Source organism: Pseudophryne corroboree, chromosome 8, assembly GCF_028390025.1.
Source record: "Pseudophryne corroboree isolate aPseCor3 chromosome 8, aPseCor3.hap2, whole genome shotgun sequence".
NCBI lineage: Eukaryota > Metazoa > Chordata > Amphibia > Anura > Myobatrachidae > Pseudophryne > Pseudophryne corroboree.
The window spans coordinates 38,216,421-38,288,509 of NC_086451.1; the positions used below are offsets into that span (position 1 = coordinate 38,216,421).

Sequence of the window (72,089 nt, forward strand, 5' to 3'; positions counted from 1 at the left end):
AGGTGACCCCAACCAGACAACCAAGGAAAACGACGTTCCCACCCCGACCATGATGGCCTTCACGTGGTAATCTCCCCAAGCGAAACCTAGGATTTCAATTGTGGGCGCTGACACAAAAACTGCACCATGTGGGGATACGCGACAGGTCGTGACCCGATGCCGCAATCCGTAAAATCAATCCAAAACCGCAACTACAGATGAAAGTAGGGAAAGCTTTCGCCCCAATGCCCCCTTCCCCTGTCTGGATTCTTCGCGACTCGCAGGGGGTGGAGGGAACCGTAACCGCCGGTGCCTTGCCTTTCCTAGACGTCTAACGCCACGCGACGCGCAATGAGCCTAGCCAACTAGCGCGGGCGCCAAGCAGAACCAGGGTAACACTACAGAAGTTAACGCACTGTAAATAAGGTGAAAACAAGAGCATGCTCACCGGTGCCTGACGTACCTGGAACACCATCAGCTGCCGCCACCGATTCCGGAGGTGCGTCTTCCCCTGCCATCGCATCCCTCCTCGACCTCCGGTTCCTCCGTGCTGACGCCCCGATTCCTCCGGCCCGTAGACACCTGCGCAGAAAAAACAGAGGGGGCAACAAGCGCAGGAAGCTCCTGCGCACCAACGACAGAAACAGGACCAACGGAGTAGACTGGAAGGGCAAAACCGGGCCTGTGCGACCGCAACCGTGTGGCAAATGCCGGGATACGAACCCCCCGGTACTCCCGACCAACGCAGCAAGCAGGGAGGAAGGCCAGGCAAGGGCAGGAGGCTGCCAGGGAGGACTGTGCCACCTAATGTGCAATACATGTATTTGTGCCCTTTGCATTGCCCTTCCAGGTGCTCGTACTAAAATGAACAGTACTATAAATGAACTAAATATAATAGTCCCCATAGCAAAATTAATTTCAATGTACTGCAGCTGCATGGTGTAATGTGCCTGTGGCAGCACCAAATTTACCACCTAAACGAAACCGCATCCCAGAAAACCGTATAACCTTGGGCCAATACAGCAATTCTGCCATGGTGTGGGTGAAAACACCACCACAAAGGTCTGCTGCATCAGCCCTTATATATAAATAAAAAAGAGGAAAAAAAAAAAAATTAAACTAAAAAACAAAACAGAATAAGGTAAAAATAAGAAATACTTTTAAACACACCACATGTATATATGGTGGGGCTAAAACCCTCACCCAGGAACACTCTACCAGGCAAGGCCAGGAGAGGTCGCCACCCGCGCACAGTCCCGGCCGCCACACGCTGCCGCCCGTCCCGCCCTGTAGCCACCCCAGGGGCCGCACGGCACCGCGTGGACGCCGTAGCCACCAGCCAAAGCGGTAAGGAGGAGAGAGCCGCGCGCGGAGATGCCGGCCGGGAGGAGAGGGGAACTGCAGCGTCGCGGGCGCCGGGTAATACACCCGCGTCCGCGCGCCGTCCAACGCCCGCTGCTGCCGCTGCAGGGGCACCCGTCCCACCCTCCGACAAACAAAACAGGGGAGAGGCGCGGACCGCCGTGCAGGGCCCCCGACGCGACCCGCCGGCCAGAGCGGGGCCGAGGCAAGGGAGTCCACAGGCCGGCCGGTGCAAGCGACGGCCGCAGCCAACATGCTGGGAGTGGGGAAGGGGGGGAGGGGGGCAGACCAGTGGGGATGCGCATGAGAGATAGTGAAAGCAGAACCACTTTGAGACCCCAGGGGAATAATAACAGACTAATGACAGGGAAAACGATCCCCAAACAAAGAATCAAAGCAAGCCACATGAAGAGAGAAAAAAAAAAAAAAAAAGCATAGCATAACATACAGCATGTGTACTCAGCCTTCCTGGGCCATTCCAAAATGGCAAGAGGAAGTCTGAGTCATATGACCATGGCTTATATATTATTCCAAGACCAACCCCTACCCTCTTGATGGACAGCCCTATAATCCTATAGGAAAAATACCCAAGAACACACTGATCTGCCTAGCAACTGCTTAGTCACCAACAACCAATCACAAAAACTTGGACTCTTATATGGCTTCAGGCTTATGCAGCCTTCAGCTTATCTACTTACCATCTCCCTGCTGGCAGTCAGGCTCCTCGTGCAGCTCCCTCGTGCAGGCAGTGAGGCGAGAAGGAGGGAGGGGGAGCAGGGAGCCGCAGCAGCGCTATGTCATTGGTAGTAAGCGCCGCTGCAGCATCCCCCTCTCCTTCCGTATTGGCTGCCCGGCGCTGCTGTGGATGCTGGGATGGAGGAACCGCATCCCAGCATCCACAGCAGCGCCGGGCAGCCAATACGGAAGGAGAGGGGGATGCTTCAGTGGCGCTTACTACCAATGAAATAGCGCTGCTGCGGCTCCCTGCTCCCCCTCCCTCCTCCTCCTCCTCCGCTGCCAGGCGCTGGTCTCTTCTCCCTCCACAGCGCGGCGCACGGCGCAGTGCAGAGGCGGCATGTAATGAGTCAATTTGACTCATTACATGCCGCTGGCCGTGCGCCCTCAGGGCAACTGCGCTGTGTGCCAAGCCCACTTGGCACACACGTAGTTACGGCCCTGAAGCTGAAATGTAACATCGGTATTCTTCAGGTGGGAAATAGGAAAGCTACGTAATCAGAATTTTAATAAACCTCCCCTATGGGGATGAAAAGGGGGTTGCAATAATGACATCATTACCGATGCGTGTCTTGCGTTACGTGAATGATAACGCCCAAACGGAAAATCAGATCAAAATCTGGATTGCACCTCCAGTGTGTAGAATTTAAAAAACTACAAAAATGGTCCTGTCACTTTTTACCGTATCTGCTATGGAACCATGGATTACTAATTACTTACATTAACACGTCTCAAATTTACATCTCTATAGTTGTAATTTTTAACACTCATTTATATGTACAACTGTGAAAATCAGAAACGCCCGTGCGAAGAACAGGTAGAACAGCTAGTAGTCCCATATATTCATTGTAGGTAAGTACCCACAATCTAGTCTGAATTATCTCACTTCAATGCATTCACACACTCACCATACTATAGATGCATAATACTGTAGCAAGTGTGCATAGCTCAATGCCTAACAGTTACTTATCTCCTGCCCACCCTGCTGCTTGCTGCTGCCCACAACATTATTCTACAAATCTCTTTGGAAAGATGGCAGGCACCATCATTTTTGAAGTAATCACCAGAAATATGGCAACCTCCGACTCTTGTGTGCTACCCTTTCAAGGGTTGACAGCAAAATGCTGACTCCTCCACAGTGACAAGAGCCAGGTGCTGCAGCGTAACCATAGCCAGATTCTGGGAGGGGTGAGGGGGGGGGGGTGTAGGGCATACTGTACCCCAGGCTCCCCTTTCCCTTTCTCATTATCCCCCACCATCCAAAGGACACGGACATCACTAGCTTTCCCTCTTATGCAGCAGTAGTACCAGGCAGCCAGACGGTATGCAGTGCAGGGAGAGACACATGAGTATCAGGTTTCATTTCACTGTAAAGGAGGTGGCAGTGCTGGAAGGTTCCCGTAGTGAGGTTATTGGGGGCTTCCCCCACGAGGCTACACCCCTTTATTGATGGCAATGAGACTCCTAAGAAGCCACGCCCCCTGCACATGAAGCCACATCCCTTTTCAGACGGGGAGTTCTTGGCCTCACCAGATGTCATATATAAATCGCACCTTAATTCTGCAGTATGACATTTGACAAACTAAGAAAATGTGATCACCCGTATCCAATATTACGTTTCATCTGAACTTCTCTTGTTACAGGCAGAACAATTTGCGCAAGGAGGATATTCATTTTTGTACTAACTGGGACAATTAGTATATTTCTCTTCTTGATGACGTGGTAAGTAACAATAGACAACAACTATGCAATCATAGATGTAAAATGATGCTAGTGGTTCCCAAACATTCTGGGTTCATGGCGCCCCTAGGACCCACCAATTTATTTGCAGGCTAAGCGGGAATTTGAATCAGCAGTTTCATAGGAACCTTGTGTACTAAAACACTGTGCTCACCTGGTAGGAAACTCTCACTCATACAGACCTTGCTCGCATACCATACATATGGTTTTTGTACCATAATAGTAACTTCACGCTTAATTGAATCTCTAATTGAGATACTTAACAAAAATGATTGCAATCACAAAGCTGCGCTTACCTGCTGTCGTAGCTCACGGATGGATAATGGATGCTAGGCTGTACCTTAGGATTGGCAGTGACCCAGAACAGAGGCACAGAGTCTAATGTGCCAGTGGTGTTCACTAGGGACCCCACAATAAGGATTGGGTATAGAGCACAGGAAAGCAGGAGCTAGGGACAGAGCACAGGAAGGCTGGAACCAGGGATAGAGCACAGGAAGGCTGTACCCAGGGATAGAGCACAGGAAGGCAGGAACCAGGGATAGAGCACAGGAAGGCAGGAACCAGGGATAGAGCACAGGAAGGCTGGAACCAGGGATAGAGTACAGGAAGGCTGGAACCAGGGATAGAGCACAGGAAGGCAGGAACCAGGGATAGAGCACAGGAAGGCAGGAACCAGGGATAGAGCACAGGAAGGCAGGAACCAGGGATAGAGCACAGGAAGACTGGAACCAGGGATAGAGCACAGGAAGGCTGGAACCAGGGATAGAGCAAGGAAGGCAGGAACCAGGGACAGAGCACAGGAAGGCAGGAACCAGGGACAGATCACAGGATGGCAGGAACCATGGATAGAGCACAGGAAGGCAGGAACCAGGGATAGAGCACAGGAAGGCAAGAACCAGGGACAGAGCAAAGGAAGGCAAGAACCAGGGACAGAGCACAGGAAGGAAGGAACCAGGGACTGAGCACAGGAAGGCAGGAACCAGGGATAGAGCACAGGAAGGCAGGAACCAGGGACAGAGCACAGGAAGGCAGCAACCAGGGATAGAGCACAGTAAGGCAAGAACCAGGGACAGAGCACATGAAGGCAGGAACCAGGGATAGAGCACAGGAAAGCAGGAATCAGGGACAGAGCCCAGGAAGGCAGGAATCAGGGATAGAGCACAGGAAGGCAGGAACCAGGGACAGAGCACAGGAAGGCAGGAACCAGGGACAGAGCACAGGAAGGCAGGATCCAGGGACAGAGCAAAGGACGGCAGGAACCAGGGACAGAGCACAGGAAGGCAGGAACCAGGGACAGAGCACGCACAGGAAGGCAGGAACCAGGGACAGAGCACAGGAAGGCAGGAACCAGGGACAGAGCACAGGAAGGCAGGAACCAGGGACAGAGTACAGGAAGGCAGGAACTGGGGACAGAGCAAAGGATGGCAGGAACCAGGGACAGAGCACAGGAAGGCAGGAACCAGGGACAGAGCACAGGAAGGCAGGAACCAGGGACAGAGCACAGGAAGGCAGGAACCAGGGACAGAGCACAGGAAGGCTGGAACCAGGGACAGAGCACAGGAAGGCAGGAACCAGGGACAGAGCACAGGAAGGCAGGAACCAGGGACAGAGCACAGGAAGGCAGGAACCAGGGACAGAGCACAGGAAGGCAGGAACCAGGGACAGAGTACAGGAAGGCAGGAACCGGGGACAGAGCAAAGGACGGCAGGAACCAGGGACAGAGCACAGGAAGGCAGGAACCAGGGATAGAGCACAGGAAGGCAGGAACCAGGGACAGAGCACAGGAAGGCAGGAACCAGGGACAGAGCACAGGAAGGCAGGAACCAGGGACAGAGCAAAGGACGGCAGGAACCAGGGACAGAGCACAGGAAGGCAGGGGTTCAGTATGAAAAGCCAGAGTTTGGGATGCCTGCGGCCAGTATACCGGGCATCCCGATCGCAACAATGCCGACAAGGGTACACAGGGTACCCTAATCTCCCTCTCCTACCCCCTAACCCTCCCTGTCCTCAGCCTAACCCTAACCTCCTCTATTAGTGCCTAACCCTAACCTCCCCCTGGTGGTGCCTAAGCCTAACCCTTCCTCCTTAGTGCCTAACCCTAATACTCTCCCGGTGCTGCCTAACCCCCCTTTCTACAGCCTAACCCTAACCTACCCCATTCCGGAGCCTAATCCCCCCCCCAACCCCCCGGAGTCTGACTAAACTGACTTTAGCTGTGGGGTGGCTTCAGCTAGTGATACATAGAGAAAAAGACACTTGCTGTAGAATCAAGGGGTGACCTGTAATAAGCGAGTGGCCTGTGATTATCACTATAATACTGCAGAGTAACCCCTTATGCAAACCCAGATCACAACAGAACAGAATCAAACTACAATGCACAATACAGTAGATGAAAGATCTTGGGGCATATGTAATAGGGTCTGAGTTTGCCAAGGGTGCGGAATCTTGGATGTTTTTTTATAAAGCGGCAATCATTTACAGGACAAAACCATGGCCCTCATTCCGAGTTGATCGGTCGCAAGGCGAATTTAGCAGAGTTACACACGCTAAGCCGCCGCCTACTGGGAGTGAATCTTAGCTTCTTAAAATTGCGACCGATGTATTCGCAATATTGCGATTACGAACTACTTAGCAGTTTCAGAGTAGCTCCAGACTTACTCTGCCTGTGCGATCAGTTCAGTGCTTGTCGTTCCTGGTTGACGTCACAAACACACCCAGCGTTCGGCCAGGCACTCCCACCGTTTCCCCGGCCACTCCTGCGTTTTTTCCGGAAACGGTAGCGTTTTCAGCCACACGCCCCTGAAACGCCGTGTTTCCGCCCAGTAACACCCATTTCCTGTCAATCACATTACGATCGCCGGAGCGAAGAAAAAGCCGTGAGTAAAAATACTTTCTTCATAGTAAAGTTACTTGGCGCAGTCGCAGTGCGAACATTGCGCATGCGTACTAAGCGGATTTTCACTGCGATGCGATAAAAAATACCGAGCGAACAACTCGGAATGAGGGCCCATGTTTTGTAAATTTTTTCCGCTTTAAAAAAATCTCTGTGATCAGCCGACATCCCGCAAACTTCACAAACTTGGACTGTATTATATATGCCCCCTTGTCTGACAGAACTGACAGAACTGAAAGCAGCTTTAGCTACAGACGGTGCTCAGAAGTATTGTTGTGCGTTTTCGGCAAAAGTATCACAGTAAATGCATATGCCAAATTCCATTGCCTACAATCCCTGTTATGCTGAGACAAAAGCTGGAATGACATGGCATATAGTCAGGGCAGCCACCAGGGGGGGACTGTGGGGACTGGTGTCCCGGGCTCTTACAAAGAGGGGCCCACCCCTGGCTCCTACCGCCGATACTTGGAGATCTGCACTAGGTGTGTACAACAACAACAACAACAACAATGGGCTGAAGCGCAGGGAGGACTTCTTAAATCAAGCCTTCCACGTGCATCAGCTCTCCGTGAATCATTCCTGCAGGTCCATAATGCTCCACCCATAAGTAACTTCATGATGTATGGCATCACATAGGGGTGGAGTGGTGCAGCAGAATCTTTTTTTGGGTGGGGGGGCCCAGTCTTTTTTGTCAGTCTTGGGGCCCCACAATTTTTGATGGCTCCCTGCATACAGTATCTCTGTCTCAGCCTGAAGTTGCATTGGATATTGAAATATTGAGATAGTTTAGGTTAAGGTAATGGCTACTCCAGATATATCTTGATTTGTACATGCTCTGAAGAAATAATTTATCCAACTTCATACTAGCAGCACAAACATGGAGTTTTTGCTGTATCTGTGTCATATTACCACATTATAGCAACAGCTCATGGATGATGACATGTTTCCTCAAATTCCTCTGCTTTTCCCTCTTACCCTTGATTCAGAAGTGGACGCAGTGCAGGTGTTTGCACAGTTGAGCAATTATTTTTACTCACTGAGACCTAAAGGGTTTCCATCCGTAACGCCACCTTTCCCAGCAATGACTACCAATTGTCTAAACATAGATGACAGTAAACCAAAACCAATATTGGTTCCAAGAATAATAATGACTGGACACGGAACATTATCGCATTGTGGTTCTATAGTTTTCCAAAAGTCAAATACATTTTTAATACACTGCTTATATTAGGAAAGGCACAAGTAACAGATCTGTATCCACAAGCTCTAGTCCCAACAGAAGCCCACATATGGAAGCAGTGTAATACATTCTGCCCTGTCTCTTTTTTTTTTAAATCAAGTAGTTTTTATTGAGTTTTATGTCACAAACAAACAAAACAAAACATCAACATTGAAATTTAACTATAACTTTAACAGTTGCCATCAATAAACCGTTTTTTCCAATCACATTTTGGTGTGCGTGTTATTTCTTATCATATATAGTTACATATATATATCCATGACGAGGAGTATCCATAGTTTTACAATGTCGCTCATGTGCTTAATACTTGTTCGCCCAGCCCTGCGCCACCCCAGCGGCCCCACATCTCCGTAAACCGAGAGGTGGAACCCCGTATTTTATACATATGTCTCTCATGGCGAATTACCTCGTTCACCAACGCCCTCCAGTGCTCCACCCTAGGTGTATCAGCAGAGAACCAGACCCTAGCAATAACCACCTTAGCTAGCGTTGTGAGGCACAGGACATATTTGTACAGCAAAACAGAGTGCGTCTCCTCCAAATCTAGTCCAAATAAACATATGCCAGGATCTAATGTAGGAAGGGACGGTGCTGTCATGACTACATCACCCCAAACTCTATGCCAGAAAAGGGAAATCTCAGGGCAGTCCCACAATAAGTGCCAAAATCCGGCATCAGCTGCCTGACACCTGGGGCAATTAGAATCTTCCCTAAGACCAGCCCTCTGCATACCAATCGGAGTGCGATAGGACCTGTGTAGAATGTAGAAAAAAACCTGCTTATACCTTATACATGGAGTAGTGTATTTAAGTGAACTCATAATCTGAAGCCACTGCTCTTGGGACAATTGCCCTAAGTCAGTCTCCCATTTAGTACGGAGATTGTTTAATAGATCGGGGTAGCTATTGTTATTTAGAGCAGCATATATGGTAGACACCTTCCCCCTCCGGCTCATTGAAGCAAGCAGCGTTTTAACAGGTGAGTCAGCAATCGATGGTGGGCCGTGAGGGAATTGGGTCTGTATAGCATGTCTAAGCCGAAAGTATCGGAACATAACTGTGTTAGGCACATCAAATTCGATCTTAAGTTGCTGAAATGACTTCAGCACTCCACCGTGGTATAGCTGACCCAGTGCCACGACTCCCCTAGCAATCCATATGTTATCTAGCGACATCTCATATAGCTCAGGGTATGCACTGTTGAACCACAATGGAGTACAGGTATCATGTCCCTCCCAGTCATACAAAGTGTGCGCATAACGCCAAATAAGCAAGGCTTGACGCAACAAGGGAGGCATGCCAGACGTTGAGAGACCAGAAAGGAGAAGTTGAAGAGGAGAGAGAGAGAAAGCAGGAGAGCACTCCGTCCACTCAGCCAGAAACCCCCTCATCGTATCCCCCAGATAGCCCCCAGTCCATTCACTCAAATGGGCCAGCTGAGTGGCCACATAGTACAGTCTGAGATCTGGGAGGCTTGCTCCGCCAGACATCTGAGATCTGCACATCGTTCTTATAGAGACCCGCGCCTGCCTGCCACTCCATATAAATGAGGATAAAACTCCCTCAATAACAGTAAAGATTTTCTTGGGAAGGTAGACCGGGGAATTCTGTAGAGCATAGAGAAACTTTGGCTGCATCACCATTTTAAATAAATTGACCCTACCCAGGACAGACAACGGTAATTTTTTCCAGCTATGTGCCTTTTCTTTAAATGTCGCTAGTATGGGGTCAATATTTTGGGCCATATAGCTACTCGCCATAGGAGTAATCCAGATGCCTAGATATTTAAATCGCAGTGTCCATTGCAAAGGATACGCCCCCTGTGTGTTTTCGGGAAGAAGGCCAGAGATAGGAAAAATGTGGGATTTGTCCCAGTTAATTAGCAGACCGGAAAAGATACCAAAATTCTCCACTACATGTAATGCTGTACGTAGGGAGTCATCAGAGTCCTGCAGGAAAAGTAGCATGTCATCCGCGTATAGCGCCACCACATCCACATGACCCCCAATCTCAACTCCCCTGACCCCGCCATTACCTCGCAGCAGGGCGGCCAACGGCTCCACGGCCATCGCAAACAGTGCAGGAGACAGGGGGCAGCCCTGTCGAGTGCCCCTCTCCAGTGCAAAAAGCTCAGACGTGAAACCATTGGCCGTCACACGAGCCACGGGCAAGGAATACAATAATTTGATAAAGCCAATAAAACGAGGACCAAAGGCAAATTTCTCCAGCACCCCCCATAGGTACCTCCACTCTACGGAGTCGAACGCTTTGGCCGCATCAAGGGACACCACCACCGCGTCCGATCCCCCCACATCATTTCTCTGGAGATGGCAGAACAATCTACGTAAATTTTGGGCCGTGGACTTACCCGGCATAAAGCCCGTCTGGTCTGGATGAATTATCGTTGTAATTACCGAATTCAATCGAGATGCCAAGATTTTTGCTAATATTTTTACATCAGTGTTGAGGAGGGAAATGGGTCGATAGGACTCGGGGAGCAGGGGGTCTTTCCCTGGTTTCAGCAGGACAATTATATTGGCCTCGGCCATAGAACGCGGGAGGGCCCCACCCTTTAAGAGTAGTTCAAACAGTTGTAGGAGATAGGGGGCAAAGAAAGTAATGTATTTTTTATAGACCTCGCCCGGGAGTCCATCCGATCCCGGTGCCTTAGACGCCGGGAGAGACAGGATCGCGGCCTCCACCTCCTCCACCGTGATAGGCGCATCCAGAGCCCCAGAGTCCTCCCGGGACAAGCATGGCAAGGTCAGCTGAGCCAAAAAATCCCCCAGCTGATCATCAGAGTAATCGGCTCGGGATGCATAGAGCGAGGTATAGTAACTACGGAAAGTCTCCGCCACCTTTGATCCAGAGTAACACATTTGGCCAGCAGAGTCTTTCACACACTGAATTACTGTTCTAGGGGAGTCAGATCGGGCCAAAAAGGCCAAATAGCTACCATTCATCTCAGCCCGAAAATACTGCTCATGTCCCGCAAAAAGGAGTCTACGTCTGGATTTCTCAAATAAACAATCCGACCACTCATTCTGCGCGTTCTTCCACAACAATTCATCAGACCGCAAATGGGTATTAAGATATTGAGATTCCAACTGCTGGCACAAATATTCCAACCGCATCTCCTCCCTTTTACTGAACGCTTTAACTTCAGAGATCCGCTTTATAAAGGAGCCCCGCAGAAACGCCTTAAAAGCATCATGCTTCATTGTCAGAACATTGTATAGTGAATTATCTTCCTGGAACCCTTCCCAGGCGGCCACCAGATCCTCACCCTTCCCCAGCAGAGTCAACCAAAAGGGATTAAGCTTCCACATTTTTGCTCCCTGCTCCCAACCTATATTAACTGTGACCAAAACAGGAGAATGATCCGATATGCCCCTAGGGAGATAATCCACCGCCAGTACGTCCGGGGACAAACCATGGGAGACCAACACCAAATCAATACGAGAAAAAGCGTGATGGGTAGCGGATTGACAGGAGAACTGAGTGGCCGCGGGATTTCGACATCTCCATATATCCACCAGCCCCATCTCCCCCACCAGTCCTGCGAATGAGGTAGGGGACGCCATGGGAGGGGAAGATGCAACCGACTCCCTCCACCTGTCCATACCACCATCCATGACATTGTTAAAATCTCCCAGACATATCACAGGGGTGGCAGGGGACCGGGCCAGAAAACGGGCAGCGTGCCGGAGGACCTCATTGTTATATGGCGGGGGGACATATACTGCTAATATATTGAACAGTCGGTTGTTAATATGGGCTCGTAGGAAGACGTACCTGCCATATTGGTCAGTTTCACATTCATCCATATGAAATTGTACGGACTTTTTAATCATTACAGAAACGCCTCTTGCATTGCTAGAGAAGGTGGAATGATACACGTGACTGACCCATGGTTTTCTAAGCGCCAACACTCTACCTCCATGCAAATGTGTTTCAGAAAGACAAATTATGTCTGCCTGATATTTTTTAACCTGAGTCAGGACTAACGATCTTTTGATTTTTTCATTCAATCCCCGAACGTTCCAGCTGAGCAGACGGAGCCCTTCAGAAACAGTAGACATAGAAATCATACCGGAGAGGGATAACAGGATAGGTTAAAGAGACATATAGCAGAGCCTGGCATCGCAGCATATCAACGTTGAGCCAACAGTACATAGGGACAGGAATAACCAGTCCCCCTACGTTCCTGGAGGCACATGAGCACAAAGCAACATAATGCAGAGAATACACGTCTTTGCAAAATACGCACAGAGCTAAAAAGTGATGGCTTGGAAAAAAATAAACTAACCCCCCCCGCACCCACCCTGTATCACCTAATAACGCAGTGTAGCAGAACACACACATAGTCAAAAATTGATGGCATGAAAAAAAAAAACTAACCCCCCCACACCCACCCTGTATCACCTTGCGAACATAAGGTATACCTGGATCCCATAACTCCCACCAAAGTAACTAATCTAAGGGATAGGGGCCTAACTAAGATCCCAAAGAAATGCCCCTACACTATCTTCGGCATAAACTCTCCTCAGAATACCAGTAGAAGTATTACCCTAACCCTGGAAAAATAAAAAAAGAAGGAAGAAAAAGAAAAGAAAAACATATCTAGCAGCGTACCCCAACATATAAAAACGAGACTGAGATTAATATCAACATTAGGCTGCTCAACATTGCCCCCCTAGTACTTTGCATATATATCCACAGCATGACTAGCGAATCGTGATTTGGAACAGTTAGTCTTAGCCAGCAATATGAAAGTAACAGATCAACAAATGTATGATATTACATCAACGAGGAGGACGAGGCTGTCGTTCCAACCATGCAGCAGCATCTTGAGGAGTGGAGAAGAAATGAGTGGTGTTATCAGACACCACCCTCAGTTTGGCCGGGAACAGCATAGAGTATTGTATATTGCGGTCACGGAGTTGACGCTTAACATGCAGATACTGTGATCTACTCTTTTGCACCTCCAGGGCAAAGTCAGGGAAAACGGATATATTATGTCCATCTAGTTGGATAGGGCCCTGTGTCCGGGCCATGCGGAGTATAGCGTCACGGTCCTTAAAATGTAGGAAACGAGCAATAAATGTTCTAGCCGGAGCCCCGGGTGGTGGCGGTCTAGGCGGGAGCCTGTGCGCTCGTTCCACCGCGAATTGAGAGGTAAATGCTTCTTTGCCAAATAATTTAATAAGCCAATTTTCCAGAAAGGATTCCGGGGAGGTGCCCTCTGCCCTCTCAGGGAGCCCAACAAACCGAACGTTGTTGCGCCGTAGTCTCCCCTCGATATCGGACATTTTACTCTGCATAGATAACACCTGGGTAGATAGGTCGGCCACTTTCAATTGTAAGGGTGATGTAGTGTCTTCCAGATCTGATATCCGATGCTCAGTTTCACTCACTCTTTCCCGGAGTTTTTGTAGATCCTGTCTTAAGAGAGAGACGTCCGCCTGGACTTGCCCAATCCTGTCTGTGACCCTTTGCTCAGACGCAAAAATGGCCTGTAGTATTTGCTGGGTAGACTGAACCTGCTCAGTGGGGTCAGGGGCAGCGACCTCAGCCGCAGGCGGGGATGGGTCAGTGTCACCCTGCTTTGCCGAATGAGTTGCCTGTTGCGACCTAGCGAATTTCTCCAGTTTTGCAGCGGCGCTCGCCGCGCTCTGACCTCCTTTCACCATTGCAGCACTGGACGCGAAGTCAGGACTCCAAGGATATTACAGCAAAAAAGTCTCTGAGCAGTATCAGGTCAGCACAGGTGCTGGAGCCGCTCGGATCGGGCAGATATGATAAATAATAATGTAGCAAAGTAGAGCAGGCCTATGAGCACACCACAAAATAGGTTGTATGCAGAGAATAGGAGACTAGCTGATTCAGCACAAGAGCAAAACTATGTGGTTATTGCAGGTTTGCAGGGAGCATATAAGGACTGTGCTGTTTCCTTCCTTATTATTGCTCTCTATTCCCCTTCTTCTTCTGTATAATCAGGAACTCCTCAGTGGATGTAGGGGGGGCAATAATTTTGTATTTTATATATATTTTCTTTTTCCTTTCTTTTCTCCTCTGTTTTATTGGGGCACCACACTTTTGGTTATTTATTAAGCCCAGGAGGGAGATATAGAGGAAGCTCCAGCCACAGCTCAATTTACTGTATTGCACCACCAGATGGCGCTGAGAGACCAGTTTCACATGTGCAGACTAGAGAAAAGAAAAGAGGATGGCGGCTTCGCGGGCTTTCCTCCCTGCACTCACCCGCCCGCCGGGTCCTCTGGTAGTCACCGCTACTCCCGGCCGTCAGTCAGGAACTCCTCGGTCTCCGATCCCCAGCTGGGGGATCACTGCAGGGCCGCCGTCAGGAGCGCTGTCGCGTGTCCCACGCGTCTTCTCTCCAGCTCCGGCACGCAGAGAGGCAGGGAGCCGGGCCAGCACACTGGAGGGGTCTGACACAAGGAGCCGCTTCACGCTCCCGGCCAGCGCGGATGACAGCAGGGGCAGCACACCTTCCTATGCCCGCAGGTAGGTCCCAGGAGTCACGGGTTAGGGGAAAAAGGATGTTTTAGCAGGATTATTATGGAGAGCTAGAGTTGCACACTGCTACTCCATTCCGATCCAAGCCACGCCCCCATTCTGCCCTGTCTCTTACTCATGTTTCTTACCCCATGGCCGTAATTAGGGGAGGGCAAAGGGGTCACATTCCCCGGGCGCTGGACTTAAGGGGGGCGCGGAGAACTCTTCCCAGCTCCCTCACCCAGTTGCTCCTCCCCACGTGCCCGCCGCGATCACCTCCTACAGCCGTGTATGACATGGTCCTGCCGCGGTCCCGTCGCTGCTGCAAAGTCTCCTTCTCCCTCTGCTTGTGCGGCCGCTGGACTCCGGAGCCTCCCTCTGCCCTCCCGCCCTGCAGCGCCTCCGCAATCTCTCCTGCCCGGCTGCCTGACTGCTTGCCAGGACCTCCAGAGAGAAGCTGGGAGAGGACAGAGCCGGCAACAAGGTAATCACATACCCCACCTTGGGATGAGGCAAGTGGGCATTGTGAGCGGGGAGGCTGGGCAGGAGGCTTTACAATATATGTATATATAGTACATGTGTTTTTATTTATATATATATATATATATATATATACACACATACATTACTCAGAGACCAGGCTATCACTGCTGATCCACTAAAGGTTCTCACCTAAGTGAATTCCTGCTACAGCTGAGTATCTAGATTTCACTTTCAAGTAGTCGACCCATGAGGATTGGCGGACGACTCAAATAGAAAGCCCCTCTGATACTGAGGGTTTTTTATATCGCTGTGTCGGGTATCCATAGCCGCTATTTTTTAGAATACTTACCATACAGTTAAGATGTACCCCTGATGAAGTCTTATAATAAGACGAAACACGTTGGGTATTCTTGTTCTCCCTTTATGATGTCACCTCTGAATATATATTGAAGAAAAAGAGGAGACTATAGAGATTCACCTACTATTGTCCTCGACATCTTAAATGGAAATACACTAAGTGTGGAGCGACTTATTACTCCTTTTACAAATGAACCATGGACTTTGAACTTGTTTTTATGTATATATAATAAATTTCATGATGGAACATGTTACCACCATGTTTTGACTCTTAAAGGTGTGAATCATAAGTGCCTTTTGTAACACAGGGTGTTGACTCAGGCGCCAGCTCACCTATTGTTATATATATATATATATATATATATAATGGTAAAGAAGGCGGCACTCAGACAGACGTAGATAGCAGTAAAACTGTGGTCAGTTTATTCCAAACATGTTTCGGGGTAAGCACCCCGTCCTCAGGGTCATCATGACCCTGAGGACGGGGTGCTTACCCCGAAACATGTTGGAATAAACTGACCACAGTTTTACTGCTATCTACGTCTGTCTGAGTGCCGCCTTCTTTACCATTCCATATCCAAAGGTCTTCGCCTCCAGGAGGGCACCGCAGCACCTACTATTTTAAGAGAGAGTGCCGAGTACACAATATCCAATGCTATATATATATATATATATATATATATAATATTAATTTTTATTTTTGACATTTTCTAATATTTATATTTTATTTATTTAATTTTATTATTTATTTATTTATCTATTTTATTGTTATTTTTTATTTTTTGGGGGGGCACTAAATTGCCGCCATGCCCCGGGTGCCGAAAATCCTAATTTCGGCCCTGCTTACCCTTTCATGTGCAATAATGAAAGCCTTAGAGGTATATTACTCTTTAGTGTATATTGTATTTACCACACAAGGGGAGCTGTATAATTTATACTCAGGGGTGTGGCAAAGGGTACTGGGGTCAGCACTGTCGCTGCCCCATGGCACCTGCTGCATTGGGCTGGCAACGGCATCCTGGAGCCAGAAGCACTGTTGTGATGCTCCAAACAACACTCTAGGACAGTGGTTCTCAACCTCGGTCCTCAAGTACCCCCAACAGTTCATGTTTTCCAGGTCTCCTCATAGGATTGCAAGTGAAATAATTTGCTCCACCTGTGGGCCTTTTATAATGTGTCAGTGAGTAATGAATGCACCTGTTCAACTGCTAGGTGACCTGGAAAACATGATCTGTTGGGGGTACTTGATGACCGAGGTTGAGAACCACTGCTCTAGGACACGCACCGTGCCGTCTGTAGAGCTGCCCGGAGTGTCCAGCGTAACATCATGACGTCATGCGTTCGGTGGAGGGGTTGGCAAAGAGCCCCACTCCGGCACCATTTATATTTGTAATAACCCAAATATTGTACAGTAGTACGATGCATACCTACAGTACACCAATCCAATGTCCTTATTTATCAATGAGTGATAAATTTCACTGTGAGTGACAAACTGCACCAGCTAATCAGCTCCTAACTTCCATGTCACAGGCTGTGTTTGAAAAATGACAGTTAGGAGCGGATTGGCTGGTGAAATTTATCACTCAAAGTGAAATTTATCACTCATTCATAAATAAGGGCACAAGTTCTCAGGTTGGAGTTATCTCATAGGCATACCCCTCATCTTCACTGCAGGGAACCTTTTCATTATCGTGGACCAAATCACTGCGAGCTGCGGCCACGGATACTAAAATACTGGAACCATTCAACATTGCTCTTGTGCCATGAAGACTGAACATGTGGAAAGTGTTATTTCCGCATGTGGAAAGGGCCCATTACTGATCATGAATTGGCCCCATTCTATAGTAACCATCTAAGGTACATGTAACAAGTTACGGACCGTTAACTTATTTCTTTGATTGTGCTATTCATTTTGCAGACTTCACTATTCTGAAGTGCGGCAATTGTTCATGTCGGGATGCATTTAATTTGCCGGCTGTCGGGATCCCGGCAATCAGGATACCAATGCCGGAATCCCGTCAGCCGACAATGCCGCCAGCCGGAATCCCGGAGCAAGAGGACTATTCCCACTCGTGGGTGTCCACGACACACAGTGGGAATAGGTCCTGTGGCGAACGCAGCAAACTGCAAGGGGACTCTTAGCACTCACTCCACTGTCGGCATTCTGATGGCTGGGATGCCGATGTAGGGATATTGACAGCCGGCATCCCGTCCGTCGGTAAATCATACCTGATTCCATACATATCTACTACTCTTCTGTATGAGTCCTCCTGTTGTTGTTATTATTGATGTGAAATCATTTTACAATGCAATAGATTGGAGGCATTGGGCCTAGTTCAGACCTGATCAGTGTTGTGCGTTTTCGCACAGCAGCCGATCAGATCTGAACTGCGCATGCCAGACAGCCGACAACTCTGCGATCGCCTCTGCCTGATTGACAGGCAAAGGCGGTCGCTGGGAGGGAGGGGGCAAGCCGGCAAAGTTTGGCCGCCGTTTAGGGGGCACGGTCTGGGGAACTCAGGCATGCCCGGACCGTGCAGGGGGGCGGGCCGCTGCGGGTCTGGGACTGAGGGTCGACAGCACAAAGGTCGACACACCTTAGGTCGACGCCAATTGGTCAACACACCTTAGGTTGACATGGACAAAAGGTCGACATGGACAAAAGGTCGACAGGAACAAGGTCTACATGGAAAAAGGTCGACATGAGTTTTTTATGTTTTTTGGTGTCGTTTTCTTCGTAGAGTGACCGGGAACCCCAATTAGTGCACCGCGTCCCCTCGCATGGCTCGCTTCGCTCGCCATGCTTCGGGCATGGTGCCTTCGCTTCGCTCGGCACACTTTACCGTTCTAATCGTAGTCCACGTGGATCGTTAAATATGAAAAGGTTCCAAAAAAAAAGAAAAAAATCGTGAAACTCATGTCGACCTTTATCCATGTCGACCTTGTTCCCGTCGACCTTTTGTCCATGTCGACATTTTGTCCATGTCGACATAAGGTGTGTCGACCAATTGGTGTCGACCTAAGGTGTGTCGACCTTTGTGCTGTCGACATGGAGTCCGGATACCGGCGGCTGCATGGCATCATATGCAGCCGCTGTGACCCTCACAGTGACGAGTAGCTCCCTGCCAGTGCGCAGGAGCTGCGCTGGTAGGGAGCTACTCCTAAAGTACAAAAGCATCGCCGCTGTGTAAATTTAGCACATCTACGATCAGGTCTGAATTAGGCCCATTGGCCTTGTGACTAGGGATGTGTGTGATGTTATTGGAGATATTAGCCATATACAGAAAGGTTAAAAAAACAGAGAACACAGAGCACATTCAAATTGGCGCCACCACGGCCCACTGAGGAGCCACCGTTGCCTTCACAGAAGTATAATATAAAGCTATGATCTGCTTGATATAAGAAAAACTGTATTATGGGGGTCATTCCGAGTTGATCGCTCGCTAGCAAATTTTTGCAGCGCTGCGATCAGATAGTCGCAGCCTATGGGGGAGTGTATTTTAGCTTTGCGAGTGTGCGAACGCTTTTGCAGCCGATGGCACAAAAAAGTTTTTTCCAGTTTCTGAGTAGCTCTGGATTTACTCAGCCGCTGCGATCACTTCAGCCTGTCCGGTCCCGGAATTGACGTCAGACACCCGCCCTGCAAACGCTTGGACACACCTGCGTTTTCCATACCACTTCCAGAAAACGGTCAGTTGACACCCACAAACGCCCTCTTTCTGTCAATCACTTTGCGATAGGCTGTGCGAATGGTTTCTTCGTTAAATCCATCGCCCAGCACCGATCCTTTTTGTACCCGTACGACGTACCTTGCGCATTGCGTTGCATACGCATTCGCAGTTTTGCTGAGATTTAACCTGATCGCAGCGCTGCAAAAAGTTGCTGGCGAGCCATCAACTCGGAATGACCCTATGTTTGATACAATCCCTTCAAATGCATTATTTTCTGGGACAATGGGACTGATTTATGTTTGTAAGTAAAGCAAAAAAGCAAGCGACTGGGCAAAACCATGCTACACTGCAGATGGGGAAGATGTAACATGTGCAGAAAGTTAGATATGGGTGGGGGGTGTTTAATCAGAAATCTAAATTTCAGTGTAAAAATAAAACTGTGTAACATTTGTGGGCTACATGAAAAAGCAGACAGTATTTACCCTGCACAGAAAAATATAAATGTATTTACAACTCTTGCATGGCAACGTGGTTTGTTCCAGATACAAAGTTACTTGCTTATTTTGCTTTACTTACAAACACGAATCAGGCCCAATGTATCATTCTTTCTTATCAAATAGTGTTATAGAGATATATTAAACCTTTCTACTATTGTTTAGGTACAGCATTAAAGATGCAGATTGGCATTCCTTCATTATCCTCCCCTGCCAGCATGAGTGAGTACTTATATTGTTTATTAATAATCTCATATACCAGGTGAGCTGTACAGTTGTTCTAATTATGGGGGTCATTCCGAGTTGATCACTCGCTAGCAACTTTTTGTTGTGCTGCGATCAGAAAGTCGCCGCCCACGGGGGTGGGGGGGGGGTGAATATTAGCTTTGCGAGTGTGCGAACGCTTTTGCAGCCGACAGCACAAAAAAGTTTTTTGCAGTTTCTGAGTAGCTCTGGACTTACTCAGCCGCTGCGATCACTTCAGTCTTTTTGGTCCCGGAATTGACGTCAGACGCCCGTCCTGCAAACGCTTGGACACGCCTATGTTTTTCCAAAGACTCCCAGAAAACGGTCAGTTGACACCCACAAACGCCTTCTTCCTGTCAATCTACTTGCGATCGGCTGTGCGAATGGATTCTTCATAAAGTCCATCGCCCGGCACCGATCCTCTTTGTACCCGCACGACGCGCCAGCGCAATGCGGTGCATACGCATGTGCAGTTTTGCTGAGATTTAACCTTATCGCAGCCTGCAAAAAGTAGCTAGCGAGCGATCAACTCGGAATGACCGCCTATATTTCCTCCCGAGTCTTACGATCTTCAGTCTCACTTATCACTTTTCGCTATTCTGCAAATAACAGCTACTGATACAGGCAGGGCTGCCTTCAGAAATTGTGGGGCCCAGAACTGACAAAAAAGACAGGGGCCCCCCACCAAAAGAAAAAGATTCTGCCGCACCATTCCACCGCTATATGATGACTCATATTGAAAAATACACACACATATATATATATATATATATATATATATATAAATGTAGTTAGCACACATGAAACAGGCTACTGCAGTCACTAAATACCACGTATATAAATAAGGAGAGACAAAGGGGGTCATTCCGAGTTGTTCGTTCGTTATTTTTTTCTCGCAACGGAGCGATTAGTCGCTAATGCGCATGCGCAATGTCCGCAGTGCGACTGCACCAAGTAAATTTGCTATGCAGTTAGGAATTTTACTCACGGCATTACGAGGTTTTTTCCTCGTTCTGGTGATCTTATGTGATTGACAGGAAGTGGGTGTTTCTGGGCGGAAACAGGTCGTTTTATGGGTGTGTGCGAAAAAACGCTACCGTTTCTGGGAAAAACGCGGAAGTGGCTGGAGAAACGGAGGAGTGTCTGGGCGAACGCTGGGTGTGTTTGTGACGTCAAACCAGGAACGACAAGCACTGAACTGATCGCACTGGAAGAGTAAGTCTCGAGCTACTCAGAAACTGCACAGAGAAGTCTTTTCGCAATGTTGCAAATCTTTCGTTCACAATTTTGATAAGCTAAGATTCACTCCCAGTAGGCGGCGGCTTAGCGTGTGCAAAGCTGCTAAAAGCAGCTTGCGAGTGAACAACTCGGAATGACCCCCAAAGTACGATAAGATCAGGAGGGTGTAACCTGTTTGGCCAATGGATGCGCAACCTATCTCTCCCCATAAAAGGACTTAGGGGTCCAGTTATCAATGATCACATTTGCAATGCGATCTGGCACAATATTATACGAAAGGAGCCCGTCCCTGCGTTTTGCTGAGTGCGGTGCCGGGGCTTCTGTGCATACCCGGTCAGCCTTACGTCATGCACAGCGGCCATATCCGGTTGAGAGATCTGACGATGGTAGCTTACCGGGGCCAATAGAACTTATGAAGGAAGCAGCTGCCGGCGGGAAAGGAGGGATCACAGCTGATATCGGCGACACCTACTGTGGTCCCTCTGTCATACATTCAGGGGATACTAAATAATTGTGGCTAACCCCCTAAAATGGGCGTTTTTGTGGGATATAGCTGCAAATATTGTTTGATAAATGGGCCCCTAAATCTTATCACTGTGGGAATTCCAGAGATACGTTCTCATCCTATACTTATCATGGCCCTAATTTTGCAACATTGTAACCTGTGTAATAAAACAGACACACAAAGTGACACATGTAATAACAACGTGCAATCCCTCATGCAGTATGCAGATTTGTGACATTGTGAGACTATTTTGTGTCTTTACTGTTCCACAACCTCAGACTCACCAGAAACAATATCAGCCTATTCCAGTGATTCTCACACTGTATGCCGTGGCTCCCTGGGGTGCCTCAGGACACTTGCAGGGGTGCCCTGGATTGGTGGTCTAGGATCAACTCAAATTAGTTATGGTCAATGTAATAGGCAAAACTAGTGCTGTTGGCTACCAATCATGAAGTATGTGGACAAACAGAAGCAAATCCTGTCCCTCACCACATAACTGACCCGAAGGATGACGTATAAACATAATTTCTCTGACGTCCTAGTGGATGCTGGGAACTCCGTAAGGACCATGGGGAATAGCGGCTCCGCAGGAGACAGGGCACATCTAAAGAAAGCTTTAGGATCACCTGGTGTGCACTGGCTCCTCCCCCTATGACCCTCCTCCAAGCCTCAGTTAGATTTTCTGTGCCCGACGAGAAGGGTGCACACTAGGGGCTCTCCTGAGCTCTTTGTGAAAGTTTTAGTTTAGGTTTATTATTTTCAGTGAGACCTGCTGGCAACAGGCTCACTGCATCGAGGGACTAAGGGGAGAAGAAGCGAACTCACCTGCGTGCAGAGTGGATTGGGCTTCTTAGGCTACTGGACATTAGCTCCAGAGGGACGATCACAGGTTCAGCCTGGATGGGTCACCGGAGCCGCGCCGCCGGCCCCCTTACAGAGCCAGAAGAGCGAAGAGGTCCGGAAAAATCGGCGGCAGAAGACTTTCCTGTCTTCAGATAAAGGTAGTCGCACAGCACCGCAGCTGTGCGCCATTGCTCTCAGCACACTTCACACTCCGGTCACTGAGGGTGCAGGGCGCTGGGGGGGCAGCGCCCTGAGACGCAATAAATCGATAGAAAACCTTTTATGGCTAAAATAAATGCATCACATATAACTCCTGGGCTATATGGATGCATTTAACCCCTGCCAAAACATACAAGAAAACGGATGATAAGGACGCCGAGAAAGGGGCGGAGCGTATCTCCTCAGCACACTGGCGCCATTTTCCCTCACAGCTCAGTTTGAGGGAAGCTCCCTGGCTCTCCCCTGCAGTCACTACACTACAGAAAGGGGTTAAAAAAGAGAGGGGGGCACAAATTAGGCGCAGTATAAACAATACAGCAGCTATAAAGGGAAAAACACTTATATAAGGTTATCCCTGTATATATATAGCGCTCTGGTGTGTGCTGGCGAACTCTCCCTCTGTCTCCCCAAAGGGCTAGTGGGGTCCTGTCCTCTATCAGAGCATTCCCTGTGTGTGTGCTGTGTGTCGGTACGTTTGTGTCGACATGTATGAGGAGAAAAATGATGAGGAGACGGAGTAGAGTGTCTGTAATAGTGTTGTCACCCCCTGGGGGGTCGACACCTGAGTGGATGTACTGTTGAAATTGCGTGACAGTGTCAGCTTTGTAAAAAAGACAGTGGTTGACATGAGACAGCCGGCTACTCAGCTTGTGCATGTCCAGACGTCTCATACAGGGGCTCTAAAGCGCCCGTTACCTCAGATACAGACGCCGACACGGATACTGACTCCAGTGTCGACGGTGAAGAGACAACCGTGATTTCCAATAGGGCCACACATTGCATGTTTGAGGCAATGGAAAAAGTTTACACTCTTCTGATAATATAAATACCACCAAAAAAAGGGGTATTATGTTTGGTGAGGAAAAACTTCCTGTAGTTTTCCTGAATCTGAGAAATAAAATGAGGTGTGTGATGATGCGTGGGTTTCCCCCCGATAACAATTGATAATTTCTAAAAAGTTATTGGCAGTATACCTTTTCCCGCCAGAGGTTAGGGTGCGTTGGGAAACACCCCCTAGGGGGGGGATAAGGCACTCACACGCTTGTAAGAACAAGGGCTCTACCCTCTCTGGAGACGGCCGCCCTTAGGGATCCTGCTGATAGAAAGCAGGAGGGTATCCTAAAATGTATTTACACACATACTGGTGTTATACTGCGACCAGCAATCGCCTCAGCCTGGATGTGCAGTGCTGGGTTGGCGTGGTCGGATTCCCTGACTGGAAATTTGATATCCTAGATAAGGACAGTATATTATTGCCTATAGAGCAATTAAAAGATGCATTTCTATATATGCATGATGCACAGCGGAATATTTGCCGACTGGCATCAAGTATAAGTGCGTTGTCCAATTATACCAGTAAAGTGGTCAGGTGATGCGGATTCCAAACGGCATTTGGAAGTATTGCCTTAAAAAAGGTCGCCTCTCAAAATAAGACGCCGTATTATCAGGCGCAGTCCTGGTTGGCAAGCGGACAAAAGGGTTCCTCTTTTCTGCTCGTGACAGAGGGAGAGGAAAATGGCTGCAGAGATCAGCCAGTTCCCAGGAACAGAAACCCTTTTCCGCCTCTGCCAAGCTCTCAGTATGACGCTAGGGCTTTACAAGTTCAGGCACGGTGGGGGCCCGTTCTCAATGAATTTCAGTGCGCAGTGGGCTCACTCGCAAGTAGACCCCTGGATCCTTCAGGTAATATTTCAGGGGTACAAATTGGAATTCGAGACGTATTCCCCTCGCCGTTTCCAAAAGTCTGTTTTACCGACGTCTCCCGCTGACAGGGAGGCAGTTTTGGAAGCCATTCACAAGCTGTATTCCCAGCAGGTGATAATTAAGGTACCCCTCCTGCAACAGGGAACGGGGTATTATTCCACACTATTGTGGTACCGAAGCCAGACGGCTCGGTGAGACCGATTTTAAAATCTAAAATCTAAAATCTTTGAACACTTACATACAGAGGTTCAAATTCAAAATTGAGTCACTCAGAGCAGTGATTGCAAACCTGGAAGAAGGGGACTACATGATGTCTCGGGACATCAAGGATGCTTACCTTCATGTCAAAATTTACCCTTCTCACCAAGGGTATCTCAGGTTATGGTACAGAACTGTCACTATCAGTTCAGACGCTGCCGTAGGGATGGTCCACGGCACCCCGGGTCTTTACTGAAGTAATGACCGTAATGATGATATTCCTTCGAAGGAAGGGAATTTTAGTTATCCTTTACTTGGACGATTCCCTGATAAGGGTGAGATCCAGGGAACAGTTGGAGATCGGTGTAGCACTACCTCAGGTAGTGTTGCGGCAGCACGATTGGATTCTCAATATTCCAAAATCGCAGCTGGTTCCGACGACTTGTCTTCTGTTCCTAGGGATGATCCTGGACACAGTCCAGAAAGAAGGTGTTTCTCCCGGAGGAGAAAGCCAGGGAGTTATCCGAGCTAGTCAGGAACCTCCTAAAACCGAACCAAGTCTCAGTGCATCAATGCACAAGGGTTCTGGGTAAAAATGGTGGCTTCCTACGAAGCAATCCCATTCGGCAGATTCCACGCAAGATTTTCCAGTGGAACCTACTGGACAAATGGTCCGGGTCGCGTCTTCAGATGCTTCAGCGGATAACCCTGTCACCAGGGACAAGGGTATCCCTCCTGTGGTGGTTGCAGAGTGCTCATCTTCTAGAGGGCCGCAGATTCGGCATGCGGGACTGGGTCCTGGTGGCCACGGATGCCAGCCTGCGAGGCTGGGGAGCAGTCACACAGGGAAGGAATATCCAGGGCTTATGGTCAAGCCTGGAGACATCACTTCACATAAATGTCCTGAAGCTAAGGGCCATTTACAATGCTCTAAGCTTAGCAAGACCTCTGCTTCAAGGTCAGCCGGTGTTGATCCAGTCGGACAACATTACGGCAGTCACCCACGTAAACAGACAGGGTGCCACAAGAAGCAGGAGGGCAATGGCAGAAGCTGCAAGGATTCTTTGCGGGGCGAAAAACCATGTGATAGCACTGTCAGCAGTTTTCATTCCGGGAGTGGACAACTGGGAAGCAGTTTTCCTCAGCACGACCTCCACCCGGGAGAGTAAGGACTTCACCCAGAAGTCTTCCACATGATTATAAACCGTTGGGAAAAACTCGACAGGTATTGCGCCACGTCAAGGGACCCTCAAGCAATAGCTGTAGATGCTCTGGTAACACCGTGGGTGTACCAATCAGTGTATGGGTTCCCTCCTCTGCCTCTCATACCCAAGGTACTGAGATTGATAAGATGGAGAGGAGTAAGCACTATATTAGTGGCTCCGGATTGGCCAAGAAGGAATTGGTAACCGGAACTTCAAGAGATGCTCACGGAGGATCCGTAGCCTCTACCTCTAAGAAGGGACCTGCTCCAGCAAGGACCTTGTCTGTTCCAAGACTTACCGCGGCTGCGTTGACGGCATGGCGGTTGAACGCCGGATCCTGAAGGAAAAAGGCATTCCGGATGAAGTCATCCCTATCCTGATCAAAGCCAGGAAGGATGTAACCGCAAAACATTATCACCGCATTTGGCGAAAAAATGATGCGTGGTGCGAGGCCAGTAAGGCTCGACGGAGGAAATTCAACTGGGTCGATTCCTACATTTCCTGCAAACAGGAGTATCTATGGGCCTGAAATTGGGGTCCATTAAGGTTCAAATTTCGGCTCTGTCAATTTTCTTCCAAAAAAGAACTAGCTTCAGTCCCTGAAGTTCAGACATTTGTTAAAGGGATACTGCATATACAGCCTCCTTTTGTGCCTTTAGTGGCACTTTTGGGATCTCCAGGTGGTTTTTGGGTTCCAAAAGTCACATTGGTTTGACACACTTAAATCTGTGGAGTTAAAATATCTCACAGAAAAAGTGGTCATGCTGTTGGCTCTGGCCTGGGCCAGGCGCGTGTCAGAATTGGTGGCTTTATCCTGTAAAAGCCCTTATCTGATTTTCCATTCGGACAGGGCGGAATTGAGGACTCGTCCTCAGTTTCTCCCTAAGGTGGTTTCAGCGTTCACCTGAACCAAACCTATTGTGGTGCCTGCGGCTACTAGGGACTTGGAGGACTCCAAGTTGCTAGACGTTGTCAGGACCCGGAAAATATATGTTTCCAGGACGGCTGGAGTCAGGAAATCTGACTCGCTGTTTATCCTCTATGCACCCAACTAGCTGGGTGCTCCTGCTTCTAAGCAGACTATTGCTCGTTGGATTTGTAGTACAATTCAGCTTGCACATTCTGTGGCAGGCCTGCCACAGCCAAAAATCTGTAAATGCCCACTCCACAAGGAAGGTGGGCTCATCTTGGGCAGCTGCCCGAGGGGTCTTGGCTTTACAACTTTGCCGAGCAGTTACTTGGTCAGGAGCAAATACGTTTGTAAAATTCTACAAATTTGATACCCTGGCTGAGGAGGACCGGGAGTTCTCTCATTGGGGGCTGCACAGTCATCCGCACTCTCCCGCCCGTTTGGGAGCTTTGGTATAATCCCCATGGTCCTTACGGAGTTCCCAGCATCCACTAGGACGTCAGAGAAAATAAGAATTTACTTACCGATAATTCTATTTCTCGTAGTCCGTAGTGGATGCTGGGCGCCCATCCCAAGTGCGGATTGTCTGCAATACTGGTACATAATTATTGTTACCAAAAAATTCGGGTTATTGTTGTAGTGAGCCATCTTTTCGAGAGGCTTCTCTATTATCATGCTGTTAACTGGGTTCAGATCACAAGTTGTACAGTGTGATTGGTGTGGCTGGTATGAGTCTTACCCGGGATTCAAAATCCTTCCTTATTGTGTACGCTCGTCCGGGCACAGTATCCTAACTGAGGCTTGGAGGAGGGTCATAGGGGGAGGAGCCAGTGCACACCAGGTGATCCTAAAGCTTTCTTTAGATGTGCCCTGTCTCCTGCGGAGCCGCTATTCCCCATGGTCCTTACGGAGTTCCCAGCATCCACTACGGACTACGAGAAATAGAATTATCGGTAAGTAAATTCTTATTTTACTTCATTTAATATTTTTGTCTGAATTTCTGGGAAATTATTGGCCTAGGGGTGCCGTGAAAAAAATTCTGATCTTCCAGGGCGCCGTGATATAAAAAAGTTTGGGAACCACTGACCTATTCTATTAATGGGACACAGGGGCAGATTTATTAAGCCTGGTGAAGTGATAAAGTGGAAGGTGATAACGCACCAGCCAATCAGCTCCTAACTGACAGTTAGGAGCTGATTGGCTGGTGCATTATCACATTCCACTTTATCACTTCACCAGGCTTAATAAATCTGCTCCACAGTTTGTACAATCTAATTACACTTTTGCAGGAGAACCTATATCTAGGTGCACATCAATCCAACGTAATAACAACCTTCGGGGCTTCCGGTGGGCGGGGCATCTAGCATGGCCGCATTTTACTTCTGCTCCTGAGACGGATCCTGACTAAAAGCCTTTTTTTCTCACACAACCGTCTCTTTTGGACTCTGGAGCTATATTAACAGGGAGACTGTTCACTGAGGAATTGGGGGATCCCTTTCCTACCTCGGGAAACTATTTATCCACGGAGTCTGGCTGCTTCTGTTGTGGCCTGTATGACTGCCAGGATAACTGGTGCGAAAACTGGCGTGGTCGCTGGAAGGGAGCTCTAGCTGGCGGGTGCCTGCACATATCAGCCCTTGTGTCCACTGCCTCGCCTCATCTAACTGCTGCTCAACGCTGCGGGGTCTGCTGTACCCTGTGAGACATACCTGCATTTGTCCGTACCCTCCTGGGATCGCTAGCGCTCAGTGAAGTCACCGTGCCTTGACGTACTGTCTATCACCCGAGGATCCGTGGCTGACCGGGGATCTCACTGATGTGTGCCGCTGTGCCATTGCGGCTCGACTCAGAGGTGCCCCGCTGAGCCTGTTCCCTGGGGATACCGTGTGCGGCACCCGTCGCTTGGATCGCGGACTGCTGGACCTTCTGTCGGAGCCCCACTGGTGGCCGGTTGGCTGAAAACGCGTGGCACAGCCTCATCGCCGTCAGCGGCCTGTCATCCAAAACCCAGTCTGGGTCAGCGGCCGTGGGACGTTGTCGGACGCTGGAGGTGCGGGGAGATTGCCGGACCTAGACGGAGGCGACGAGACGGATCTGGCTGCAGGGGGTGCTGCTGCCAAAAGGCGCCCGGTTCCTATCTCCAACTGCTACAGATGGACTCTGCTCCCTTGTCGGAGCTTTGCTTGCTGGTGAAGAGGGTTTGCTGCGCTCACCCTACCCCCTTCTTTCCCTTTGCCCCCTCATACTGCTGCTCTTTTCACCCGGGTGCCGGACTGTCGGACGGCGGTGGCCGCTATTGGAGCTCCGCCGCGGGGCAAAGTGCTGTAACCCGCCAAACAACCTGCCGACCCTCTGCATCGGGAAATGGAGTGGAGTGTCAGCTCTCCCTCTGCCACCCACCAGCTCGGCCACACAACAGGGGCCCGGCTCGGCCACCCACATCTACTCCGGTGCCCACATCCTCGCGAGCGGGAGTCTGGGCCACCGGAATTGCGGAGGTTCTGTGCGGCTGTAAGCCCGTCCCTACTTGGAGGATCAGAGATCGAGGTGACCGCCCCCTCTTTTGTACGTGCTGCTGAGGGTTGCTGATATCAGTCCCTACTGTCGACTCCTGCGAGAGCCTGGGGCTGAAGCATCTGGACCTATTTGCCGGCTGGTGAACTTAGGGGTACCTATGTACCCATAGCCTCGACTCACGTGCTTAGCCCTGCGGGCACCTCAGGTGCTAATACTCTTTGTCCCCCTTCACTTTTTACTAATAAATACCCCTTTCATCTCTTACTTTACCCTATACTTGAAACCTTCCCCCCTCCTGTGTGAGCCTTCTCTCCCCCGTTCCCTAACTCTTCCCTCCCCAGTCGGATTCACCCTCACTCTCCCCTCTATTTTTCTTTTCTCTCCCAGAACTTTGTTCGCACACCAATACCGTTTTCTAAACCCTACTCCCCTGGCAATTTGTCTTAGAGGTATACCAACACTCTCTAATAACTGTGTCACGTCCTAGACCTAGGCCTCATACTTACTCTTGTCGGGGGGACCTATCGTATTACCGGACACTACATACCACCGGCTGGTGTTATACCAAGAACTCTCAGAAGAGGACTTTCCATTCTGTCTATTTGGCCACCGCCCATGGACCTTAATTGCTGTCCCTAACCCGTTATTGCATATCTTAATTGTATCCTACCTCCTGCTGATTTCTTTGGAAACTTAAATGTGCTATTTGTTATTTTTCTCACATTATCGAGCATAAGATCTTATTTATTTATTTATTTTTTTCCTCCTGACGTTTGTTATTTTGCACATACCAGGAATTCTATGCGATATTTCTCTGTTCTTCCCATATGGGAACTTCTATGTGACGTTTGTTATTTTTCTGCTTCAATGTATTCTGTGTGAGATAATTTTCTTCTCCTCTTCGCCCGCTGTGGCCTAAATGTGACGTTTGTTATTTTTATACGATATTTCCATTCTGTATAGCTTGACATTTCATATTGTTTTCAAGATATGGGTTTGCGCCCAAGTCGGGATCTCCCATAGCCTGTTGCTAGGGTCACTCCCACAGGTTGTAGACCATTGTAAATAATTGCAGCTTTCCCTTTCCTTTAGTGGGAAGATAGATGTAGAGTAATATGTTCTGAATAATTTGGTCTGGTTTCACACTTCCGCTTGAGCTCCATATATAACTGCTTCTATTTTAGTATCATTGCCTGTACCTGCGGGATCACTGCTCCTAAGAGTTGCTGATTATTCCACATCTCGTTCCCTGGGGTATGGACAAGTACCTCGACAAAGCCATGCCCCCGAAACAATCCAATAATTCTTATAAAGCGGGGAAGGGGAAGGACGTTCCCCCTAAGTCGGGACTGCCCTCCCCAGCTGAACATAGATTGGAATCCTCTAGCTTACCTAGTGATAAAGCCTCTCCCCTGACAGCTAACGAAATTTCAGAATTTCTAATGCCCTTGCTTGATAAAAGATTTGACGACCTACAAGCTCGCTTGGAAACAGGCTTAGCTCGCATAGACTCTCATGCGACACGTATTTCCGCGTTGGAGACGAGACTGAGTGACACTGAGGACTTAGTCCAGTCCTGTCGGGAGGGGGTATCAACCCAGGATAAATATATACAACAATTGCAGGATAAAGTTGAGGACCTGGAAAATAGATCTCGTAGGAATAACCTCAGATTTATAGGTGTTCCAGAGTCCTTGACGGGCCCGGCCCTATCCTCCTATCTTAGTGTAGACCTCCCGACCTCATTGGGAATCGTAGATGATATTGAAGTCCCATATATTGAAAGAGCCCATAGGCTGGGAGCGATGCAAGACGGGGCGTGGAAGCGTTCTCGACCGGTCATCGTCCGCTACTTAGACTACAGGGCCAAAGAACAAATTCTCACAGCTTACCATAAAAATAGAGAGTTGTTAGTCAAAGGCCACAAGATTCTGATATTTCAAAACTTCTCGGCAGCTGTGGCTCAGAAAAGAAAAGAATTTTCTGACGTCTGCTCCCACTTACATAGTAAAAATATCCGATTTGCCCTGCTGTATCCAGCTAAACTGCGGGTCTTAGAGAATGGAAACCAGATGTTTTATACTGACCCAGCGGTGGCGCGGTCTCGTTTCCTGACTCACGGATCTCCGTCAAGGTCGCCTACTAGTTAGGATATCAGTCAGTGGGGCACACAAGATTGAGTGGTTCGGATACTCCCACCTTGGGCGGATATGTGTTAACCTACCTCATACATTTTTATTATCATTTTCTATTTCTATTCTTGTTGATTTTGAATTTACCTATAAGTATTCATCTTTACTGATTTAGTAATTATTTTTGTTAGTGTTCAGTGTGCGCACCACTAGACCTAGCTGGTGCCCACCATAGTTTTGGTTGTTAGGAAAATGTTAGAAAATAGAGGTATGAGACATTATGATTCACAATTGATATCTCAAATACTGAGACTGTGCATTGCATTTCGTGTTATACTGATGTTACTGCTGTTGAAATATTTGCTACCCTGGGGACCCTGGGTTAGGAGGGGAGCCGTCATTACATGCTTACTTACATTGTTTATCCGTCAGATAATTCACTGCCCTGAGGGGATTGGGTAGCCATGCCGTCAGCAGATTCTTCCTCATCTGAGGTAATACCCCCGAAGCCAATACAATTCATCTCTTGGAATGTAGGAGGACTTAATTCCCCTGTCAAGCGACGACGTGTGGTCACGCACCTTAAACGCTTTCACCCGGACGTGATTTTCTTGCAGGAAACACACTGGCTAGTGGGTGAGGAAAATGTATTGAAAGCTCCATGGCTTGGTTCTTGTATCGCTGCTCCTTTTCGTACGAAAGCCAGAGAAGTGGCCATACTCTTTCAGAAACATCTCCCTATCATTGTTTTACCAGAAATCATTGACCCTGAAGGTAGATACATCATAATGGACATAGAGCTTTTTCATTCTAAATTTACCCTTGTCAACTTATACGCCCCGAACGTTAATACACACACATTCCTTCAAGACATCGCCCACATTCTTCTAGGTAGAACTAATTATTCTCTAATAATGGGTGGAGACTATAATATGGTGGACGACCCTACGGTTGACAAGTCACCGACTATGCCGAGAACCACTGACTCCCAGAGCAGACATTTAATGTCATTTAGAGATTCCTTAGACATTTCTGATCCTTGGAGATTGCTACACCCAACCGATAAAACACATACCCATTTGTCACTGGCACATGGAACGTTGTCTCGTATTGACAGGTTCTTAATTGCCGATGACTTAATGTCCCAGGTTGCTGGGGTGGATATACTTGACATATTGATCTCTGATCATGCCCCTGTCACGCTGGCGATAACCCACCCCCATATGCACTTGACAGATCGTATCTGGAGATTCCCACAATACTTGGCAGATTCAGAGGATTTTAAACTGTATCTTACATATCATTGGACCAATTACGTTGACGAAAATATAGATTACTGGGATAGACCTGACATTTTTTGGAACGCCTCCAAGGCAGTTATGAGGGGTCATATTATTGGTTATGTCACCCGGAAAAAAAGGGAATCCAAACTGGAATATACCGAGTTAAAAGCGGCAATGTCCTTAGCCTTCCAAACATACACTACTACTCCAACAGAGATCGCCCTTTCTGAGTATAAACAGGCCAGGCGCTTGCTTGAAACTTATTTAGCCACCCAGGCGAAACACTCCTTAGACTTTACCAAAAATAAATTTTATAGATGGGGCAATAAGGCTGGTAGATTACTGGCGGTCGTTTCCCGACCTCCCAAAAAATGACACATTATAACCGCTTTACACCACCCCAGATCCGGTCATATTATCACCAAATCTCAAGAAATAGTGGAACAATTTCAATCCTATTTTCAATCTTTGTTTAGCTCGGCACAAATAGATACTGATATACAATCACAGCTGCTCATAGATGAGGTACTGCCCCCTCTGACACGAGACCAGAGAGAAGCCCTTGTGGGAAAAATAACAGCGGAGGAAATCAACACTGCTATCTCCAATTTACCTCATGGTAAATCTCCAGGTCCAGATGGCCTGTCGGGAGATTATTACCGCATGCTACAGGCCCACATAGTTCCCACCTTATTGGAATTGTTTCAAGCTATACACGAAAGGAGCACCCCGTCTCCTCTCTTTAATGAAGCATTCATTACACTTATCCCCAAACCTGGTAGGGACACCAATTTTCTTTCCTCATACAGACCAATTAGTCTATTAAATGTTGACTACAAACTATTGGCCAAGATAATGGCGACGCGGCTTCAATCCATTCTCCCTGATATACTCACCACAACACAAATGGGTTTTGTAACTGGTAGACACACGGTTAAAGCAATCCGCATGACACTGGCGGCGGTGGCGGCGTCCCAATCTCCATGTACAGACTCGAATATGCTTCTCAGCCTTGATGCCAATAAGGCCTTTGACATGGTCTTGTGGCCACATTTATTTACTGTGTTGGAGAGAAGAGGATTTGATACGGGCTTTATTAACTATGTACGATACATCTACGATAATCCATCTGCTTCTTTATTAATAAATGGGATCAGGGGCCGACGGTTCCTCCTGGAAAGGGGTACCCGTCAGGGATGCCCTCTATCGCCGCTGCTGTTTAATCTGGCCCTCGACCCGTTGCTTAGGACACTACACGATTGGTCGGTTTTTCGGGGTATAAAAGTGGGTGGACAGGAAATTAAGATGACCGCTTTCGCTGATGATATCCTTCTGTATATATCTGACCCAGAGCATTCCCTTGACTTGATCCTAGACAAGATCCAATTATTTGGCCGCATTTCAGGTTTTAGTATCAATATGGATAAATCTAAAGCATTATTGTTGTATGGCAATGTGACGTGTCCGAGTTGGACCTCACATTTTCCCTTACACTGGGTGTCCACATATATTATATATCTGGGTATTATGGTGCCACGCTATATGTCTGAACTATACAAAATTAACGTAAGCAAGGCCATACACACTCTAACTGATGATGTTAAGAGATGGGAACGTCTTCCATTGTCATATCTGGGCAGGGCTAACCTGATGAAAATGGTGGCTATACCGCGCATATTATATCCACTACAAACACTTCCATACTGCTGACTAAACAGGACGTACAAACAATCAACAAACTCATCAGAACCTTTATATGGAAGGGAGGCCGGGCGCGTATTGCTTTGCGTAAACTAGCTCAACCTAAGTCCAATGGGGGTATCAACTTTCCAGATGTAGTAGTTTATAATCACGCTGCACTTCTGAGACACTTGAGAGATTGGCTGCAAAATAGCTCTCTATATACGAACACATCCCTCGAACAGAACTTTTTAGCAGATGTGGGTCTGACATGTTTTCTTCACCAACATGATTGGGAGATTCCGGACCATGTTAGGTCTAACCCACTTTTGTCGTCTACTAGGAAAATGTGGCACATACTGCACCACAATGCGAAATTAAATCAGTACTACTCCTTACACTTGCCCTTACTTAAAAACCCAGAGTTCTTGGACGGCATGGCTGCATATCCCTTCACAACATGGAGGGAGGCTGGTATAGCATCGATTCGGTCATTGGTATCTGTGGAGGACCACCGTTTGCTCACCTTCTCAGAGGTTTCAACAGGACATTCTGTGGTCGTTTTGTCCCCCCTTCCATTTTTGCAAACACAATTTTACGTTATGCATGTTCTTACACATTTTGCAGAGGGGGACTGGACTAACCCTCTAGATAGTCTCTTAATGCACCCTGTACCGAGTCACAAGGCCATATCCATACATTAATACTTTTTTGAGGACAATATTAGACCACGCTACTGTGACAGGTGGCATGTCCAAATGGTTGGCCCACTTCCCTGGACTGATCATACCAACAATGGAAAAAGCACTACTATTCTCCCGGAAGGTCCTCCCAGCAAGCATGTACACTGAATTATTTCTTAATGTGTATCATAACACTTATCTATCCCCGTTACGACGATACCATATGGGAACGTCGGAATCACACTCTTGCCCAAGATGCCACCAGAGTGAGGCTGACACATATCACTGTTTGTGGGCATGCCCAATTGTACAATATTTTTGGCATCTCATTAGGAGATATGCAGAGGCTAATTTAATAACCTATGTGCCCTTTACCCCCGAATGGGCAGTTTTGGGTATCATTGATCCCAATCTCTGCATGCCATTGGAATGTAAAAAACTACTGATAGCCCTTAGTGCGGCCGGGAAAAAACAGATTCTACAGGGGTGGATAGATAGTACACCACCGCAGATACCATTATTTTTGAGTAAACTACACCATATATTCAGGATGGACTGGGTGGAGGCTATTGTTGATAGAGGTAAACAAGTAGACAGGTTTTTCACTCTCTGGGAATCTTATATCTCCACTTTGCCCCTCACTACACAGCTACACATTCATAACAGCCTCAAGAACACTACATGGTACCTGACTAGATTGGCTATGCAAGACCAACCTATATCTTTGGTTTAAGAGTGGACGGTTGTGGCGGATCCCCTTATGGTTACGTCAACGATGTATAATACAATCACTGTGTTAAACGATTACTCACTTATAATGCAAAAGTCTCTGCAGTTTGATGTATGTGAATTTGTTGTACAACTCCAGCTACAAACTCTTCATATTATTGTACTTTACAAGTTCTGTATATTTTATTATGTAATGTGATATCTGTGATGTCTCAATAAAACGTTTATTGAAAAAAAAAAAAATAACAACCTTCGGTTACAAGTGATACGTGTAAGACTATCCTAATGTCACTGTGCCTGGCAACAGGACATAGCCACTCCTGCACACACTAAGTTGCGCCCCCTAGTGTTAAGTCCTGATATATCCCCAGCTGGCTCTGGATGTAGCATCTCCAAGCTGACATGAACAGGTGGAGTAAATACCGTGGCTCGGACTTTGAAGTGATGTTTTACACTTTCTGCCACGCGCATTTTCAGGTACAGTTGGGGCCTAATTCAGAGATGTATCTCCATACCCAACCCTTATTAATTGACATTTTGAAACTGTGTTCTCAGATCCTATACAGACGACAGCATACCACACCTGGCTCATTTGCAGGCACTGAGGATTAACAGGTAACATCAATGGCTAATACTGTAGTTCCTCTTCTCTCTATATGAAGACTAGCACATGTCGCCTGGTGGGAAGTTACATTTGAACAGTCAGAATTTGGGATGTAGAAAAGTAATCGCTTGTTCTTAATTCTGTGTTTTAGAGAACGTCTAAGGAAGGTAAAATTATATGGATGATCTGTCAGTTCATGATTGTTTATTAACAAGACGTCACAATAAAACTGTACATCCCATAGACTACAATGGCTGATGCTATCTAAAGATTAGCTGCCGGTAGCCAAGCTTCCAAGTACGAAGCTTGGTAAATCTCACAATATAGGTTTCTATGGGAGCTGCTTTTGAGAGTGTATGGTGAAGGCACCAGATATGGAAAATGCATTAAGCCACCGTCAACGCGAATCAGCCCAATTGTATCTCCTCTGCCTTAGGAGAGTTATGGCCTATATGTGTGACTCTGCTACATGCATTGTACCTACATCAGCACATGAACACTGCATTTTTGGATCACACGCTCCCCCACCCAATAGTCTAGCAATACTGCAGAGACCTCCATTGCTGGCCATGTCACATGTCTATATTGGCCTGTGCCTCTACTAAATGCAAAAAGGCAAAGTTGCTTGGCCACAAAACTGACACTCTAGGCAACCACCTCTTCTACCTTCTGGCGGATCTGGCACTACTTCTTCGTGGATTGTGCAGTAACAAGTCCTGCCAGTGTGGAAAAGAGAAGAGAATAAGCAGTGCTGCAAGTATGGCGGTACGGGACGGTACGGCGTACCAGTAAGAAATTCCCAGCCGGTACGCCGTACCGTCGGGCCGTCCACCATATCTACATCCCACTGGCAGCTATGTGAGGGGAGGAGAGTGCAGCACCTCTCCTGCCACTCAATTCTCGGATGTCCGGTCTCCGGCGGCTGCGGTGGGGTGAATCTCAATAAGGCACCGGTTTGCTAGCAAATCAGAGCTCGTGGACCGGCAACCGCGGCTCCTGATTGGCTGCCGGTCCGTGAGCTCTGATTGGCTGACAAACTGGCGTCTCATTTGAGATACCCGCCGCCGGAGCTGCGGAGACCGGAGTTCACGAACATTGAGAGGCAGGAGAGGCGCTGCGCTCTCTTCTCCTCACACAGCACAAACAGAGGTAGCGGTTAGCAGGGGTGGGGGGCACTCTGGGGCAATGTATATCTGGCGCTGTGGGGCAATGTATATCTGGCACTGGGGGCAATGTATATCTAGCACTGTGGGGGCAATTGTGTATCTGGGACTGTGGGGCAATGTATATCTGGCACTATGGGGGCATTTGTGTATCTGGCACTGTGGGGGCATTTGTGTATCTGGCACTATGGGGGCATTTGTATATCTGGCACTCTGGGGCAATGTATATCTGGCACTGTGGGGGCATTTGTGTATCTGGCACTGTGGGGCAATGTATATCTGGTACTGTGGGGGCATTTGTGTATCTGGCACTGTGGAGGCATTTGTGTATCTGGCACTGTGGGGCAATGTGTATCTGACACTGGGGCAATGTTTATCTGGCACTGTGGGGCAATGTGTATCTGACACTGTGGGGCAATGTGTATCTGGCACTGTGGGGGCATTTGTGTATCTGGCACTGTGGGGGCATTTGTGTATCTGGCACTGTGGGGGCATTTGTGTTTCGGGCATTGTGGGGGCATTTGTGTATCTGGCACTCTGGGGCAATGTGTATCTGGCACTGTGAGGGCATTTGTGTATCTGGCACTGTGGGGGCATTTGTGTATCTGGCACTCTGGAGCAATGTGTATCTGACACAGTGGGGCAATGTATATCTGGCACTGTGGGGGCATTTGTGTATCTGGCACTGTGGGGGCATTTGTGTATCTGGCACTATGGGGCAATATGTATCTGACACTGGGGCATTTGTTTATCTGGCACTGTGGGGCAATGTGTATCTGACACTGTGGGGCAATGTGTATCTGGCACTGTGGGGCAATGTGTATCTGGCACTGTGGGGGCATCTGTGTATCTGGCACTGTGGGGGAATTTGTGTATCTGGCACTCTGGGGCAATGTGTATCTGACACTGTGGTGCAATGTATATCTGGCACTGTGGGGGCATTTGTGTATCTGACACTGTGGGGCAATGTGTATCTGGCACTGTGGGGGCATTTGTGTATCTGGCACTGTGGGGGCATTTGTGTATCTGGCACTGTGGGGGAATTTGTGTATCTGGCACTGTGCGGCAATGTGTATCTGGCACTGTGGGGGCATTTGTGTATCTGGCACTGTGGGGGCATTTGTGTTTCGGGCATTGTGGGGGCATTTGTGTTTCTGGCACTGTGGGGGCATCTGTGTATCTGGCACTCTGGGGCAATGTGTATCTGACACTGTGAGGGCATTTGTGTATCTGGCACTGTGGGGGCATTTGTGTATCTGGCACTCTGGAGCAATGTGTATCTGACACAGTGGGGCAATGTATATCTGGCACTGTGGGGGCATTTGTGTATCTGGCACTGTGGGGGCATTTGTGTATCTGGCACTATGGGGCAATATGTATCTGACACTGGGGCATTTGTTTATCTGGCACTGTGGGGCAATGTGTATCTGACACTGTGGGGCAATGTGTATCTGGCACTGTGGGGCAATGTGTATCTGGCACTGTGGGGGCATCTGTGTGTCTGGCACTGTGGGGGAATTTGTGTATCTGGCACTCTGGGGCAATGTGTATCTGACACTGTGGTGCAATGTATATCTGGCACTGTGGGGGCATTTGTGTATTTGGCACTGTGGGGGCATTTGTGTATCTGGCACTGTGGGGGCATTTGTGTATCTGGCACTGTGGGGCATTTGTGTATCTGGCACTGTGGGGGCATTTGTGTATCTGGCACTGTGGGGGCATTTGTGTATCTGGCACTGTGGGGGCATTTGTGTTTCTGGCACTGTGGGGGCATCTGTGTATCTGGCACTCTGGGGCAATGTGTATCTGATACTGTGGGGGCATTTGTGTATCTGGCACTGTGGGGGCATTTGTGTATCTGGCACTGTTGGGGCATTTGTGTATTTGGCACTCTGGGGCAATGTGTATCTGATACTGTGGGGGCATTTGTGTATCTGGCACTGTGGGGGCATTTGTGTATCTGGCACTCTGGGGCAATGTGTATCTGGCACTCTGGGGCAATGTATATCTGGCACTGTGGGGCAATGTGTATCTGGCCCCCCCATATGTGTATCACGCCCCCATTGTCATTGGCCATGCCCCATGTGGCATTTGGCCACACCCTTTTTTTGGTATGCACACACAGTACCTATAAGACATTTTTCTACTTGCACCACTTAGAATAAGAGATGTGAGGGCCCACAATGGAAGCTTGACTTTGAACTGCCTGTCCAGTACAAAATGTAATGCGCATGCCTGGTCCTAAAGTGGGGTGCCCCGTGGGACCTTCTCCTTGTGTCCAAAATTCATCCAGTACTGTACACATGGGTCACTGCCCACAGACAGCAGGCACTGAGGATCCTGGCTATGAAATGCTTCTGATCAACCATGAATAAGAAGCAGTTTGTGGCTGAAATCATCTACGCTGGCGGACCCCTTTTTTAGAAAAAGTGGGTGCATTCACCAGACTTAAACAAGGCAGCAGTTTTATTCAGCAAGTCCCATTATGCAGAACACAGTCATCAATGTTTTGGTCGTTTTTCATTGTGTAGTATATTCTTACATTAAAAACGATAATCAACTTGCGTATCACTAAACCTATCTTCTGGGAGTCCACAACAACCCTACCTCACTACCTCACCCAAATTAATGGTGGCAAGCTCCTGGTATGGTGTGGATGCTTCCTCAGACAGTCCAGCAAAACCAATAGCCATCCAACGCGTTTCACCGTAATACCATCTTCATCAGGGATATATAAATGAACATAATAAAAAAAGTAAGAATACAGAAAAATGTAACTAAAAATAAGAATAAATATAAAGATATACAAATGGAATTATGAAAAATACTATTAACTATTACAGATTTATTTTTTTATCTGTGTTTGCAATTTTTTTTTAAAAAACATGTTATAACAGAGTATATTTGCATTACTGTCTGCAGGCTCGATGATTGTCAATAATGATGTTTTATTAAGTGAACATTCTTTATACAATCTTCTCAGATCCCACAGTGATGGCAACATATCACGCCTGGATTCATTACTAGATGTGAAGATAGACAGGTAATATCAGTGGCTGATACTGTAGCTCCACTTCCCACTACAGTATATGACATGGAAGGCTGTATGTTTCCTGGTGTAAGAAGAGTTGCAGCAGCTGATTCATCTGATTCATATATTCAGAAAGATGGCACTGGTGTAGATTCCTCACCTCTTCTGTGCTGTCTTCTGTTTTTGCACCATCTTTTATCCCCCAGTAGATGACGCTGCCAGCAGAATATATAGGGCCTAATTCAGACTTGATAGCTGTTGCGAAATTGCAAGGCGGGCAATTATCGAACGACTGTGCATGCATACGGATAGAGCCGGTACTAGCTATAGGCAAGCTAGGCAATTGACTAGGGCATTTAGAATGCCCTGGGGCATTCAAGCCTAGCTAGAGCTGGCTGACCCCTGCTTTGTGCTGGCTACCGTGATCGGAGGTCTCAGCTCCGATCGGGAAGCTCAGCCGGGAGCCGGAAGCCACAGGAACTGCTGCTGTGGGGACTAGTAGAGAGACTCACATGACTTAACGTCAGGACGTCTCTATGCAGAGCCGCGGCGCTTAAGAAAGGAACAGGCTGTGGGGTCCGGACCAGACGCAGCCATCCATCGGTGAATGACCCTGCCATAGTCAGACAGCGCGGACCCGTCCAGCCACAGCCATCCAGGGGGCACTTGCCCAGCCACAGCCAGCGCAAATCATCCCAGATGCAACCAGACAGCTCTTCCCAACCGCAGCTAGACAGCTCTTCCCAGCTGCAACCTGCCAGCCAGAGGGGACCTACCCAGCAACAGGTGTCTTTTTTATTTAATGTTTGCAGACTTTTTGATCTTTAATCAATTGATATTCATATGCAATATAGGCACACCACTGATAATCCGGCACCCACTGTGATGGATTATCCGTCTTGCTGGATTATCAGTGGTAGCGGCGACATACTGACCCCCTTCCCCGCAGCCTAATTCTACCTTGCAGCCCTCTCGCAGCCAAATTCTTCCCCACAGTACTTAAACTTCCCGCAGCCCGGCGGTGTGGTGCAATGTGAAAAAGAAGTGATACGGTGTGGTGTAATGTGTACAAGGAGCGATACGGTGTGGTGTAATGTGTATAAGGAGTTACACGGTGTGGTGTTATGTGAATAAGGAGAGATATGATGTGGTATAATGTGAATAAGGGGTAATACTGTGTGGTTTTATGTGAGTAAGGAGCAATACGGTGCAGTGTAATGGGAAGAGAGCAATACGGTGAGGAGTAATGTGAACAAGTAGTGATGCGGTGAGGCATAATATGTACAGTATAGGGGACATTATCATGTGATATAATGTGAATAAAGTTGCACTACTGTGTGGCGTAATTTGAATTGTGGGTACCATTGTGTGTCCATGCCCCTTCCCAGCAAGAACCCGCATATTTTTGGACCATGTGCCTCTGGTGCACACTGTCCCTATTTCATATATAGGGTGGTGGGGACACCAATGCTCTTGCTGGCATAGAACATCAAAATGAGGATTGCTATGGGTGATGGATGTTGCTGGCTGCTGCTGTGATCTGTGGTGATAGGTGCTGCGATGAGAGAGTGGTAAAGGGTCAGAAGCGGAACTAGCGGCGGTGCTAGGGGGAACCAGCCAAAATCTTGCCTAGGGCATCAACTTGGCTAGGGTCGGCTCTGCATACGGATCATAATGCGCAAGCGTGAGGCCAAACTGTAGAAAAATCCTGCGTCTTTTTTGATCGCTAGGCGTACGCTGATTGATCGACAGGAAGCAAATGTTTAGGGGTGGTAACGGCCTGTTTTCTGGGAGTGTCAGGAAAAACGCAGGCGTTCCCAAGTGTTTTCAGGGCGGGTGTTTGACGTCAGCTTCGGCCCGATCAGCCTGTGTGTATCGCACTGTAGGAGTAAGTCCCGGGCTACACACAGACTGCACAGACTGGAAAAATCATTTGATGGTGAGTGAGTTGCGAACGGATTTGAGCTGACCGGCGTATGCAAAGCTTTTCTCGCGGCGTACGCAGACTTGCACGGGGTGGATTTTCACTCTGTCTGGGCGGCGACAATATCCGATTGCAAACCTCTGCAAATTCACAAAGGAACGATCAGGTCTGAATTAGGCCCATAGTACGGGGCGCTGCCCGAGGTGAGGGCGATGTAGCCGCCTCCTGGCAAGCGTTAATACGACTCTGGTGTTTGTGTAGATTGTGTGCTCTGTTGGTGTAAATTTTACTAGAATATTTTTTATTTCACTACAAACTTATTCTGTTTAATAAAGTGGAATACTTAAGGGTTTATTTACAAAGGGTTCTATTTACTAAGCCTTGGATGGAGATAAATCCGACAGATAAAGTTCCAGCCAATCGGCTCCTTACTGTCATTTTTCAAACCCAGCCTGTGACATGGCAGTTAGGAGCCGATTGACTGGTACTTTATCTCTCTCCACTTTATCTTTCTCCAAGGCTTAGTACATAGGCCCCTTAACCACTTGCCTGGCATGGTCACATCAGATGCGACCACACCAGCAAGTGCTTTATCTGACCTGGTCGCACAGGATGCGACCAGTCAGATAAACAGTGTTAGCAGCGGCAGGGAAGGAAAACTTCCTTCCGCTGCTGCTGTCAGAGGGACCAGAAGGTCTCTCTGCCTTTCTGCACTCTCCCCTCAGTGTTGCCGTGCTGCCGATCAGGACCCCGCATCCAGCGGCTGCAGACAATAGCAGCCACTGGGGAAGTGTAAACCAACCCCCCCAACCTTGTAACTGCCAGCTGCCTGGGGTGCAAAAACAAGTAATATCGCGATGTTCGTGATGTTACCGATGTTCTGACCGATGTTCCGATGTTTGAAACAAAGATATATATTTTAAAAATCCAAACATTTTTTTTTTTTTTACTTTTTTTTTAACTAAAATCATTTTGGATAGGGTTAAATTCATGTTCTTCACCTAATTCACTCATAAAAAAAAATACAATTTCTGAGCTTTTTTGGGGGGGGAAATTGTCAGTTAAGTGGTTAATAATAGAACTATTCTAACACAGTCTTTTCTGCTTGCAGAATGTTGTATGAGAAGCCAGATGTTCTGAAACCCCCGTGAGTTTCTATACACTACAGTACATAGTAGGATCAGTCTTCTCAGGCAGTGGCTCAACTTTTAGAGAAACAATGAGCAAAACAGAAACCATATTTACCTATGTAGCCATTACTACTGGTGGCGTAAGTGTGCAGGGTGGCAGAGGGTGGGTTACAGAGACATCGTACCTACCTCCTGCTCGGAGATCTGCCAGGCGAGCCCAGCCGATTCACATTCCTGAGCTCTGCGGGTAAGAATGTATAAAGTGCTTAATGAAATAAGGGGGAGATGTATCAAATCTTGGAGAGAGTTTAGATGTTAAAGAACTGAGAACTCAGAGAGTGTATAACCCAGAGGTTCTTAAACGCGGTCCTCAAGGCATCCTAATGGTCCAGGTATTAAGGATAACCATGTTGAGGCACTGGTGACTTAGGGCCTAATACAGACATGATCGTAGCCGTGCCACGATCAGCCACCCTGACATGCGGGGGGACACCCAGCACAGGGCTAGTCCACTCCGCATGTCAGGCCCTACCCTGCCGCACAGGTACAAAAGCATCGCACGGCCCCAATGCTTTTGTACCTGAAGAGTAGCTCCCCACCAGCGCAACTCCTGCGCACTGGCAGGGAGCTACCTGACGGCAGCAGCTGCGTGTGACATCACGCAGCTGCCACGGCCCACCCCCCACACAGTCTGGGCACACCCACAACAGCGTCCCAATGCCGATGGCCCGCCCCCTCCCGCCCAGCGAATGCCTCTGCCTGTCAGTCAGGCAGAGGCGATTGCTGGGCTGAGATGCTGATAGCACTGCAGCACCTGCGCATGCGCAGTTCAAACCTGATCGCCCGCTGTGCGAAAATGCACTGCAGAAATCGGTCCTAAATTAGTCCCTTAATTAGTACTTCAGTAAATTTGATTTAGCCATGTGTGCTCAGGAATGGATATCCTTAAAACCAGGACTGTTGGTGAGCTTTGAGTACCATGTTTGGGAACCTCTGGTATAATCTAATGAAGTGGGCAAATTTATAGATTTCAATATAGTCACCGTTGGAGCCATAGGAGGTAATAGCAATGGATTTGCTCCTGAAATCCCAGACTGAAGGTAAGTGTGGCTTCGTCTGTATGCCCTGGCAGAGCAGAGCGAATGGCAGAACTCACTGGTAAGTGTAACAACAGAGGTGAGTGGCCAGTACACCTTCCGATAACAGAGTCACATGCAGCTGGAGACAAGGTAGTGACCACAAAAATGGCAGGACGGAGGCCGCATCTATCTTCCTAGTAAGAATTGAGCAATCCCACCCAGGTTGTGAACGAATGAGCTCCTACGCAGGGCAAGTTCTGCATCTCCTGTGCCCCCCCTTGCTTGGTCTCAGGTGCATATAGCCAAAGAAAGCCACAGCGCATGTGCTGTACCTCCTACAATGTGGAGCATCACTCACACTAGTAAAAAAAAAAAAAAGCCCTGCAAACCCCCCCACCCCCCACCCCAACCCCAATAGCTTCCCTCTAACCCCAGTGGGGGGGGGGGGGGGGGGGGGGGGGCATTTAAAAATACAGCAATAGTCTGAAATGTTTTGTGTGTTGACTCTATGGGGTAGATTTACTAATATGTCTAAAAATTAAATGCAGTGTAGTTGCCCATACCAACCAGATTCTAGCTCACATTTGTCAACTGCATTCTAGAAAATGATAGACAGAATCGACCTAAATCAGGTTCCAACAGATGCGCGGCTCATGCCGCAAAGTACCGATGTTCAGTGCTTTTTACTCATATGCCGGACCTGTACAGCACATGTTCCTAAAGAGAATTAATACCGGAGTTATGTTTTTAAGATTATTATACTTCACCTCATCAGGGGCACACTTATGGAGGGTGACCTGTTGCCCAGCACTCTGCTTTAGCCTAATCTAAGACCACAAGGAGACAGCTCAGGGAGCTTGGACATCGGCAAAGCGGCCGAGCAGAAGGGCATCAATGTATGGGGTAGCTAAGGAGAGGTACAGTATGATTGTGGTTATAATAGGCAGTAGGTAACATGATGGGGTGCAAAATGTGTGGAACCAAGTGGCACAAATAGGCTAGCCTGAGAGGGGACGACTACAGGGTCGGACTGGCCCACAGTGGTACCAGGGAAACCACTGGTAGGCCCCACTGCCTGAGGGCCAACTCCTTCCTCTAGGGATCAGATTCCAGACTGTGCACTTGTATTATACATGGTAGATATGTTGCATTACACTGCATTAGACTATTTTTGTGGAGGCTGGCCACATCCCCTTTGTAGGCTGGCCACACCCCTAAGTATGGGCCCCTATAACTGCATTCCCCTGGTGGGCCCTTCATGCCCCTGTCCGACACTGGACGACTATACAGTACTGATAAACTAAATTATATATGCAGATCTTTTTTCTAACGATAGCCACTCTTTTGGTATCATTGTTTTTGTTTCTTATAACTAGTTTTAACCGTTGGGATAATGCAAGACAAGTTTTTGTGTAATTACTTACAAGACTGATTTCTTTCTTATCCAGGAGAAGTGATGTCTTGTTGGTGACTGCTTGGCTTGCCCCAATTATATGGGATGGCACTTATAACATAGACATCCTGAATGCTCAGTTCCACCAGAGAGGTGTCCGGATCGGCCTCACTGTCTTTGCTATTAAAAAGTAAGTCACAAATAATAATAATATTACTGTCACTATTGGCATCTAATCCTTGTTCCAAGTACAGTAGATGTTAATATGTTCAGGGACTCATAGGGGTAAATTTGCTAAAGCATTCAAAAACAGAGAATTGGTAATATTGCCCATAGCAACCAATTAGATACTGTCTATAATTTCTCTATTGCCTTTTAGAAAATGATAGACAGCATCTGATTGGTTTATAATATTATGGGCAACATCCCCAATTCCCTGTTATAGAAGCTTTAGTAAATTCCCCCCGTAGTATCAGCCAACAGAGTTGCACTATCTGTAACCCAATAGATGTATTGCTGCATGGCATATGGTAATTAGCAGGAGTAACTATAATACAAACATAAAACATTAACACAGTACAGTAACAATTAGTAGTCTCTCTACATTCAAAAATAACTAAATAACTAACTAAATAAATAAATAGCTAAATAAATAACTAAATAAGATAAGGGGTGTCCTTCCCAAATGAAACCTAAATAATTCTATCTGCCCTTCTGTTCCTAATGCTCCACACTTTGTATGTTTTTCAGATATGTTCAATTTATTCAAGATTTTCTAGAATCATCTGAGAAGTTCTTCATGGTGGGACACCCGGTAAATTACTATGTACTCACCGATCAGCCCAATAACATACCCAACGTTACACTTGGTGAGAGGAGACAACTGATCGTACTGGTAGCCCCTGCTTACAAGAGATGGCAAGACATCACCATGAGGCGCATGCAGATTATTCGAGATTACACTCGCGAGCGCTTCGTCCATGAGGTGGACTATCTGGTGTGTGCCGACGTGGACATGAAGTTCACCGACCACGTTGGAGTTGAGATCTTAAGCGATGTGTTTGGAACTATTCATTCTGGTTTCTTTACGTCATCACGTAAAGACTTTACCAATGAACGGCGGCCAGCGTCTGCCGGCTATATTCCCTATGATGAGGGGGATTTTTACTATACAGGCTGCTATTTTGGGGGCACAGTAGAGGGGATCTACAAGTTGACTGACCACTGCCACCGCGCCATGCTGGCAGACAAGAAAAAATATGTTGAAGCCCGTTGGCACGATGAGAGCTATTTAAATAGATATTTCCTCTATCACAAACCAACTAAAGTCCTCTCTCCAGAATATGCATGGAACTACTATTATGGAGACTCGGCTGTTGTGCAGAAAAAGAGATTTATTGATGTTCCAAAAGATTATGCAAAGGTCCGGGACAAGCCGTGATACCTGGACAAATGAGGACAACACTTCCATCTGGTTCATGATCTGTCTACTCTCTCCACCAAAATTTCAAAATACAAAGTTCAGCAATGACCTCCTACGCTTGGCGCAGTGGCAAGTGCAAGCTCTCTGAGCCAAGGTGGGCTGGGTGACAAGAAAACCTGCATCATAGTATCCCTGTCATAGGACCAAATGATGCCACCGGATCAATGTCCATTATGGTCAGATTTGTGATGATCCAAATTGTGTGACACACTCTACAGCCATCTAGTGCAGTGGCATCACTAGGGTTGGTGTCACCCGGTGTGGTAACTCATGGTGTCACACCCCACATGGACCTCTTTCCATAATAGACCATACAGACAGGGCCGGATTAAGCCTTGGGGGTGCCCGGGGCACGTTAGAGAGGGGGCCCCCGGTGGAGGGGGGGGGGGGGGGGGCTGTATATTAGATTGTGCATACCTCCCAACATGACCCATTCCAGGAGGGACAAAATGCTCTTTACAAAGACTTCTCTCTTAATATATGATTGTAGTCACCTGTGTTGAACTATTTCATTGATAAGAAAGGTGTTTCAACACAGGTGATTGCAATTGTAACGTAAGAAGGTAGAGAGGATTTTGTCCCTACTGGAATGGGTCATGTTGGAATGTATGTATTGTGTGTATTAAATTTAGCCCAATGGTGTGTATTAGATTTAAACTAATAGTTTAATAATGCAGGGTACTGTTTATAGCTCCACCTAATTGATAGAAAACTGTTTTATAAAATGTACTTGTAGTGGAACAAAAGACAACTTAAACAACCTTAAAATTCACATAGAAAAATAAAATCTATAAATTATCTTGTCAAATGCAAAAATAGTAGCAGCCTCTGTACTACTTACAATTAGTGATGAGCGGGTTCGGTTCCTCGGAATCCGACCCCCCCCCCCCCCCCCCCTGAACTTCACCCATTAAACACGTTTCCGAGGCAGACTCGGATCCTCCCGCCTTGCTTGGTTAACCCGAGCGCGCCCGAACGTCATCATCCCGCTGTCGGATTCTCACGAGATTCGTATTCTATATAAGGAGCCGTGCGTCGCCGCCATTTTTACTCGTGCATTGGAGATGATTGGGAGAGGACGTGCAGCGTTCTCTCAGTTTCTGTGTTCAGTGTGCTGCAAATATCTGTGCTCAGTGTGCTGCAAATATCTGTGCTCAGTGTGCTTGCAAATATCTGTGCTCAGTGTGCTGAAAATATCTACGTTCTCTGCCTGAAAAACGCTCCATATCTGTGCTGCATTGCAGTATATACTATAGTAGGAGGACAATGCAGAATTTTGCTGACCAGTGACCACCAGTATTATATAGCAGTACGGTAAAGTAGTCTACTGCTCTACCTACCTCTGTGTCGTCAAGTATACTATCCATCCATGCCTGTGGTGCATTTTATTTGTGCGCAGTATATATAGTAGGAGGACAGTGCAGAATTTTGCCGACCACCAGTATATAATATATAGCAATACGGTACAGTAGGCCACTGCTGTACCTACCTCTGTGTCGTCAAGTATACTATCCATCCATACCTGTGGTGCATTTTAGTTGTGCACAGTATATATAGTAGGAGGACAGTGCAGAATTTTGCTGACCACCAGTATATAATATATAGCAGTACGGTACAGTAGTCCACTGCTCTACCTACCTCTTTGTCGTCAAGTATACTATCCATCCATACCTGGGGTGCATTTTAGTTCTGCGCAGTATATATAGTAGGAGGACAGTGCAGAATTTTGCTGACCACCAGTATATTATATATAGTAGTACGGTACAGTAGTCCACTACTCTACCTACCTCTGTGTCGTCAAGTATACTATCCATCCATACTTGTGGTGCATTTTAGTTGTGAGCAGTATATATAGTAGGAGGACAGTGCAGAATTTTGCTGACCACTAGTATATAATATATAGCAGTACGGTACAGTAGGCCACTGCTCTACCTACCTCTGTGTCGTCAAGTATACTATCCATCCATACCTGTGGTGCATTTTAGTTGTGCACAGTATATATAGTATGAGGACAGTGCAGAATTTTGCTGACCACCAGTATATAATATATAGCAGTACGGTACAGTCGTCCACTGCTTTACCTACCTCTGTGTCGTCAAGTATACTATCCATCCATACCTGTGGTGCATTTTAGTTGTGCGCAGTATATATAGTAGGAGGACAGTGCAGAATTTTGCTGACCACCAGTATATAATATACAGCAGTATGGTACAGTAGTCCACTGCTCTACCTCTGTGTCATCAAGTATACTACAAAAGTTCAGTAAAATGACCCAAAAATCAAAATTAAAAGCGTCTGATGAGAAGCGTAAACTTGCCAATATGCCATTTACGACACGGAGTGGCTAGGAACGGCTGAGGCCCTGGCCTATGTTCATGGCTAGTGGTTCAGATTCACATGAGGATGGAAGCACTCATCCTCTCGCTAGAAAACTGCAGTGCCACTCCTAGATGGGCCAGGTGTTTGTGTCGGCCACTTGGGTCGCTTAGCTTAGTCACATAGCTACCTCATTGCACCTCTTTTTTTCTTTGCATCATGTGCTGTTTGGGGACTATTTTTTAAATCTGCCATCCTGTCTGACACTGAAGTTCCACTCCTAGATGGGCCAGGTGTTTGTGTCGGCCACTTGGGTCGCTTAGCTTAGTCACGCAGCTACCTCATTGCACCTCTTTTTTACTTTGCATCATGTGCTGTTTGGGGACTATTTTTTAAATCTGCCATCCTGTCTGACACTGCAGTGCAACTCCTAGATGTGCCAGGTGTTTGTGTCGGCCACTTGGGTAGCTTAGTTTAGCCATCCAGCAACCTTGGTGCAAATTTTAGGACTAAAAATAATATTGTGAGGTGTTCAGAATACACTGGAAATGAGTGGAAATTATGGTTATTGAGGTTAATAATACTATGGGATCAAAATGACCCCCAAATTCTATGATTTAAGCTGTTTTTGAGGGGTTTTTGTAAAAAATCCAAAGCAGACCCGAATCCGACAAAAAAATTTCAGGGAGGTTTTGCCAAAACGCGCCCGAATCCAAAACACGGCCGCGGAACCAAATCTAAAACCAAAACACAAAACCCGAAAAATGTCCGGTGCACATCACTACTTACAATATGACCTTTGAGAAAGCTGCAGGTTCTGCAGCAAAACGCGTCAGCTGTTTGACCCAGATCCCCTTTATCTACTGGAAGCTGCACTTGCTACATCCAGACCTTTAGTGGACTTCTACAAGAATTTGCAGATAAACAGGCGAACAGCTTTGCCCACTGGTGACATTGGCTTGTCACCTAGCACTGAGGACCCCGCAATCTGGTGAGGACACAGGATCCCAACGATTCCACCCGCATAAAGGGACGCTATCCAGGGGACCCCTTCCTCCAGCGGTAACCACTGTGGTAATATTGCTATCAGGACTGTGCCATCAGCCCTTATTTTACTTGTTCATCATATATACCTGCAGTCCACACAAAATAAGGAACGGACAATATGATTAGGGCAGCTTCATGGTGATTCTGCTTGCTTTTTAACTTTTAATTTCTTGATTTGATACATTGTATGTATTTTTATTAAATAATTGTTCTTTTTTCACCTTTAATCAATTCATCTCCACGTGCCTTAATCTCCACCATACCTAATGGACTTCTGATTACATTATTGATTGCATAGCGCTGCTACTTTGTTGTTTATCGTTTTAGTGTATACAGGATTGACTAGGTAGCTGTGTTCCTGTGAAGTTGTGCCGGTTCCTGTGAAAAAGGAATAGTGCGGTTCAAGATTGGAGATCTCTAAAAGAACCCCATTTTTTGGAGATACTTATTGGAGCAGAGGTGGATTATAAGGTTCCACTCTCCTTGAGGAAATTAGGGAAAATCACAACATCTGACTTCAACTTAATTGTAAATTTTTGTTTTGATGAAGCCAATTTAGACACCACATCATTTGAAAAGAACATGTGATTGGATGTAGCATTAAGAATTTAATCCCGTCCTAACCAGTGGTAAATTATTTTTTCACAAAAACGGATTGTAAACCCCTGATGAAGTCCTAACGGACGAAACGCGTTGGGTTTCGCAGTATTGGGTCAAAAAAGTCACCACCACAAGCATCTGGTTGGATACACGTCCTTTTCAAGTTCCGATTGTGATTACCTGACTATAAATTCCTCATATCAACTAAAAATGTCTATGTATAAGATTGTGAAATCGTTTTACTGAATTTTTAGACAATTGTATCAATGTCGAATTTTTAGGTTACAAGTACCTTTTATTTGTGTATAAATAAAAACCTTTTAAATATTGTTAAATATTATTAATCTAAAGGCTGATTGGCTCCCATGAGAACCTTTTTACTCCATATCTATCTTTGTTACCTTATCTGACAGAGGGTATTTCTTATTTGTTTGAGACTAGTGGTAAAGCGCAGAAAAGGGTTACCTCTTGTTTTGTACAGGATTGACTAGACCTGTTTTATAGCAGCTGCTACAATTAGAACACCAGCCCACCTTACGCCTGATTTTAACTTTGGTTACATTTCTTTTTGCTTCTGTTCTACTTACACACTGGGACAGTACTCAGGAGGATTATGTGTGTGTGCGTCTCTTCTCTCTCTATAGACTCTCATTCGATAACAAGTTACACAGGACTCAGCCACCCAGGTGTGGAGAGAGCTGTAAGTGACACAGGGATCCCACCTTGTGTCACTTACAATTATCTTCACCCTCCTATCTCTCCTCTGGTTGGAAAGCAGAGTCAATAGTTCATGAAATCTTATACTGCTGTGTCTCTGCCTGCACTGCATACTGTCATGCTCACATTCTGGCTATCTGGTTCTGCTGCTGCATAAGAGGGAAAACTAGTGATGTCAGTGTGCTCTGGCTGAGGGGGGGCTGACAGGGGGGGCCCGGGGTACAGTACACTAGTGCGATTTTACCCAATTTCATCTGATTCCGTTGTTTCGGGACGATAAATCGGATGAACACTGGCAAATCGCATGTGTTTTACCTCCGATCCGATTTGCGGCCCCGTGATCATCGGATCGGAACCCCTAGATTGGATGTACTGCACTACAGATGTATCGGCAGCCTTGGCTGGGGTCGCATATGATACATCGTATCGGCAGCCTTGGCTGGGGTCGCATATGATATATTGTAATCAAAAGGACTGCATACGATGTATCATGTGCGATCCTACCGCTGGGAAGCTGCCGGGCGGTTCAGGGGTGATCGTATGCAACTTTTCCCCTCCGAGAAGTCGCATAAGTGTATGTAGTATAGTATATAGTATAATGCATGTCACAACAAACTTAATATGGTGAGCATATAGTAATAAGTAATTCTGATAATCATAATCACAGTTTCTTTGGTCATATAACTCACCATAGAAGTCAGCATATAGAGGATAAAATAAATCATAGTGTAAAGTATTTGAAAAAGGTCACACTGCATTAAAAAAAATATTGTTCTATACACAGTTAGGGGCAGTTCAGTCCCAAAGACAAAAATCTACTAAAGGTTATATGGTTTCTTAAAAAAAAGGGTATCTATACAGTGTACAACATATTAAAAATAGTACATGCTGTAGCACACGTACAGAAGAAAATAAAAAATTAGCGCTTATCTGTTCATAGAGGATTCTCAATTACAGTACCACAGACCTGACGCGTTTCGTCTGTCAAAGAGACTGCATTAAGCATTTCGTTATTTTTACTACAATTACAAATGTAGAACCATAAATTTACTTTTACAACCCCAACTGAAATTATTTCTGCTACTACACTTTACAACTAACTTACTGTAAAATATAAACTATAATGATAAATGCATATATCTATATGTCTGAATGTTCCAGTCACTGGTTGGAGCACATTTAATGAAGTTGAAAATCCTGGCTTGTTAAACCCTTAGTCCCTGTCATTAATTCTCTCTGGTGATGATCCAAGATGAAGGATAGGGATGCAGTTAATTTACCTCCAATTAAAATCCCGACGGTCGAAATCCCGACAGCAATTGACAGACGGTCAAAATCCCGACAAAGGTCAAAATCCCGACATGGACAAAATACCGATATTTAAAATACCGACAAGGTCAAAATACCGACATGTAAAATGCCGCCAGGTCAAAATGACAACATGAGTTTTTCATGATTTTTTCATTGAAACCGACTTTACCATCCCAGTGGACCTGGAGGGGGAATATAATAGTGTGCCGAGCACAGCGAGGCACCGTGCTCGAAGCATGGCGAGCGCAGCGAGCCATGGGAGGGGACGCGGTACACTTATATGGTGTCCATGTCAACCTATGTCGACATACCCACACAAAAACAATGAAAAATGCATGACGGTATTTTGACCTGTCGGCATTTTACATGTTGGTATTTTGACCTTGTCGGTATTTTAAATGTCGGTATTTTGTCCATGTCGGGATTTTGACCTTGTCGGGATTTTGACCGTCGTCAATTGCTGTCGGGATTTCGACCGTCGGAATTTTGATTGGAGGTATTTCATACCGATCCCGAAGGATATACTGTACAATATCTCACTGGAGGGTTTTTTTGTCCCATTTATTATTATGATCATTAAGTGTCATAGCATCCTTTTATCTATATGGTAACTTGATAAACATGACACTCATAAGATAATATAATTATAGAAAGGAGGATGTTTAGCAGTCAGGAATAAATTGAAATATGACTATTTTGCAGTATACAAAGATATAGTATTGTAATGCTGCTATCATCAAGAGTTTAGTTCATATGTCCCTGCGTTCCTAGCTGTAAGATGATGCTTAATAGATGCCTTTCTTTGTGGGTAGTAAAAGATCTGTCATTTCTGAGGAAACGTCTCGGCTGTAGGTAGGTGTATGCCGCATATATTTACACACACTAGCAGCTGTTGTCTGAGATGGATCAGCACCTCACAGCTCCGGACAGCTCCGCTAAACTCTGCCCCCACCTCCTATAATGTGCATGGCTGGGGCTCCTGGTCACTAGACAGCTCCGACTGACATCAGTGGTTACCAGGATTACCAGGACAACATCTCTCTGCCTCTGGTTAAGTCCTCCTCTCTCATGGGGCAAATGTACTAAGCTTTGGGGAGTGATAATGAGGAGAGAGATAAACTACCAACCAATCAGCTCCTAACTGTCATTTTTCAAAGACAGTCTGTAATATGGCAGCTAGCAGCTGACTGGTTGATATTTTATTTCTCTCCATTTTATCATTCTACAAAGCTTAGTACATCTGCCCCTGAGGTCATTCACCTGGCCAGCAGTCACTCTGTGTTTCTTCGCTGGCTTTTCTGAGAGACACACCGTCTCACAGCCCTCTCTGGCGGAACTATGACACAGCCACTCAGTTTCCAGACAGAACGCAGCAGGTACATCTGGCCCACTCTTCACCTCAGATACTGTAGCCTTCTAATGGCAGCTACAGCCCACCTTCTTTAACACTTGGCTCATGTCCACACTCCTTCCCACCTCTGGTGCAAGCCTCAGTCGTGGTGCGCAGTGCTTTATCAACGCGTGCCGGATCATCTATTCAGTCCTGCGCTCCCTGCTATATCTTTTAGAGAGTCTGCATGAGACAGTGCAGCTGCCGTGGGTCAAGCACCCCAGTCCCGTTCTCCCAAGCCAGTCTTGTTTAAGTGATGCCCCATTTTTGGGGTATCACAGGAGATATCAGAGATAGTTACTGCTCTCTGTCTTCCAGTCACAGCAGTCTTTTTTATTGGGATGGTATTTAACAAGGTCATCAAAGATCTCGCCTCCATGGGTTAACACCAACTTCAGATAACAAATATCTCCTTAATCAAAAATGTGGAGTCCTCATGTTCTTTCAGTGCTGTCTATGGGAACATCATTCCTGGTAGTTTTATTCAAATTCAGATAATCCAGTTTGTCTTGGTTATGTGATGTCAGAATGGGGGGGGGGGGGGGGGGGAGATATCTTTCAATACAGCTTCATATAAGTCTCTGCAGGTGTTTCCAAACAAGACCACTTAGTGGCAGTAGAGGCGCTCTGCAACAAGTATAGGACTACAGCAGTGGCCCTCAAACTGTGTGTCATGGAACCCTGGTGTCCATCAAAACACTTGCTGGGATGACCTGGGTTTGTGGCCCAGGACCCATTCAAATTATTTATGGTCAATTTAATAGGCAAAACCAGTAGTGGTGGCTGCCAGTCATAAAATATGTGGACAAACAGAAGCAAATCCTGTCCCTCACCACACAATTAAATCCAAAAACACAATTTTCATTATTTTAATATTTCTTTCTAAATTTCTCAATAAGAAACTTTTGGCCTTGAGGTGCCGTGAAAAGAATTCTGATACTCTAGGGCGCCGTGATTCAAAAAAGATTAAGAACCACTGGACTAAAGAACAGAAAATTGCAAGCGGTTTGCAGATTTATTATACAAATGTCCACTAGATGGCAGATACAATCTGTATGTTGGACGACTGCAGAAAGAACATGATTCGGCTGGGCATGCTAACATTAATCCCTCGGGAGCTGTACTTTGCTAGTAGTTGTTTCATTGCCCCTGTGTTTACAAGATTTCTGTAATATTTTACAGCACAAGCATATTTATCATAATAAGGTAAAACAATTATATTTCGAGAGATGTGGCCGCCCCTCATGTTTTTGATTTTGTTTTGCAAAAACCACCCTCTGTGTTTTGGTTCAGATTTGGATTAAATTTTGGTTTTCATAAGAGACGTGTGCTGGGCCTTTTCTCGGGTTTTGTGTTTTGGATCTGTATTGGTTTTGCCAAAACCGCCCTTGTGTGTTTTGGATCTGTATTGGTTTTGCCAAAACCGCCCTTGTGTGTTTTGGATCTGTATTGGTTTTGCCAAAACCGCCCTTGTGTGTTTTGGATCTGTCTTGTTTTTGGATCTATATTTTTTTTTAGATCATAAAAAAATCATGTAATTTTTGCCTGTTTTTGTTTGTACAGTATTATTAACTTCAATGGCATTAATGTCCACTCATTTCCAGTCAATTTTGACCACCTCATAGGTCACAATACTGTTTTTATCCACTTTAGGCCTAAAGGTTGCAGCGAGGTACAGTAGCTGGATGACTAAGCTAAGTCCTGGCGCCTTTTAAGGATACCAAGTCCAGAGAGAATCTGACAGCGGGATGATGTCATTCAGACTCATTTTGGAGACCGAGTCTGGTGGGAAACCCCAAGCTGAACATGGTTCCTGGCTCGTATTGGTAAATTTGGGTGGGTCCAGTTCTCGGAGAACCGGCCCCGTTTATCTCTAGTTTTCAGGAAAATTCCTAAAAGCAGATAAAATCATGTCATTTTGACCTATTTTTGTCCCTACCGCATTATTAACCTCAACGACATTTATTTCTAGTCTTTGCAGACAATTTTGACCACCTTACAGCTCAGTAATGTTGGCCAAAGGCTGGCTGGTGAAACTAAGCAACAAAGCAGTGGCACATACTAGAGATGAGCGCCGGAAATTTTTCGGGTTTTGTGTTTTGGTTTTGGGTTCGGTTCCGCGGCCGTGTTTTGGGTTCGACCGCGTTTTGGCAAAACCTCACCGAATTTTTTTTGTCGGATTCGGGTGTGTTTTGGATTCGGGTGTTTTTTTCAAAAAACCCTAAAAAACAGCTTAAATCATAGAATTTGGGGGTAATTTTGATCCCAAAGTATTATTAACCTCAAAAAACATAATTTACACTCATTTTCAGCCTATTCTGAACACATCACACCTCACAATATTATTTTTAGTCCTAAAATTTGCACCGAGGTCGCTGTGTGAGTAAGATAAGCGACCCTAGTGGCCGACACAAACACCGGGCCCATCTAGGAGTGGCACTGCAGTGTCACGCAGGATGGCCCTTCCAAAAAACCCTCCCCAAACAGCACATGACGCAAAGAAAAAAAGAGGCGCAATGAGGTAGCTGACTGTGTGAGTAAGATTAGCGACCCTAGTGGCCGACACAAACACCGGGCACATCTAGGAGTGGCACTGCAGTGTCACGCAGGATGTCCCTTCCAAAAAACCCTCCCCAAACAGCACATGACGCAAAGAAAAAAAGAGGCGCAATGAGGTAGCTGTGTGAGTAAGATTAGCGACCCTAGTGGCCGACACAAACACCGGGCCCATCTAGGAGTGGCACTGCAGTGTCACGCAGGATGTCCCTTCCAAAAAACCCTCCCCAATCAGCACATGATGCAAAGAAAAATAAAAGAAAAAAGAGGTGCAAGATGGAATTATCCTTGGGCCCTCCCACCCACCCTTATGTTGTATAAACAAAACAGGACATGCACACTTTAACCAACCCATCATTTCAGTGACAGGGTCTGCCACACGACTGTGACTGATATGACGGGTTGGTTTGGACCCCCCCCAAAAAAGAAGCAATTAATCTCTCCTTGCACAAACTGGCTCTACAGAGGCAAGATGTCCACCTCATCTTCACCCTCCGATATATCACCGTGTACATCCCCCTCCTCACAGATTATCAATTCGTCCCCACTGGAATCCACCATCTCAGCTCCCTGTGTACTTTGTGGAGGCAATTGCTGCTGGTCAATGTCTCCGCGGAGGAATTGATTATAATTCATTTTAATGAACATCATCTTCTCCACATTTTCTGGATGTAACCTCGTACGCCGATTGCTGACAAGGTGAGCGGCGGCACTAAACACTCTTTCGGAGTACACACTTGTGGGAGGGCAACTTAGGTAGAATAAAGCCAGTTTGTGCAAGGGCCTCCAAATTGCCTCTTTTTCCTGCCAGTATAAGTACGGACTGTGTGACGTGCCTACTTGGATGCGGTCACTCATATAATCCTCCACCATTCTATCAATGTTGAGAGAATCATATGCAGTGACAGTAGACGACATGTCCGTAATCGTTGTCAGGTCCTTCAGTCCGGACCAGATGTCAGCATCAGCAGTCGCTCCAGACTGCCCTGCATCACCGCCAGCGGGTGGGCTCGGAATTCTGAGCCTTTTCCTCGCACCCCCAGTTGCGGGAGAATGTGAAGGAGGAGATGTTGACAGGTCGCGTTCCGCTTGACTTGACAATTTTGTCACCAGCAGGTCTTTCAACCCCAGCAGACCTGTGTCTGCCGGAAAGAGAGATCCAAGGTAGGCTTTAAATCTAGGATCGAGCACGGTGGCCAAAATGTAGTGCTCTGATTTCAACAGATTGACCACCCGTGAATCCTTGTTAAGCGAATTAAGGGCTGCATCCACAAGTCCCACATGCCTAGCGGAATCGCTCCGTGTTAGCTCCTCCTTCAATGCCTCCAGCTTCTTCTGCAAAAGCCTGATGAGGGGAATGACCTGACTCAGGCTGGCAGTGTCTGAACTGACTTCACGTGTGGCAAGTTCAAAGGGCATCAGAACCTTGCACAACGTTGAAATCATTCTCCACTGCACTTGAGACAGGTGCATTCCACCTACTATATCGTGCTCAATTGTATAGGCTTGAATGGCCTTTTGCTGCTCCTCCAACCTCTGAAGCATATAGAGGGTTGAATTCCACCTCGTTACCACTTCTTGCTTCAGATGATGGCAGGGCAGGTTCAGTAGTTTTTGGTGGTGCTCCAGTTTTCTGTACGTGGTGCCTGTACGCCGAAAGTGTCCCGCAATTCTTCTGGCCACCGACAGCATCTCTTGCACGCCCCTGTCGTTTTTTAAAAAATTCTGCACCACCAAATTCAAGGTATGTGCAAAACATGGGACGTGCTGGAATTGGCCCAGATTTAATGCACACACAATATTGCTGGCGTTGTCCGATGCCACAAATCCACAGGAGAGTCCAATTGGGGTAAGCCATTCCGCGATGATCTTCCTCAGTTGCCGTAAGAGGTTTTCAGCTGTGTGCGTATTCTGGAAAGCGGTGATACAAAGCGTAGCCTGCCTAGGAAAGAGTTGGCGTTTGCGAGATGCTGCTACTGGTGCCGCCGCTGCTGTTCTTGCGGCGGGAGTCCATACATCTACCCAGTGGGCTGTCACAGTCATATAGTCCTGACCCTGCCCTGCTCCACTTGTCCACATGTCCGTGGTTAAGTGGACATTGGGTACAGCTGCATTTTTTAGGACACTGGTGACTCTTTTTCTGAGGTCTGTGTACATTTTCGGTATCGCCTGCCTAGAGAAATGGAACCTAGATGGTATTTGGTACCGGGGACACAGTACCTCCAACAAGTCTCTAGTTGGCTCTGCAGTAATGATGGATACCGGAACCACGTTTCTCACCACCCAGGATGCCAAGGCCTCAGTTATCCGCTTTGCAGTAGGATGACTGCTGTGATATTTCATCTTCCTCGCAAAGGACTGTTGAACAGTCAATTGCTTACTGGAAGTAGTACAAGTGGGCTTACGACTTCCCCTCTGGGATGACCATCGACTCCCAGCGGCAACAACAGCAGCGCCAGCAGCAGTAGGCGTTACACGCAAGGATGCATCGGAGGAATCCCAGGCAGGAGAGGACTCGTCAGACTTGCCAGTGACATGGCCTGCAGGACTATTGGCATTCCTGGGGAAGGAGGAAATTGACACTGAGGGAGTTGGTGGGGTGGTTTGCGTGAGCTTGGTTACAAGAGGAAGGGATTTACTGGTCAGTGGACTGCTTCCGCTGTCACCCAAAGTTTTTGAACTTGTCACTGACTTATTATGAATGCGCTGCAGGTGACGTATAAGGGAGGATGTTCCGAGGTGGTTAACGTCCTTACCCCTACTTATTACAGCTTGACAAAGGGAACACACGGCTTGACACCTGTTGTCCGCATTTCTGGTGAAATACCTCCACACCGAAGAGCTGATTTTTTTGGTATTTTCACCTGGCATGTCAACGGCCATATTCCTCCCACGGACAACAGGTGTCTCCCCGGGTGCCTGACTTAAACAAACCACCTCACCATCAGAATCCTCCTGGTCAATTTCCTCCCCAGCGCCAGCAACACCCATATCCTCCTCATCCTGGTGTACTTCAACACTGACATCTTCAATCTGACTATCAGGAACTGGACTGCGGGTGCTCCTTCCAGCACTTGCAGGGGGCATGCAAATAGTGGAAGGCGCATGCTCTTCACGTCCAGTGTTGGGAAGGTCAGGCATCGCAAACGACACAATTGGACTCTCCTTGTGGATTTGGGATTTCAAAGAACGCACAGTTCTTTGCGGTGCTTTTGCCAGCTTGAGTCTTTTCAGTTTTCTAGCGAGAGGCTGAGTGCTTCCATCCTCATGTGAAGCTGAACCACTAGCCATGAACATAGGCCAGGGCCTCAGCCGTTCCTTGCCACTCCGTGTGGTAAATGGCATATTGGCAAGTTTACGCTTCTCCTCCGACAATTTTATTTTAGGTTTTGGAGTCCTTTTTTTTCTGATATTTGGTGTTTTGGATTTGACATGCTCTGTACTATGACATTGGGCATCGGCCTTGGCAGACGACGTTGCTGGCATTTCATCGTCTCGGCCATGACTAGTGGCAGCAGCTTCAGCACGAGGTGGAAGTGGATCTTGATCTTTCCCTAATTTTGGAACCTCAACTTTTTTGTTCTCCATATTTTATAGGCAGAACTAAAAGGCACCTCAGGTAAACAATGGAGATGGATGGATTGGATACTAGTATACAATTATGGACGGACTGCCACGGTTAGGTGGTATAAAAAAACCACGGTTAGGTGGTATATATTATAATAATAATACAATTATGGATGGACGGACTGCCTGCCGACTGCCGACACAGAGGTAGCCACAGCCGTGAACTACCGCACTGTACACTGGTTGATAAAGAGATAGTAGTATACTCGTAACAACTAGTATGACACTATGACGACGGTATAAAGAATGAAAAAAAAACCACGGTTAGGTGGTATATATTATAATAATAATACAATTATGGATGGACGGACTGCCTGCCGACTGCCGACACAGAGGTAGCCACAGCCGTGAACTACCGCACTGTACACTGGTTGATAAAGAGATAGTAGTATACTCGTAACAACTAGTATGACACTATGACGACGGTATAAAGAATGAAAAAAAAACCACGGTTAGGTGGTAGGTATATAATAATAAATAATACAATTCTGGTCGGACGGACTGCCTGCCGTGTGCCGACACAGAGGTAGCCACAGCCGTGAACTACCGCACTGTACACTGGTTGATAAAGAGATAGTAGTATACTCGTAACAATTAGGATGACACTATGACGGTATAAAGAATGAAAAAAAAACCACGGTTAGGTGGTAGGTATATAATAATAAATAATACAATTCTGGTCGGACGGACTGCCTGCCGTGTGCCGACACAGAGGTAGCCACAGCCGTGAACTACCGCACTGTACACTGGTTGATAAAGAGATAGTAGTATACTCGTAACAATTAGGATGACACTATGACGGTATAAAGAATGAAAAAAAAACCACGGTTAGGTGGTAGGTATATAATAATAAATAATACAATTCTGGTCGGACGGACTGCCTGCCGTGTGCCGACACAGAGGTAGCCACAGCCGTGAACTACCGCACTGTACACTGGTTGATAAAGAGATAGTAGTATACTCGTAACAATTAGGATGACACTATGACGGTATAAAGAATGAAAAAAAAACCACGGTTAGGTGGTAGGTATATAATAATAAATAATACAATTCTGGTCGGACGGACTGCCTGCCGTGTGCCGACACAGAGGTAGCCACAGCCGTGAACTACCGCACTGTACTGTGTCTGCTGCTAATATAGACTGGTTGATATTTAAAGAGATATTAGTAGTATACAACAATACTATACTGGTGGTCAGGCACTGGTCACCACTCCTGCAGCAAAAGTGTGCACTGTTAATTAATATAATTGTACTCCTGGCTCCTGCTAACAACCTGCAGTGCTCCCCAGTCTCCCCCACAATTAATTATAAGCTTTTAATTTATACATTGATGACTGTGCAGCACACTGGGCTGAGCTGAGTGCACACAGACTGAGTCACACTGTGTGACTGACTGTGCTGTGTATCGTTTTTTTTTTCAGGCAGAGAACGGATATAGCAGAGAGAAGTGAACGGATATATTATATTAAATAAAAGTTAACTAGCAACTGCACTGGTCACTGACTGTGGTAAACTAACTCTGTCTGCGACTCTGCACAATCTCTCTCTATCTAATCTATCTATCTCTATTCTAATGGAGAGGACGCCAGACACGTCCTCTCCCTATCAATCTCAATGCACGAGTGAAAATGGCGGCGACGCGCGGCTCCTTATATAGAATCCGAGTCTCGCGATAGAATCCGAGCCTCGCGAGAATCCGACAGCGTCATGATGACGTTCGGGCGCGCTCGGGTTAACCGAGCAAGGCGGGAAGATCCGAGTCGCTCGGACCCGTGAAAAAAAACATGAAGTTCGGGCGGGTTCGGATTCCGAGGAACCGAACCCGCTCATCTCTAGCACATACAGATGAGTCCACATTTATCTTGACATTTAATAGGATTAACTGAGACTGGCCAGTCAGATTTAATCCCCTGCTGTAATGACTTAATTCCCTGCTGTATTGTTCTCTGTATTGTATTGCAGCTGAGAACAATAGATGAAGGGTTTATGCTAATAAATCATGTTGTGACTAGGCGCAGAAAACTAGTCAAGATAACTGTGGACCCATCTGTACACATGACAGTTACTTTAAAAGAATATAACACTTTTATAAAACATTGCGGCACAGCAGTAGTAGACAGGATAGCAGTTTATTAAACTATACAACCCCATGGAAAGAATATTTTCAAAAGAAGGGTCCCAGGGCAGTACAAGGATATTGAGGTGGAATATGAAGTGGCAGGCAGGTACCGTAAAGCATTGATTGATTGATTGATTGATTGATTAACTGATTGCAATATAATTTAAATTATGAATTTAGACAATTAAATACATTTGACAATCTGTTTTGCAACAGGTGAGAAGAGAAAAGGTCATAAAAGTATATATTGTTAACAGCCAATGATTCCTGACAAGGGTTGAGAGAGAAAATGAATAGTTGCACTGTAAGGCTGCAAACTCCAAATCAGCCTACAGTATGTTTCACACTAACAAAATATTAGGAGTCTGAGTATGAGGGATAAAACCATGGGTTATTTCTCATATGTCCTAGAGCAGGCATTCCCAACCACGGTCCTCAAGGCACACCAACAGTGCAGGTTTTAGTGATATCCAGGCTGCAGCACAGATGGTTAAATCAAAATAACAGAGCTACTAATTAAGTCACCTGTGCTGAAGCCTGGATATTACTAATACCTGCACTGTTGGTGTGCCTTGAGGACCGTGGTTGGGAAAGCCTGTCCTAGAGGATGCTGGGGATGCTTCAAGAACCATGGGGTATAGACGGGATCCGCAGGAGACATGGGCACTTTAAGACTTTGAATGGGTGTGAACTGGCTCCTCCCTCTATGCCCCTCCTCCAGACTCCAGTTTAGATTCTGTGCCCAGTGAGACTGGTCACACACAGGGGAGATCTACTGAGTTTCTCTGAAAAGACTTTATGTTAGGTTTATTATTTTCAGGGAGCACTGCTGGCAACAGTCTCCCTGCATCGTGGGACTTAGGGGAGAGAAGCAGACCCACTTCTGTGAGTTTCAAGGCTCTGCTTCTTTGGCTACTGGACACCATTAGCTCCAGAGGGTCTGATCGCTAGGTACGCCTAGATGCTCGTTCCCAGAGCCCGCCGTCACCCCCCTTGCAGAGCCAGAAGTCAGAAGACAGGTGAGTAGAAGAAGATCAGAAGACTTCTGTGACAGCTTTGAGGTACCGCACAGCGGGCGCGCTGTGCGCCATGCTCCCACACACACAGGCACTGTAGGGTGCAGGGCGCGGGGGGGGGGGGGGGGGGCGCCCTGGGCAGCATATAAATCCTCAAAAGAGACTGGCAATAGAGTATATAAGTTCCTAGGCACTATATTTAACCCCGCCAGTATAAATATATGTAGGTAATAGCGAGGCTGAAGCGTGCCATTAAGGGGGCGGGGCTTCCCCCTCACAGCTCATTTCAGCTCCTTTTTCTCTTCACAGAGACGCTGGTCCTTCCAAAGCACTGCTGTACAGATCAGAGTGAAAAATGAGGGGGGGGGGGGGGGGCACAGTTGTTTGGTGCAATATAAGTAAAAATAAAAGCACACTATACCATGAGCGCTGTGGAAATGAGCTGGTAAACTCCTTCTGTGTTTCCCTGACAGAATGTACTGGGGTCTATCCCTTATAGCCAGTGTAATGTCGGTGGGTGTTTGGTACACGTGTGTCAGCATATCTGAGGCAGAGTGCTCTGCCACAAAGGGAATGACTCTGTCTGCACTGTCGACTCCTAATGGTACTTGGTACATGTAAATAAATGTCAACATGTCAGTAGAGGTATATTTTTCCCAAGAGAAAACTATATGGGAGACACAGACGTGGGGGGTGACCCTGTCGGCACCAACAATATCTGACTGGGTGGAAATTGGCATGATAATGTGATGCATATCAGAAAGAGCTATACCTATATGTATATGTATGTATAGTAAGGTTACATAGGTCTGTGGCACGAACACAGACGTGGTAATATTTATGGAGGGAGTCATATTCATAGAATAGATTTCTCTCAGACTCCTCGGGATCGCAAAAATTTTATTTTGCCCAGTTACTTCTCCCTGAGATCGACTCGAATAATGTTTCTTATGTCTTATTCCTGATTAGATCCACAAAATCGGCATTCAGTACTTGTTCATACACATTAGAACTAGTGATGTGCACCGGACATTTTTCGGGTTTTGTGTTTTGGTTTTGGATTCGGTTCCGCGGCCGTGTTTTGGATTCGGACGCGTCTTGGCAAAACCTCCCTGAAATTTTTTTGGGTGGATTCGGGTGTTTTTTTTTACAAAAAACCCTCAAAAACAGCTTAAATCATAGAATTTGGGGGTCATTTTGATCCCATAGTATTATTAACCTCAATAACCATAATTTCCACTCATTTCCAGTCTATTCTGAACACCTCACACCTCACAATATTATTTTTAGTCCTAAAATTTGCACCGAGGTCGCTGGATGACTAAGCTAAGCGACCCAAGTGGCCGACACAAACACCTGGCCCATCTAGGAGTGGCACTGCAGTGTCAGACAGGATGGCACTTCAAAAAAATAGTCCCCAAACAGCACATGATGCAAAGAAAAAAAGAGGCGCAATGAGGTAGCTGTGTGACTAAGCTAAGAGACCCAAGTGGCCGACACAAACACCTGGCCCATCTAGGAGTGGCACTGCAGTGTCAGACAGGATGGCACTTCAAAAAATAGTCCCCAAACAGCACATGATGCATAGAAAAAAAGAGGCGCAATGAGGTAGCTGTGTGACTAAGCTAAGCGACCCAAGTGGCCGACACAAACACCTGGCCCATCTAGGAGTGGCACTGCAGTGTCAGACAGGATGGCACTTCAAAAAAATAGTCCCCAAACAGCACATGATGCATAGAAAAAAAGAGGCGCAATGAGGTAGCTGTGTGACTAAGCTAAGCGACCCAAGTGGCCGACACAAACTCCTGGCCCATCTAGGAGTGGCACTGCAGTTTTCTAGCGAGAGGATGAGTGCTTCCATCCTCATGTGAATCTGAACCACTAGCCATGAACATAGGCCAGGGCCTCAGCCGTTCCTTGCCACTCCGTGTCGTAAATGGCATATTGGCAAGTTTACGCTTCTCCTCAGACGCTTTTAATTTAGATTTTTGGGTCATTTAACTGAACTTTTGTTTTTTGGATTTTACATGCTCTGTACTATGACATTGGGCATCGGCCTTGGCAGATGACGTTGATGGCATTTCATCATCTCGGCCATGACTAGTGGCAGCAGCTTCAGCACGAGGTGGAAGTGGATCTTGATCTTTCCCTATTTTACCCTCCACATTTTTGTTCTCCATTTTTTAATGTGTGGAATTATATGCCAGTATCAATTGCAATGGCCTACTACTATATATACTGCGCACAACTGAAATGCACCACAGGTATGGATGGATAGTATACTTGACGACACAGAGGTATGTAGAGCAGTGGCCTACTGTACCGTACTGCTATATATTATATACTGGTGGTCAGCAAACTGTGCAAAACTGAAATGCACCACAGGTATGGATGGATAGTATACTTGACGACACATAGGTAGGTAGAGCAGTGGCCTACTGTACCGTACTGCTATATATTATATACTGGTGGTCAGCAAACTGTGCAAAACTGAAATGCACCACAGGTATGGATGGATAGTATACTTGACGACACAGAGGTAGGTAGAGCAGTGGCCTACTGTACCATACTGCTATATATTATATACTGGTGGTCAGCAAACTGTGGAAAACTGAAATGCACCACAGGTATGGATGGATAGTATACTTGACGACACAGAGGTAGGTAGAGCAGTGGCCTACTGTACCGTACTGCTATATATTATATACTGGTGGTCAGCAAACTGTGCAAAACTGAAATACACCACAGGTATGGATGGATAGTATACTTGACGACACAGAGGTAGGTAGAGCAGTGGCCTTCTGTACCGTACTGCTATATATTATATACTGGTGGTCAGCAAAATTATGCACTGTACTCCTACTATATACTACAATGCAGCACAGATATGGAGCGTTTTTCAGGCAGAGAACGTATAATACTGGTGGTCACTGGTCACTGGTCAGCAAAACTCTGCACTGTACTCCTCCTATATAATACTGGTGGTCCCCAGTCCTCACAATAAAGCAGTGTGAGCACAGATATATGCAGCACACTGAGCACAGATATGGAGTGTTTTTCAGGCAGAGAACGTATAATACTGGTGGTCACTGGTCAGCAAAACTCTGCACTGTACTCCTCCTATATAATACTGGTGGTCCCCAGTCCCCACAATAAAGCAGTGTGAGCACAGATATATGCAGCACACTGAGCACAGAAATGGAGCGTTTTTCAGGCAGAGAACGTATAATACTGGTTGTCACTGGTCAGTAAAACTCTGCACTGTACTCCTCCTATATAATATTGGTGGTTCCCAGTCCCCACAATAAAGCAGTGTGAGCACAGATATATGCAGCACACTGAGCACAGATATGGAGCATTTTTCAGGCAGAGAACGTATAATACTGGTGGTCACTGGTCAGCAAAACTCTGCACTGTATTCCTCCTATATAATATTGGTGGTCCCCAGTCCCCACAATAAAGCAGTGTGAGCACAGATATATGCAGCACACTGAGCACAGATATGGAGCGTTTTTCAGGCAGAGAACGTATAATACTGGTGGTCACTGGTCAGCAAAACTCTGCACTGTACTCCTCCTATATAATACTGCTGGTCCCCAGTCCCCACAATAAAGCAGTGAGCACAGATATTTGCAGCCACCTGAATAAAACTGAGAGGACACCAGCCACGTCCTCTCACTATCATTTCGAATGCACGAGTGAAAAATGGCGGCGACGCGCGGCTCCTTATATAGAATCCGAATCTCGCGAGAATCCGACAGCGGGATGATGACGTTCGGACGCGCTCGGATTAACCGAGCAAGGTCGGGAAGATTCGAATCTGCCTCTGAACCGTGTAAAATGGGTGAAGTTTGGGGGGGTTCAGATTCCAAGGAACCGAACCCGCTCATCACTAATTAGAACGTATTAACGTCACTAGGGACCCTGCTGTTCCTGACAAAAGGATATATGTATACGTGTTATATATATATAGATATATGTGTGTATAGGTGCATTTAAAGGTATATATATGTATATATATAAAAAATTTATAATGAATGCTGAGGTAAAGTTATTCCTTCTCATGTGCTGAGCGCTCTGTTGAAAAAACTCTGGGTCAAGGATTCTGAGTGTTTATTCTTTTCCTGCCGTGGATAGAATAAAGTGAGAGTCGCCCCCTGTTCTGCACGAGGCCCTGTCACAAAGGATCGTATACAGGAAGATATGTGATACTCTAATTATGTGTCCGCATGTACGTTGATTATATTTGCATTACATGCGCATGGGGGAGTGGTTGTATGCAGGGTACTCCTTAAGTTGGGTCATGACTATATCATTGCAGCATACTGCCGTGCCTCTACAAGGGATATAGGACTCTTGGGTTCGCGGGCCAATTCCATGGCGGTCTCGACTAGGAGGGCGTTGTGGATTCACCACTGGAATGCTGAGGCTGACTCCGAGAAGAACTGGAGCCTCTTCCCTATGAAGGTGAAACCTGGTTTGGGGATGGCCTTGTTAAGTTGATCTCTGCAGATACCACTGGTAAGTCTACCTTCTTGACCTATGTTCCCTCACAACAGTTGGTGACACATTATTGTAGGATGCAGTCATTTCGACCGAATGGATTCGGATTTCCATTTCTTTGCAGGTAGACGAAGGTGAAAAGGTAAGAGGTCAGCAGCCTTTTCAAGTTCGCAGAAGCAGAAATCATCCTCTGTTTCTGCGACATCCACCGCATGACCCTGGGTCTATCTTTCGGGAGCCCACAATGGTGGGACCAAGTCTAATACTCTTCAGTCAGAAAAAACAAAAAAACTTGGAACTGCGCTTAGCATTTAATTAAGGCTTTTTATTCATTCCCACAATAAAATGTAAAAATATATAAAATGTATATAATTATACAATTACCGGCCGGATTTCATATAATGCATAAATCAAAACATATGACATTTGGTGCTCTTAAAACACTAACCTATCTTACACAGAGAAGTTTTCTCCTAAAAACATATATTTTAACTTTAGTGCACATATAAGAACTCCACTAATTAAAAATAACTGCCTTTAGGTGACTCCTATGACCTCGCAGGCGTCCCTGCAATATAAGATAACTTGTAAACTGTCCGTTTGCTTTTATGACGGAAAGAAATTGGTAAATTGTTACCTCAATCACTCATTATGAACTGTCCCAAGGATTATAGGTCAATAAAGCGGTATTAGTTGGAACAAATTTTATGGACTTGGTAATATATCCTTCCTTTTAGCATTGGAATATTCCAGCTGCCTCTGAATGAAATATAATGGAGCTCAGGTATATGAATGTCCATAAGTCAGCAAAACGGCATTCTCAATATGATTATGTCAAGCTGGTCGTGAGATCTTCCCTTTAGCACTAGGGTGTCACATCTGCCTCTGATTATGAGATGAATGACTCAGGTAGGGGAGCGTACTCCCTATTCCCCCTTAGCACTGGGGTCCGGATGTCCGGATACTGAGTAAGATGGTAGAATATTGAGACAGCAGACACTCACTTGAAAAGTTGATCTAGCCGGCCGGCTATAAACTCACTTGTCCACATACGCGTTTCTCCGCCTTAGTGTACCCTCGGCGGCTTCCTCAGTGTGTACACACTGAGGAAGCCGCCGAGGGTACACTAAGGCGGAGAAACGCGTATGTGGACAAGTGAGTTTATAGCCGGCCGGCTAGATCAACTTTTCAAGTGAGTGTCTGCTGTCTCAATATTCTACCATCTTACTCAGTATCCGGACATCCGGACCCCAGTGCTAAGGGGGAATAGGGAGTACGCTCCCCTACCTGAGTCATTCATCTCATAATCAGAGGCAGATGTGACACCCTAGTGCTAAAGGGAAGATCTCACGACCAGCTTGACATAATCATATTGAGAATGCCGTTTTGCTGACTTATGGAAATTCATATACCTGAGCTCCATTATATTTCATTCAGAGGCAGCTGGGATATTCCAATGCTAAAAGGAAGGATATATTACCAAGTCCATAAAATTTGTTCCAACTAATACCGCTTTATTGACCTATAATCCTTGGGACAGTTCATAATGAGTGATTGAGGTAACAATTTACCAATTTCTTTCCGTCATAAAAGCAAACGGACAGTTTACAAGTTATCTTATATTGCAGGGACGCCTGCGAGGTCATAGGAGTCACCTAAAGGCAGTTATTTTTAATTAGTGGAGTTCTTATATGTGCACTAAAGTTAAAATATATGTTTTTAGGAGAAAACTTCTCTGTGTAAGATAGGTTAGTTTTTTAAGAGCACCAAATGTCATATGTTTTGATTTATGCATTATATGAAATCCGGACGGTAATTGTATAATTATATACATTTTATATATTTTTACATTTTATTGTGGGAATGAATAAAAAGCCTTAATTAAATGCCAAGCGCAGTTCCAAGTTTTTTTGTTTTTTCTTGTTGCATCTAAGTGGTGGCAGAGGAACCAAGCCCCAGGAACGTGCGGCTAACATTTGATTTAAACATCAGCGCCCAATTTTGTGTTTTTTCCTTTACTCTTCAGTCAGTCCTGGAATGGACATGGACCTGTGAGTTTAAGAATAGAGTCCCATGGGGGACATACTGGAGTTTCCAGACGATTCCCCTCACTGATTTTTCAAATAGAGCTTACCGATTCTCCTCTGGACGGGGAGGTAGTATGCAACACCATACAAGAGTTGTGTAAGGATCAGGTCATTGTCCTGCTGTCCCGGTCACACAAAAAAAAAATGCTGTTAATCAAGCTTTTTCGTGCATCCGAGGCCGGACGGCTCGGTCAGAACAATCCTATATCTAAAATCCCAAAAATTTCTACTTAAGAAGTTGAACTACAAGATGGAATCTCTCAGGGCAGGGATCTCCAATCTGTAGAAGGAGAAAGGGGGTCTTAGTACGGTTTCTTCCGCATTAGGCTTACCTGGGTTTGCTATTCAGGATTGTCATTACCAATTCACCGGAGTGATGGCGGTATGATGGTTTTCCGTCGATAGTAAAAGAGTCATTATTAATCTGTACTAGGATGCTCTCCTGATTATGGCGAGGTTAAGAAACAAGTGGTGCAAAACGTTGCTTTCTCCCTGACAGTTCTTCAACAAAGTGGTTGGCTCCTGAACTTGCCAGAATCACTGTTGATCCCAACGATGCGGTTGTCGGCGTTGGGAATAATGTTAGATACAGAACTGTTGAGAGTTTGTTTCTTCCAGTGGAAAAAGCTCTGAGGATCCAGAGTCGAATCAGATCTGCAACAGTGTCAATCCATCAATACGTTCCGTTGATGAAAAAGATGGTTGCGGCCTACGAAGCCATTCAGTGAGCAGGTTAAATGCCAGAGTGGTTTTAGCGGGACCAGTTGGACATGTGGTCCGGGTCTCACCTGCACATGCACCGGAAAATAATCCTATCTTCCGGGACCAGAATCTCTCTCCTGCACAGTTCTCACCTCCTAGAGGGACGAAGGTGCGGGATCCAGGATTAAATCCTGGTGTCCATGGATGCAAGTCTATGAGGCTGGGGAGCAGTCATACAGGGGGAAAAATTTCCAGGGAAAATGGTCAAGCCAGGAAGCTTGTCTGCACATAAACATTCTGGAATGAAGGGCTATTTACAATGGCCTTCTGCAAGCGGAACATCTTCCTCGCAGTCTGCCCATCTTGATTCAGTCGGACAACATAACAGCAGTGGCGTACATAAACCGCCAGGGCGGAACAAAGAGCAGAGTGGCAATGGCGGAGGCCACAAAAGTTCTTTGCTGGACGGAAAGAAATGCAAGCGCTCTGTCAGCAGTCTTCGTTCCGGGCATGGACAACTGGGAAGCAGACTTCCTCAGTAGACATGGTCTCCATCCAGGAGAGTGGGGTCTTCATCAAGAGGTCTTCACAGAAGTGACAGGTCATTGGGGAATTCCTCAAATAGACATGATGGCGTCTCGCTTCAACAAGAAACTTCAGAGATATTGTTCCAGGTCGAGGGACCCTCAAGCAATATCAGTGGACGCCTTAGTGACACAGTGGG

General features: G+C 46.6%; 1 protein-coding gene across 1 annotated transcript; it reads left to right on the forward strand.

Annotated features, from left to right (window-relative positions):
* Positions 1-40,318: 40,318 nt before the first annotated feature.
* On the forward strand, positions 40,319-47,602 carry LOC134948343 (histo-blood group ABO system transferase-like). The gene is made up of 4 exons (XM_063936267.1): positions 40,319-40,375; positions 43,399-43,434; positions 45,945-46,079; positions 46,640-47,602. Exons 2-4 carry the CDS (start codon positions 43,400-43,402, stop codon positions 47,328-47,330), a joined length of 861 nt encoding a protein of 286 aa, XP_063792337.1. The 5' UTR covers positions 40,319-40,375; position 43,399; the 3' UTR covers positions 47,331-47,602.
* Positions 47,603-72,089: the final 24,487 nt, after the last annotated feature.

What these genes read in the sequence shown, in the direction of transcription:
- LOC134948343 (XM_063936267.1), top strand. Translation starts at nt 43,400, where the DNA reads ATGTTGTATGAGAAGCCAGATGTTCTGAAACCCCC. An exon ending in CCAGATGTTCTGAAACCCCC is followed by an intron (nt 43,435 to 45,944) that starts GTGAGTTTCTAT and finishes TTTCTTATCCAG; the next exon opens with GAGAAGTGATGTCTTGTTGG. An exon ending in ACTGTCTTTGCTATTAAAAA is followed by an intron (nt 46,080 to 46,639) that starts GTAAGTCACAAA and finishes TATGTTTTTCAG; the next exon opens with ATATGTTCAATTTATTCAAG.